The sequence below is a fragment of the Boleophthalmus pectinirostris genome, unplaced genomic scaffold (assembly GCF_026225935.1).
Source record: "Boleophthalmus pectinirostris isolate CB_2022bp ecotype Guang Dong unplaced genomic scaffold, ASM2622593v1 HiC_scaffold_20, whole genome shotgun sequence".
Classification (NCBI taxonomy): domain Eukaryota; kingdom Metazoa; phylum Chordata; class Actinopteri; order Gobiiformes; family Gobiidae; genus Boleophthalmus; species Boleophthalmus pectinirostris.
In genome coordinates, this window is record NW_026571153.1 from 3,693,006 (window position 1) to 3,765,094 (window position 72,089).

Below are 72,089 nucleotides of genomic sequence, written 5' to 3' on the forward strand. Positions count from 1 at the left end.
CAACAATAACATGACTTTTTTACGTTTCTCTGTTCAGCAAGTTTAAATCTTACAAAGGTCGCTTGATTGTGGCCCAAGTGAGACCTGCATGTTTTAATCAGGTTGAGGAAATATGAGTTTATTATAATTTCTGGTGAAGCTCTTTCCTCTGGAATTCTCCTCCTCAAAATTTTGGAGGGAAAATTCAAATGCAGCAGGACACAGGACAGATCCAGGAGCAGAGACACACAGTGTGGAGCAGGAGGATTATCAGAGCTGATCTGGAGGTGAGACTTTTCAAAGATTTTATATGCTTCTCTGGCCTAGAATGTTTTCATTGTTAAAACATGTTTGTGGTGTTTTATTTGAATCCATGAAACAAAATGTATTTGACTGTCCATCTACAGGAGTGTGACAGTTGTACTACTGCTTCCAGAGTCGCCTACAAACACAGAGTGACGTCCAGAGCTCTGCTGGAGCTGAGGGGAAGTTCATGAATGTTATAGTTGATGTTTCAGAAAAAAGGAAGATGTTTGAGAACCAACAAAACACAGAGCACAGATGAACAAAGTAAGTAACTCAACTAAAATGATTTCAAACGAATTGTTCAAAATGTACTTCCTATTGAAACAGTTTTCATGTTTCTACAGGGTGATGTGGCACTAGGAGGACTTTATACCAGATGCCCTCCCTGTTACTGTGTTTAGAAGAAGAAAAGCAGCACACGGTGAGTTTTGTTTCTGCAGATACAGTTCTAATGTTCTTGTGATTCTGTTCTGGTCCATTATAGGTACTTTGAATGTATTTAAACATGTACAACAGAGTAGATCATCAGAATGTAGTCATGTGTTAGCCAAGTGGTTTAAAACTGTTTTTACTATTTACAGAAAGCAAAAACTGATCTTGAGATGATTTTTCCCTCTGTTATTTCATCCAGTTTAGGTTTTGTAATTCTCTCTTTATACTTGTTTTAACACATCCACGTTTAAGCGGCCGCAACTTGTGCAAAGCGCTGCGAGGTTTTTAACAGGAGCGAACAGGCGAACACATAAAGTATCACACCAGTTATAAAATATAAAATACAGTTTAACGTCGTTGACTTTGAGGTAATGACGTGGCTCAAATGTGGAAGCGGCATTGATAATTTATTGAAATACTAAGAAATAAACAAGGGATCTTACATTTGTCATTTTGTTTTTCATGTCATTGCGTAGAAAAGCTTGATTTTTGAACTGCATGTTTTTGCCGATTCTCTTACTTTATCCAAAATTGTCACTGGATTGGTGAGTATGACTTTTGATTTTGATGATTCTCTCATTTATACTTAATTTGTTGAGATAATACCTATAAATGTTACTTATAGTTTTACACCAATCAAGAAGGTTTGTGAAATAAAAGTTTAAAAATACATTGAAGTAGAGAGTCTTATTTTAGAGTTTTCCATATTGCTGACATCACGCTGGGAAGAATTCTGTCCAATTTCTATTTATAAAACACATTTTTCTGACACTTTCAACACGATTTCAACAAAATAAATGTGTTTTCGTATCGTTTTGTAGGTCAAACAATAATCTTTGTGCACATTAGAGGAGTTTTGGCCTACTAAATAACGGCCAGATCGGGAAAGAAAGTGTCAAATGTTTTGCAAAATCGTAAATATAAAGATCTTAAAGGTTGTATAGAGGATTTTCCAAGGAACGAGAAATCCAGCGACTGTTTGTCCTTTTTCAAATGTTGCGCATGCGTGAAACCACCCCCCCCTCCCCTACAGCTCCTACGTAGAAACACCTCCTCCCTCCTCCTCCTTTACGCCAGAAACAGGTTTGTTTACAGCCGCTGCACATGACTTGTAAACAACTAACTACAGTGTTGGTTAGGCAAGACGGAGAAGTGAGGAGCGGGGGGAGGGGGGGCGCGGACATTTCATTCGCGGACGAGAAGTGAGGAGCAGGGAGAAGAGCGGAGCAGGGAGAGAGAGAGAGAGAGGAGAGGGAGCAGTGCGCGGAGATTCCGTGCCCGGAGAAGTGAGGAGCAGGAGGAAGAGTGGATCGGGCAGCGGGGAGAGGAGCAGGAAAGGGGTGCAGAGAAGAGTGCGCGGAGATTCAGTGCGAATGAACTAACTACAACACGCAGCAGCAAGCGGACTCTTTCTTTGCCTTGAAAATTACGTTTTCAGACATAGGATATCACATTCGTGTCCTGAAAAACGTTTGTCTAGCTCTTGGAAATAAAGTACGTTTTCATAATAAGCAGAAGTTTCCTGTCCAGGAGTAATTTGTGGACCAGTGCGTCAGTCTTTAGACCCTGCGTCTGCTTCAGTCGCGCCATCGCTGGAATGAATCTTCAAGAATCACCTTAGTTTGGCTTCGCTGCTTTTCCCCTTGTCTTCTTCTTTTCAGCGACCTCAAAAACGGACTTTCTTTTGCGGCGAACTGCTCCTGGATTCTTGTCGCCATTGCAACAAACTTTGTGCGAACTGCGAGGAAGATATAGGTAAAAAAAAAGCCGCTAAGAACTGTTGCGTTGGTGGAGTAAACAGCGTCTGTGCGTCTTGCGTCTGTGGACTGCGTGACAGTCGTACGTAAACCACGTAACGGCGGCGCAGGCAAGTCAGTTACACTAGAAACGTAGGGAGTTTGATTGACAGCCTGTCAGCTCACAGATAACGAGGCAGTGTCGTTATCTATTGGCAAATGTTTAGCCCCACCACGTCCAGAGTTGATGAATTTTTATTCTCTTTTTTTTTTTTCATCATAATTACAAGGCTACTGCATCTATAATCTATCACTGACAACTTGAAACAAAAAAAAATCCTCCATACAACCTTTAATTGTGTTTTAGTCAGATGTGTAGTCCAATTTGTCATAGGCACTTGATCTGTAGCAGAGTGAGTTTGCTTCAGGAGATCCTGGGAGAAAATTTAGGAAATTAATTTAGTGAGAAATGTAAGGGTTAATTGATAAAGATTAGTTTTGTTTTTTTTACAGAATCTGAAAACAGTCTAGTTTTTATTTTATTTTAGATACTGTATTTTTCGTATTTAGTTTTTTTTTTAACAAAGCAAGTGACAAATCCTACATCTGATAAGTTACATAATTCTCCTTTCTTTCTTTCTTTCTTTCTCAAAAGTTGCAAAGCGTTTGATTGTCGAATACTCGGGCGTGTGTGGTTAATCATTGTTTGTAGCGTTTCTGCGATGACGAAACTCTGCTCTGGCCTTTGAAAACCGTGAAAAGCTTTTACAAACCCACCGCCGTGAAGAATGAGGACGCTCTGAATGCTCGAGTGAAACCAACTACTTTTGTTTTTCATGGTTTTTTGTCTGCGCCTTTAATTTATCCGGCCAAGAAACACAATCGTGATCTTATATTGCAGTTTGTCCACATTCCAATCTCGACTCCACCGTGAGCGTGTGACCTGCTTTTACCTGCTGTTGTCTCGTTCAGCAAAGGCAGGTTTGATTTATTTATTGCCTTTTGATGGGCTTTATTTTTTAATCCTGAGCTTTGTTGCCAAGTCTGCGTCTTTACAACTTGGACTTCCTTTTTTTGAGGTAATACAAGCTGAAGGTTTTAAAGTTATTATTGAGTTAAAATATCCTAAACAGAGGTGGGACCGAGTCATTGTTTTGTAAGTCTCTGATCTCAAGTCCCAAGTCAAAGACAGGAAAGTCCACGTCGAGTCTCGAGTCACTGGCCCAGAAGTCCAAGTCGTCTGCGTTGAGCTTCAAGTCATTTCAAGTCTTTAAACCAAAAACAGAGGTTAGATTTTTGCAATTTATATGACTTTTAAACAAAATTATACTTAAAAAGTCATGGAATATTTATATATGAGTATTTATAGTTGTAGAAATGCTACTTTTTTCCTTTTCCTTTCGACAAGATCTGAGTGTGAATCGTTACGGTCAGAATAGAAAGAATACAGATTTAAAAGTGCTAAATTACAGTTATTTTGTCATGAAAGATCATGTTCTATGTAGTTCCCTCTGTTCTCCTGTGGTGCAGTTTAGTGTTTCAACTAGGGATGGGCATGATTAATCGATTAATCGATAATTGATCATTAAGAATTTCATCGATTACGTTAATTTTAATCGACAAACCGAATGTAGGTGTGTGTGTGTCGTGACCAAACAGGTGTGTACATGTGTCTCTGCATCAGAAGGAGCGAGACACAAACAGTGGGTCAGTCTGTAACGAACCGAAGCACAAATGTGGATTTAACGATGATTTGTACAAGAAATTCCACACTTTCCGTTGCGTTGGGACAAGTGTGAGTCCATGTGCACAGTGTATAAAGCAGCACATATGTTTCTGTGTCCAGTGGGAAAAAGTTTTTCCAGGTGAGAGTCGCTCAATGTGGATGACGAGGCCCCGCCCCCCTCCCCCCGTACGCTGTCCTGGTTTTGACAAACCAAATCTGGTCACACTAACCTGTATTCACCTGAGTCATGTCTTTTAATCCAACACAAGTTGAACCACATCAGCGACACAAGAGCTGGAGTTTTATCTTCGCTTAGTTTATGCAAATTAGTGATGCGGTTTTAAGTTTTGTTTCTGTGAGATTTGAACAAAACTGAATTAAACACATTATAATGTCAAACGGGCTGATGTGGCTCTAGAGTCGTTACGGTTTATATGTCGTAAAGTTTAATTTATTTATGCAGATTAGTAGTGCAGATAGTAATAATAATGATGATCATTTTAATATAAAAACGTTAATGATTAATCGATAATCGATCGTTAATTCTCCCGAAAAAGAGCGGGAACCCTGAACAGACGATACAAAATGCAAGAATAGATCCAATAAAGTCTAGGGCTGGGTATCATCATCACATTCTTCAATACACAGGTCACGATACGATACATGTCTCGATACAGCGAGCTTTCGATTCAATACAATATATTTCAAATCAATTCGATATGGTTCAATTAAAAAATATTTCTAAATCATGGCTGTGATACTAAAAGTCTTCGTGTTTCATCTTAACTTTGTACAAGAAATGGTTTAACAAATATTTTAATCATCAAAACTGTGAAAATATCAAATGTGTAGTACTCTAACGAAGTAATTTAGTAAAATATACAAAAAAAAAAAATACTCTTGGTGATATATTGATACAGCAGCTCACAATATCGATACTGTATCATCACATTAAACGATACGATATGTTGATGATGGTTTAGATCTGGTTTATACTCAGAAAGCCAAATCTTTTTTCTGGTGGTTCTTAGTTTAAGAGTCAGAATGAGGTCTAGAATATTCCACAGTGAAGAACCATCTCATTGTGAACCTTTAAGAGTTACGAATCAATCAATCATTTAGTTTAAAAAAAAACCAAACACACAAGTTCACGTTTTATTCTTTTTATTTGAAACACCGCAGAAAAGCTGACCCCAAACGACGCGTGGTCCCTTGGTTCACTTCCTCCTTCCTTTCATCTCGCAGACTTTCCCGTAGCAGGCGCAGGCGTAACACGTCAGGAACGTCATGAACTCCATGATGTCCATCTCGCCGTCGCCGTCGAAGTCCATGCTCTGCAGAATCTGGGTCACGTCCGGCTGGTTTTTTGCCTCCTGCACGTTGAACCCAAATGTTAGTAATATTTCTAGATACATTTTTGGGGTTTTTTTTGCCATTTTTCTAAACACAATATATCGAAAAAGTATTGACATCGCAGATTTTTCAGCCTGAAATCGAAAAATGCACTGTTTAAAAAGAAATAAAGTTTAATAAAGCGCAGTGTGTAACTTTTTTTTGGAGGGAGACGTTGTTGCTTTGCCTGAAATGTCCCACAGTACTGCATTAAACACGTGTAACTTGCATTTATTTAATGACTCGGGGTTTTATTGTCTTGAAAAACTCGCATTTTTACTGAGAGCGGGGTCGCTTATCCGCAGATCTGACCTGTAAACTGGCCCAGGAGTGTCACCTCCATGGAGACAAATGTTTAAAGTCATTCTATGGGACATTTCAGCAGAGAGGAGCCGCCGACTTTCCATCAGAAAAGTTCAATTTGGTCCAAAATTAGCCCTTAATTTGTGCAGGTTTTGAGATTATTCTTACAAATATGTAATTTTTTTTTAAATTCGGGTGCCAAAAAGTGCATTAAATTATATTATATTGCAGTTAAATGCTTTTTTTCTAATCCATCTTGTGTTTTGGATTGCTCAGTTGTGAAAAAATGCATGTAGAGTAAAAAATCTGTGATCTTTAAAAAAATATAATAATAAAAATGTCACAGTACCTCACACATGGGGCCCATCTGTTCCCGGATCAGCTCCTTCGCCTCCGCGACGGACAGTTTGGTCGGGTCGCCTCCTTTACTCGCATGTTTGTCAAAAACGCCCAGAATCGCAGCAACGGCCAGAGGCAGAGCGGGAGGGTTGGACTTGTCCATGGTGAAGAAGAGGATGGTGTGTGTGTGGACGACTTGCTTGGACTTATATATCTTCCAGAGGCGTGTCAGTGTTATGTATTTTTCCGTCTACGCCCTGTGCGCCAAACTGGTCTGAGCACATGGATGTGAACGGGTTTGGCCGCCGCAAACGCCTCCGCCCCACCCACTTCGAAACGGTTATTGTTGCGTGTTCTCCCTGCGTCTTCTACATCAGTGTTTCATATTTTAAAAGTTAAACCTTCGCGATTATCAATAGACATTATTCATAAATCAAAAAATAAAGGTGGATTTGAGCATTATTGAACATTCAGGAGGATATTTTATTGTTGACTGAGTGATCGTGTTGCTCTGAACAATTAGTATTACTCAAGTTTTAAACAATGAAAAACAGTCACTGAAGCAGAAACAAAAGGATCAACAAGAAATACTGGAACAAAACAGTCAATAAAATAATTACAAAAAGATTTGAAATGATACAAAACATTTCAACATTTCTAATGACATAGATGATTCCAGTGCAGGTGCAGGAGGAGGCGCAGCAGCAGATCAGGCGCAGCAGTGTTCAGTCTGTTTCTGGGCTTTGGCTTGATTTTTGTGAGCACAGAAAATCTCATGTGTCAGAAGTGAATGTAGCTGCAGAGGATTTCAACAGGTGAGGGAGGCACCAGAGAGAAACTGAGGAGGCGTGACACACACTGACCAAACCAGGACTAAGCCAGAACTGAACCAGGACTGAACCAGGACTAAGCCAGAACTGAACAAGGACTGAACCAGGACTAAGCCAGAACTGAACCAGGACTGAACCAGGACTTAAGGAACTGAACAGGACTGAACCAGAACTGAAACCAGGACTGAACAGACTGAACCAGGACTGAACCAGGACTAAGCCAGAACTGAACCAGGACTGAACCAGGAGTGAACCAGGACTGAACAAGGACTGAACAGGACTGAACCAGGACTAAACCAGACTAAGCCAGAACTGAACCAGGACTGACCACTGAACAGGACTGAACCAGGACTGTACCAGGACTGAACCAGGACTAAGCAGGACACCAGGACTGAACAGGACAGGAACTGAACCAGGACTGAACAGGACAGGACTGAACCAGGACTGAACCAGGACTAAGCCAGAACTGAACCAGGACTGAACCAGGACTGAACCAGGACTGAACCAGGACTGAACCAGGACTGAACCAGGACTGTACCAGGAGTGAACCAGGACTGAACCAGGACTGAACCAACAGGACTGAACCAGAAGCCAGACTGACTGAACCAGGACTAAGCCAGAACTGAACCAGGACTAACCAGGACTGAACCAGGACTGAACTGAACCAGGACTGAACCAGGACTAAGCCAGACTGAACCAGGACTGAACCAGGAGGAACCAGGACTGAACCAGGACTGTACCAGGACTAAACCAGGACTAAGCCAGAACTGAACCAGGACTGAACCAGAACTGAACCGGGACTGACTGTCGGGACGGGCCCGGAGGTGCGCCCGTGTAGACTGTCGGGCAAAAGGACCGGCACAGAGCTTCGCGCCCCACAGAGCTCAGCTCAGCCGTCACCCGATCACACTTTGCAGACACTCTGCTCCACGGCCTCGGGTTCTCTCTCTCAAGTCCAAGATTAGTCCTGGTTTAGTCCTGGTTTAGACCTGGTCTAGATCTACTGACCTTCTGATGTTCAGTGATGTTAAAAGTCGCCTCAGTTAGGCTCATATGAAGTTGGAAATGATTTGCTGTTGCCAAAATTTTTTATGAATGAACTTTTAAAAAAATATGAAAATACAATATTAAAAAAAAAATATGATCAGTTGTTAATGAAAGTCATCACTGCAGGAACACAAAAGATGCATTTACTTCAGAGGCCTGTGTGTGTGTGTGTGTGTGTGTGTCATCGTGACAAGACAACCCAAAAAAATCATGACCCAGTCTTTAGGAAACACTGCCCTAGAGCACTCATACCTGTTTGTCTCGCTCTGTGTTCAGCAGATGCAGAAACATCATCTTTAGTGGTGCCATGCGGTGTTTGCACGTTCTCCCTGTGTCTGAATAAGTCTTCTTTTATTAAATGTTTTCCAGTTACACCATCAACCAGTCCAAGGCTACGTTCAGACTGCAGGGCTTAACGCTCAATTCCGATTTTTTTGTGAAATCCGATGTTTTTTCGAGGTCGTTCACATTTCCAATTAAATGCGACTTGTCTGTGACTCCAGTGTGAACGGTAAACGGCCCGAAAGTGTCCCACATGTGACTGGAGACACGACGACGTCAACCCCATGCGTCAACCGCAGCGAGCGTCTCTGTGTTTACGGAAGTTGTCCAAACATGGACGCGAGCATTGAGCACCTGGAGATTTTACAGTTCCGGTTTCCGCCTGCTTCAGCGCAGAATAGTGACGTTTGTCGCTTGTTGATAACGTGTAGGTGGATGAATGCGCTTTGGTCGTTCAGACTGAAGTCACATGTCAAAAGATCAGATATGTATCAGTTTCAGGAGCAAATGTCCAAGTGTCCTGGGTCGCATTTGAAAAAATCGGATCTGTGCCATTCAGACTGTCATTAAAAGATCAGATACAGGAACATAGGGGCCAAAAAATCGGATTTGGGTCACTTCATAGTCCAATGAGATTCATTTGGTCTTCCAATATTCTATGTTATTAGGTTCTTTTTTTCAGCCCTAGAGTGTTATTTCATACCTGACAGTTTCGACTGCTCACTAGCGTCTTCCTCAGAGTCACGTGATGTTGGGTCACTTCAGGCTGCAGTCTGAACGCAGCCCAAGAGTACCTCAGGACGTGGAGCTGGGTCCTCGGGCGCTGTGCTGTGGTCACATGGTTCCTGCCATGTTCCCCAGCTGCACTGCCAGATAACAGAGAGCAAATTTCATCACAGGGAGAATAATAATAATCCTGGTAACTTCATCTGTGACACTCCCCAAACATTTTAGAGCAAAACTACTATAGAATTTACTTATGTTGTGAATTAATAAACTCCTGAGAATTGCCTCGTACAGTCAAATCCACTTGCCTGGGATCCAGAATTCATCTTCATAAAGTCCTGAAGAAGCCTGAGAGTCTGGTCACTGGTGAATCTCCTGGTTTGATTGACAAAATTTTAAAAAATCACATGAGGCTGAAAATCACTGTGGACTTGTGCAGAATCAGTGAGTCAAGCACAAAACTCTGTTCATCTAAAGTGAGAGAAATGTCATTTGTAAACGACAGGTGGCAATCATTTCATGGGGATTTACTGTTCTGCTTTAAAAATACAAAGAGATCATCTGGATTTGCACAAATCTGTAGGTGGAGCAGAACAACTGAACCAATCATAGGACAGAAGCTAAAGGTGAACCACCCAGAAGAACCAAAACAAACAAAGCAACACCCAAGGACACACACAGGCCTAATAGTCTGTAATGTTTACTGAGCATCAAAAAGAGTGTGGAGGTGGAGGTGGTGTTGGGTCCAGCGCGGTGCCCATGTGAGGCCCATGTGAGGCCCATGTGGAGGCACTGGGGCTGAGACAGACTGAGGTTCACTGCAGCCTGGAGAAACTCTGTTAGACCCAACAGACACAGGCTCTATAACAGTGTTTCCCAAACTTTTGTCTGGGGACCATATATTAAAAGTCACAAACCTTCGCGACCCAAGTCAACAGACATTATTCATAAATCACAAAATAAAGGTGGATTTGACCATTACTGAACATTAATGAGGAGATTTTATTGTTGACTGAATGATTGTGTTTCTCTGAAAAATTAGTTTTACTCAAGTTTGAAACAATGAAAAACAGTGATTGAAGCAGCAATAAAAGGATCTATAAGTCGCCTATTTGGACATTAAATGTAGAACATTTCTTTTTTCTTTTCAACATTCAGCAATATTGGAACAAAATGGTCAATAAAATAATTACAAAAAGATTAGACATGTCATACATTTCAACATGTGACGCAAATCTATTACTGAAATCTTTTGTAAGTTGATGAACTCTTTCTTTTACAAAATATTATAATATTATGAACAACCTGAAACTTTAAGAAAAATGCAATTTCAACACAAGGTTTTAACATGAACTTGTATGTAAATAGGAATAAGTAAATTTTTACTTGTAAAATCCTGCACTCGGCTCCACTTTTCTCATGTTGGACATTTTTCTGATGAGGGTGTCACGGTCAACAGTCAAAACGATCGTCCTTTAAGAGCGTTTGGAAAGAGACAAGTCTTCATTTGTGCTGCTCTGGTGGGAGGGGCCACGTACAGAGACGCTGGAGAGACTGATATGCTCAGCACCGCAGAAAATTAACAAGATTTTAATAGAAAATTTGATTTAAATATTTTAGTAGAAAATCAAGGTCTTGGAGGTCCTGGGCCTTATGTTTCACACCCCTGGTTTAGACGGTGACGGTGTTTCTGGGGCTTAAAAACGCAAAAATCTGAAACTACCCTCCAGAGTGGAAAAGTTGAATTTGCTCCGCTGTAGTGTTTCCATTTACGCTGCCCAAGACGCAAAACTCTGTTCAGATCTGTTCAGGTCGCGTACACGTTTACATCACATACATACAGTACACAGAACCCTGGCATGCACACACAATCGAATTCCACACACCGTATGCACGCAGATTTCCTCCCGAAAACACTTGTCTAAACGCAAAATAAAAAGTGAAGACATGACGCCACTTTTGCGTCTTCTGTTCAGACCGTCGTCATATAAACGTGTCCTGAGGCCCAGTGTCATCGCAGCGTCGTACCAGAATCAACAAGCTCAATCAGACACATCAACCTGGTCCCATGAGGCGTCGGTGGGTCGGTTCATCAGCACAGAAACAGTTTATGAGGAGTCCAGCCCATATCACATGATCATTATATCCACAATGTAAAGTGTGTATGTGTACAGGCCCGTGAACATTTGTGTGATGTTGGTCACACATGAGAATATCTGTGTTTACTAGTGTGGAACCAAAATGTCATTTTTCATGAGTTTTGTGTCTGTTAGTTGTGTGACTGTAGATTATTATCGTTCCAATTAGAATTTTAGGAGCTGTTATATGAATATTTGACTATACAAATACATAGAATTCTAAATAGATAATAATTTTTCTGAGATTTTGAGACACTCCTGTTGCTCGAGCTCGATTCTTCACGGAGTTATGACTAAAAAAAAAACACATATTTGACCTTGGTTACCTTGATCTTCAAGTGACCTTGACCGTTTTTTTTGGGAAGTTTTTTTGGGGTTTTTTGGCAATTTATTTAGTTTTTTTTTTTTGTCCACATAAGTCACAGTATATATGCCCTTTTTCTTTTTTCCCCCACTCATGAAATTTATATAAATGTAGAAAGTAGTTAAAAAAAAAATGGAAATAAAAAAAATGAAAAAAGAAAATTACCTAAATTACTATATAATAATACAATAAATAAAATAATAGCCATGATGATGATGATATTTAATAATGAAAACCTTGAGACCTTGTTGGGTTTCGACCTGTAACATCCAGTGTGCCCCGGTTATGTGTGTGCCAACTTGTGTGACGTTTGGGTGAATATTTTAGGCCGCAGATGGTTCAGAAATTGGTGAAACTGACGATCATTTATAACGGCATGACCTTTTAATTGAACCTCAAATAACCTTGGATCGTCACCAAACTTTTTCGCGGCATCGGGCACGGGGGCTTGACCCACGTACCAAATTTGGTGAGGATCGGTTCATAAATGGCGGAATTATCGCGGGTGGACAGACACACACACACACACACTGGTCAAACCTTCAAGGACCAGGTAATAAATAAACAGCTCGTGCAGTGGACAGCGAGTTACGAGTGACGACTGACGATATATTTAACTTTTCAGATGAGATTCTGCAAAGTCTATTCCAGTTTGATAATGTGTCAAACTTGCTACACGTGCAGTGTTGGGAAGGTGACTTTTAAAATGTAATCCCCTACAGATTACAGATTACACACACCAAAATGTAGTTTGTAACATAATCCATTAAATTACTTAAAGTGAGTAATGTAATCTGAATACTTTGGATTACTTGATTTGCTGTAGAGAAGCAAAGACTAGGATGGTTTTAGACTTGGTTTAGACCTGGTTTAGTCCTGGTTTAGACCTTTTTTAGACCTGGTTTAGACCTGGTTTTAGTTCTGGTTTAGTCCTGGTTTAGACTTAGTTTAGACCTGATTTTAGTCCTGGTTTAGTTCTGGTTTAGACCTGGTTTTAGACCTGGTTTAGACCTAGTTTAGACCTGGTTTTAATCCTGGTTTAGACCTAGTTTAGACCTGGTTTTAATCCTGGTTTAGACCTAGTTTAGACCTGGTTTTAGACCTAGTTTAGAACTGGTTTTAGTCCTGGTTTAGTTCTGGTTTAGACCTGGTTTTAGACCTGGTTTAGACCTGGTTTAGACCTGGTTTACACCTTTTTAGACCTGGTTTAGTTTTAGTCCTAGATTAGACTTGGTTTTAGACCTGGTTTAGACCTAGTTTAGACCTAGTTTTAACCTGGTTTAGACCTAGTTTAGACCTGGTTTTAATCCTGGTTTAGACTTAGTTTAGACTGGTTTTAATCTGGTTTAGAACTGGTTTTAGTCCTGGTTTAGTTCTGGTTTAGACCTGGTTTAGTCCTGGTTTAGTCCTGGTTTAGACCTCGTTTAGACCTGGTTTAGTCCTGGTTTAGACCTGGTTTAGACCTGGTTTAGTGTCCGGCAATGAGTGGAATTATGGGGGAAAAAAAAAAGAAAGAAAAGGGGGATTTAGCCCAAAATGTAAAAACAGGAAAATAGCGCCGTGTAATCCATTTATTTCAACAAAGTAACTGTAATCCAATTACCACTCACTGAAACAGTAACTGTAACTGAATACAGTTACTCATCATTTGTACTCTGATTATGTAACTCCGGTACATGTAATCTGTTACTTCCCAACACTGTACATGTGTCTGTCTGGCCAATTTTTCCAGGTAAGATTTTTAACTCTTACTCTAAGTTGCGCTAAATTAAGACACGCAGCGCAACGCCCGAATGTCGAAGCTGAATATTTCGACATGAACGCGGACGCACTTCCCTCCTTTGACCTTCGAGCAATTAACTCTGTTGTTCTCTGTTACTATTACGTTGTCTCGAAACCAGAAATAGCTCATCTCTGTTGCCTCGATCAGACCATGAACCTGCTCTACTGGATCTGGGTGTGTTTATTACATTTACCCACTGACACTATTATGACTACTGGAACGGGAAAGTTCAGGGTTAAGTTTGTGCCTAGTTTACATTAGCAACAAAAAAAAAAGAGTGTCATGCAAATTAAAACCTTATCTACATTGCATTTTAATTTTTGTCTGTCTGTATTTTGAAGCTGACTTGATTGAATTTTGAACAAGAATTTGCGGATGGCTCAGTTAAAAGTCCCAGTCGTTGCAAATTTGACTTTTTTTTTAAGCTTTCAGACCATGTAATGATGCTTCCAGATCACTATATCATTATTTAAATGTTTAACTAATCTTGCGTCTTCGGTCCGTGTTCTTCTCTCGATCTCCAGTTGCTCTGTTCCGTCTGCTGATGTCATGAAGTGGTAAAAATTGATTGGCTAGTTGGTTAAAATTACTATCTTGAGAGGTTATTGGCAATCAAAATGTGGGAAAACATGCCTGCAAATGTAGAACGCTTTATTTCTACTTATATCGGTCTTTAAATATGGTTGTATAGAGGATTTTTTTAAGGGAAGAGAAATACAGCGACAGTCCTTGTGCGCATTCAGAATTACTGTTGAAGTTTCCTGTCTAGAAGTAATTCAGCGACCGACGCGTCAGTTTTTAGACCCTTCGTCTGCTTCGGTCGCGCCATCGCTGGACGAGATCTCCAAGAATCACCTCAGTTTGGCTTTGCTCCTTTTCCTCTTCTCTTCTTCTTTCAGCGACCTCAAAAACGGACTTTCTTTCGCGGCGAACCGGTCGTGGATTCTCGTCCGCCGTCGCGACAAACTTTGTGCGAAATGCGAGGAAGCGACAGTTCGAAAATGCCTCTAAGAACCGCTGCGTAAACCACGTAATCCCCGCGCTCCGACGAGTCAGTTACACTAGGGAGTTTGATTGACAACCTAACAGCCAATAGAAAATGAGGGAGCCTCGTTTTCTATTGGCTGATGTTTATCTGGCCTCAACACGTCCACAGTTGATAGATTTTCGTTGTTTTTTTTTTGGTCATCATAATTACAAAGCTGCTGCGTCTCTGTAATGGTATTTTAATCTTTCACTGACCGTTTGAAACTAAAAAAATCCTCCATACAACCTTTGAGTACCTTGGCTTTGGGATTTAATGTCTTAGAACTTGAAATAATTCCAAATGAACTAAAAATACAGACATAATTTCACAGCCACAGTGCTCCATATACTAGTTTGCTATCGACAGCAAAAACAATAAAACTGCGTAAATAAAAAAAAATGAAAATGTCTGGACATGTTAGACTTCACAGAGGACTCAAATTCACAGAGGCTAAAATTAAAAACTGGCACTAACTGCATGTTTTCTGTTCTTTCGAGTTATGTAATGTTACAAGTTTTCTTATTAAAATAAAAGTTTAATAATAGTTTTGCTTAAACACTGAATCCAGAACAAGCAAAATATAAAATAATAACAACATTTTAAATAAATAGTGTCTCGAGCAGCTCTAATACAGACATGATCTGATCTGGCGGGCCAAATATAATTATATCGCGGGCCAAATTTGGCCCCCGGGCCTGAGTTTGACATGTCTGTATTGGTGTAAGCATGCAGCAGGAATTAACATGGTTTGATGACAGAAATGCTTAAGACAAGTCTGGAGATGATTTTATGGATTTAAAAACTGCACCGGGCTTCTGTCTATGACTTCACAATCCCGGAAAATTTCACAGTGGAAGTTTCTACAGAGAATGGATGACGTCTGAAATACAACTCCAGGTATGTTCAGGGTTCCCACGGTCATGGAAAAGTCATAGAATTTTAGTATCTCTTTCACATAACTCCAACTTCTGCGCCTTTTGTTTAAAAAAGACGACAATAAATGCACTGACAGGATTTTGAATGTTAAAAACTTAAAAACTATGGGAGCGTGCCTATGTTCCCTCATTTCTAAGTGTTTTTTTTTTTTTTTTTTCCCAAAAATTAGGCCCCATGTTCCCACATTTTCTTTATCATCAACTTGCATCGATTTTATTCCAATTTCTCCCAATTCAGTTCGTCAGTTATAAGCAACCTGTTCTCCAGCAGCAGTTGATACAGATGTAATGTAAAGGTCACGGAGCAAAAGATCCGAGGTTGAAATGACTCTGAATCATCCCTTTAACGGTGGTATAAAAATAAAAATCACTTGACTTAAGAGTTTCATTTTGAGAAAAATCGTAAAAATAAGAAAAATCTTAGAAATAACGGAACACAGGACTGACCCCAAAACTATAATCCCAAACCATAAAGTGAGTGGAAAGTGTAACCAGGGTAAAATTCAATCCCCTTATCCAGATCCAACCCAGGTTTTCCCCTCTCCACATGATTTGTCACCACCCATCACACTGCCCATTTCACCAATTATCCAATCACACATCCCCAGTCAGAGTAAATAAGGTCCCCTGACGTCTCTCTCCTCAGTTGTGTGGGAGAGGAGCCAGGGGACAGAGCTTCAGGGTCAGTACATCTACACTTTTTTTCATTTCAAATTCTCATGTTTCCCATTTTTTAACTTCACCATTCACACCTTTTAGAACCAGACCTTCCAATGCAAATCATGCAATAAATCATACATAGGGGAAACAGGCCGGGCATTTCACATCCGAAAAAAGGAACACCAAAAGGAATGCGAAAAGGAAACGTCAGGGAGACTCACCAGAACACAAAAAGACAAAGCAGAACAGGAAAACCTAAAATCCGCCATATCAGACACTGTAAAAGGAACAACCACATTATGGATCAGGACGGGGCTCGGATCATTGGATCGGAAAACAACAAGTTCAAACGCTGGATCAAGGAGGACGGTGAAATCAGGAAACGAGGCACGGACAGCGTTAACCGTGATGACGGAGCGTTCCTCCTTTCACACACCTGGGACACCCTCCTCCAGAGACACCGGGCGACGGGAGGCGTGGTCAGTCTGAGCGACCTGCAGGTCCATCAGGTCTGACCACGCCCACAGGAAGTAACAACAGCTGATATACGACACGTCACCACCAACACCGGGGACAGTTCTGAAGATGGCTTGCAGCAGCAGCCGAAACATGTCAACAAGGTAAACACACTTTACTGCATTGTCTTTAAAAAGAACCTAAGAAGTTATAGAACCAGACCTGTTGTGCGACATTGTCACGTGTGCGTTCAATGCACTGAAACAATACTGAACCCCATTTATTGATTTATTTAATGACTTTTGTTCTTGTGGCTTTGTATGCTAGTGCTAATGCTAATGCTAATGCTAACGCTAACTGTAAACATGTTCTAAGAGGCCTTTCTTAATGTGCACACAGGCCAGGTGCCCAGACTTGGGTTCAATTAGATGGCGGAGCGAGGAACTGTCCTTTTGAGAGCTTCGGTCTGGTAGGAGGCCAACCGCCTGTCCTCTGTCTCCCACCTCCTCCAGCTACCTCCACTATGTAACTATTCAATCAACTGCGCTTTATGGACGTCATACCCCCACAAAATAATTCATATTGGACTTTAAAGTAGCTTGGACTCTGTTTTACACCCTGGGCAAACAGACCCGGTTCGCAAGGACGTTTAATTGAGTTGTTTGATTTTTGTTGCTGCAGCTGTTGTATATTTTGTTCTCACTTTCTCCCTGTATAATACACTTTATTCATTTTTTCAACTAATCCCATGTCTCAGTTTACTGCCCCTGCCCTCCAGTAGCCTTACTTCGAATCTTCTGATCATTCCACCTTGTTAATTACAAATAGTAGTCATAACACAATTATAACACAGTCACTACACGGTTATTACAATAACATCTAGTACACATTTATTACACTTTTATTATGTAGTAATAGGCAAACACTTGTTACAAAGAGTTTACATTTCATATTTCAAACTATGATCAATTCTACACATGTAGGTGCAGTAATGTCATGGAAAATTCACTTTAGGTCATGGAAAAGTCATGGCAGAGTTTTGAAATGTCACTGAAAAAGAGTGGGAACCCTGTATGTTTTCAGTGAGCTTCTTGATGAAGACTCCTGAAATGGTTTTCTCTCACAGCTAAACCCCACGCCTTTTTTTTTATGTGGAGTATAAACATTCTCCGCCGTGGATTTTCTCACGGTTTCTTCCATCAACCCAAAAAACACGCACCGTGGGTCAAGGATTCCAAGAAAAACAGCTAATTGAGGTCAAAATAAATACTAAAAATACTGTGACAGGGTTAAGAAATGCCCAAAGTGATCAAAGCAAAGCGACGATCTTGAGCTTATTTATTTACGAGTTGTTTTTGTTTGCGTAGTTTTGATTCTTTCAGTGAGAATCTACAAGTAGAAAGTGAAAAAAACACGTCCAAAGGTTCGACTTTTGACGTATTTCTAAAACCGTAACCGTACCTTCAAAGCTGGTCCCATCTTGTCCTGAATCATCGCCTTCAACTCCCTCTTGGTCAGAGTGTTGGGGTCGCCCTCCCGCCCGGCGTACTCATCGAAAGCCTTCTTCAGGTCACCGACTTTACCTCCGAGATCGCACATGATGACGAGGAGACAGGAGAGGCAGCGACGAAGATCAGGGTGGAAGCCTCAGACGTTTTTATAGAACGTATCAATAGTCAATAAAAATGGTGAGGCTAAAATTTCACAGTGTATTAATGAATTATTAAGTCAAAATCTCGTTCTGTCTCGTTCTCGTTGATCCAAACTCGTGTCTTTTCTCGTCTCGTGTAAATTATCATAATCTCGTCCCACCCCTAATTACTGAATTAATTAACAAAAGACAGAACACGACATACATACATTGTAAGAATTCCTTTATTTAGCAAAACCAGGTAACGCTTAAGACTTGGGGCCCTTGGCATGCCAGCCGTGGACCGCGCTCATCAACATCCCTATCGCCTGCATGAACTCTGCGAAGTCCACTTCTCCGTCTCCGTTTTTGTCCATGCACTCGAAGATCTTATCCAGCTTGTCTGGGCACTTGGCATCCTGCAAACGCAAGAATGGAGAAGGTCAAATATGTAAATAATTTCGCCTCGGAAGAAGACAAAATGTAAATACACAACCCGGTTAAAGAGTCAAAGGTTTGGACACGTTTTGTTTGCTTTGTACGTTTTACACTTTGTACGTTTTATCAAATATATGACGCAAAAAACTCAACTTTTTACATTTTAGATTAAATGAGTGAACCTCAAAATTTGTTGACAGTTCTCTAAACTCTTGGTCTTCTCTCAATGAGCTTCGCACAGCTATTTTTCACCCACGGCTCTTCCAAACACCTTTTTTGTGGAGTTTGAACGTTCTCCACTGTGGATTTTCTCACAGTTTTCTCCATTAACCCAAAAAACACGCACCGTAGTTCAATGATTCCAAGAAAAACAGCTAATGGAGGTCAAAATAAATTCAAAACTGTGTCACAAAGAAGAAGAAAAGCCAAAAAGTGCAACGCAATGATCGAAAATCTTGAATTTATTTATTTACTAGTTATTTTTGTTCGCGTAGTTTTGATCTGAAAGCGAAAAAAAACACGTCCAAAGGTTCGACTTTTGACGTATTCCTAAAACCGTAACCGTACCTTCAAAGCTGGTCCCATCTTGTCCTGAATCATCGCCTTCAACTCCCTCTTGGTCAGAGTGTTGGGGTCGCCCTCCCGCCCGGCGTACTCATCGAAAGCCTTCTTCAGGTCACCGACTTTACCTCCGAGATCGCACATGATGACGAGGAGACAGGAGAGGCAGCGACGAAGATCAGGGTGGAAGCGAGTGGGTGCCGACGGTGCGCGCCTCAGACGTTTTTATAGAGCGTAGGAGAGGCGTGTCTGCGGGTTAATGTGGTCCCTGGCCTTAAGCTCGCCTCTGTTGACATCACGTAAACCTGCTGCGACGCCCAACATGCAAAACAAGTCGGACTGATTTATGACAATGCTCTGGCTGGGTTTGGTCTGAAGCGAGGACAAACAAACACGAGCTCAATCTGATCTTTGTGCAAATGTTGTATCAGGCTAATAACGTGAATGAAAAGACGGATCCAGGAATGACAGGTTTGAAATGTCTGCGCACAAAGGCCGGCCGTGATTTCATTCTCTCCCGTCCGTTTTAATGGGGTGTTATGTAACTTTACTGTTGCCTGCGCGTCTCCATGGTGATGTTATTGCTTTGTCTGGAATGCCTCGCAGTGTGGCATGAAATTATTGTTAGAAGAAACGTCCATTCTGGCTTTGAGGTGGGTCTCCGCTCCACAGATCTGATTTTTAAAGCGCTACAGTGAGTTATAATGCAGTTTCTTCCACACAAACGGAGCTGGAGAATACATATATCATGCGTTTATTCGTTTTTCAAAATAAAACCAAAAATAAGAAGATGGAAAAACAACAATTTTCTTCATTATTTGTGTCCAAAACCAAAAAAAAAAAAAAAACGATAACGATTTTTTTTTTTTTCAGTTTCTGATTTTGTGTTTAAATGATTAGTCCTGGTTTTGTCTTGTTTTAGTCCTGGTTTAGACCTGTTTTCCCAGACCAGGACTGAGACCAGGACTGAGACCAGGACTGAGACGGTTTAGACCTATTTTAGTCCTGGTTTAGTCCGTATGCAGCGCAAAAGTCCGGTGTCACAGTTTAAGCCACGAATAATGGAAAACACAAAATTTAAAACTGAAAAAACGAATCGTTATTTTGTTTTTTCATTTTGGATTTTGAGATAAATAATGAAGAAAATAGTTGTTTTTTTGTTTTCTTATTTTTGGTTTTATTTTGAAAAACGAATGAACGAATGACACAGATTATGGAGTTGTGTTTTGTTTCATTCACACATGTTTAACGCGCAAATCCTCTACATTTTTAAATTTTTATGTATGGATTTGTACAAGTCATTCCATTGGGAGCACAGTTTGTCAAGAAAAATAAAACATTTGGATATAAACACATTAATTCATTCATTCTACACGCTCATCATCCACACAAGTCGTGTAATTCCAAGTAGAACAATATTCACATGCTCCAAATCACCCTCCCTCTAAACATGAGGAGTAAGTCATATGCAATCTGTGCTTTTGTTACCAACCCTGCAAGTGCATGAAAATAATGTTATGTTTAGGACAGGACCTCGCCAGACCGGTTTTGTTTGTTCTAGTTCGTGTGTTTCATACGTGGCATCATGACCGCAAACATATTTCCTGTGATTGGGCGTGTGCTTAACGAGCCAGAGATGAAACTCCCGAGGCGAACTTCTTCTCTTTTGTCTTTTTCAAATAATAAATTCCAAAATTGTCTCAAAATGTCTGTTAATAAAAATGCAAAAATGTAATTAATGTGTATTTGTTGAGTTAAAATAGCACTATGAACCTTTTTTGGTGGATAGTTTGCGACCTTTTATTGCAATAATCTGATCTATTTTTTGCATTTATGACTAGTTTGGGGTGACCAGACCAGTGATGGGAATTTCGGCTCTTTTTGGCTCTGCTTACTTATAAAGAGCCGGTTCTTTCGGCTCCCAAATGGATCCTCAGATTTTCTGCTTCTTAAAATAATTGATCACCAAAAATAATGCAAAACTGTGAGTAAAATGATGATTACTAATGCAGAGGTTGGGACTTGAGTCAGATTTGAGTCACTATTTTTAGAACTTGGGACTTGATAAAATGGACTAAGACTTGGGACTCGACTTGGACTTGAAGGTCAGTGACTTGGGACTTGACTCGGACTTGAGCCCTGTGACTTGAGAAGACTTGATGCTTAGACTTGTTGCCAAAAAACTGTTATTAAACACCTTTTAATCTTAATTATTTCCGTTTTGATCGTAATAATTCGCACTCTTGTCAAATCATTTAAAAAGAATAAAGTAACATTTCTACAGCTGTACATATATATCAAGACTTTTTAAGTACAATTTAGTTTAAAAATTATATTATCTGCAAAAATCTATGATATGTTTGGTATTTTGGTTTAAAGACTTGAAATGATTTGAAGCTCAACGCAGACGACTTGGACTTGACTTGGACTCGTGGGCCAGTGACTCGAGACTCGACTTGCCTGTCTTTGACTTGGGATTTGACTCGGACTTGAGGTCAAAGACTTGAAGACTTACTTGTGACTTGCAAAACAACAGCGGAAAACGGCTCGAGAAACGGGCTTCGGAAGTTTTTCGAACTTCATAAATGCAAAAGTGAATCAGATGTGTGTGACTCAAACCTCCGTTCAAACTGTTTCTCTTCCCAACGGAATTGAAAAACAGTGAAAGGCGAACTTCCGGAAGCCCGTTTTCCACTGTTCAAACATCCAACAACCACACAATTACGATGTCCGAATCCAATAACTAAAATATGACAATATCAGAACCAGAAACAAAAGTGATATGGTTCAAAAGACTTGAAACGATCGACTTTAACAATAGACGCATCCCACTGGGAAAACAAACATGGAGGTTTGATGCTCACTTTTTCAGAGGATCCTTCCCAAAATTCGTGAGGCATGTATTTGATCCCTGCCAACAGTAAAGAGAGGCATAAATTGTCATTTGTTGCTGCTTAAAAATGACCAAAACACAAAGAAAATGTGACTTTACTGACTCATGGATGGTCTCTGCAGAAGAATTTTCCTTAATTGCGCATTCGTTTCACAATTTTATTATCATCAACCACCAAAAAAACGGGGATGTCCCAGTTTTTTATTTTGAAATTCTGGTCACCCTGTCGTTGTGGTGAATAATTACGGTTGTTCAGAATGTTACTGTAAGACCGTAAAAATCAAGTACAACGCTTATATTTGGATCATTGTTTACTGTACGCTGTTTGTGTTTAAAGGAAATAAATCATATTTTCTGTCCTGGGATTAGCTGATATTGTGTATCTGCAGTAATCCCCCCTCCCCTCTCCTTAGTCCTGGTTAAATCCTGATTTTAGGCCTGGTTTTGTCCTCATTTAATCCTGGTTTAGTTCTCGATTTTAGTCCTGGTTTTAATTCTGGTTTAGTTGTGGTTTAGTGTTGGTTTAGACCTGGCTTAGTCTTGGTTTTAGTCTTGGTTTTAGTTCTGGTTTTGTGCTGGTTTAGACCTGGATTAGTCCTGGTTTAGTCCTGGATTTAGTTCTGGTTTAATCCTGGTTTAGTTCTGGTTTAATCCTGGTTTAGTACTGGTTTTAGTCCTGGTTTAGTCCTGGTTTGGTCCTGGTTTTTGGTCCTGGTTTAGTCCTGGTTTGGTCCTGGTTTAGGTCCTGGTTTAGTCCTAGTTTAGTCCCAATTTTAATCCTAGTTTAGACCTGGTTTTGTGCTGGTTTTAGTCCTGGATTTAGTTCTGCTTTAATGCTGGTTTAGTGCTGGTTTAGTGCTGGTTTAGTCCTGGTTTAGTCCTGGTTTAGTCATGATTTTAGTCCTGGTTTAGACCTGGTTTAGTCCTAGTTTAGTCCCAATTTTAATCCTGGTTTAGACCTGGTTTAGACCTGGTTTAGTCCTGGTTTAGACCTGGTTTAGTCCTAGTTTAGTCCCAATTTTAGTCCTGGTTTAGTGCTGGTTTAAGAAAGTAACTCATATTAAAGAGTAATTGCGACGGTATACAGTGTTGGAAAGTAACTGAATACATGTTTAAATATTTAAAAAACGACCAAAACACAAATAAAATGTGACTATAGTTACTCATTTTCATTATTTACGCACTCGTTTCACAATTTTATTATTACCAGCCACCAAAATAAATAAATAAACTAGAAAACGGTGACGTCCCATTTTTTTATTTTGAAATTCTCTTCACCCTTAACTTCGCCGGTTGGTGTCTCCTGGTAAATGAAAAATGTCTTGGTGATTAAAGTCTTACTGTGGAGCATTCAGTGTTGGATTTAATTAAAAGTGCAGATACCAAGGCACTTAAATAAATAAATAAATAAATACACACTCGAGCCACTGGGTTAGATTTAATCCGAGTATAATCCATGACCTGGAGCCTGTAAATTGTGAAATGAGTGGTTTTGTTTTTAGAGTCCTGCAAACATAATGAGAGGCCGGTGTGTCTCGCTGCTGCCGCCTTTGTTTGGGGATCGTCTGGTGTTCTGAACTGTGCCCACGCCCAGACTATTAACTGTCAGGAGGAGCGCACGCCCTGCGAATCTACTGCACCACAGGATTTACTTTAATGTGTGTCAACATATGTACAGGCATTAAGTATTAAGTTACCAGGCAATAATTTTGATAGATAACGACGTCTGTCAAGTACGATGCAATGTTTGGCGATATGTTTTTTTTAAATCGAGTTAAAAGAGCCGTTAAACATCGTCATGAAGATTTACTCCGGCCTTAAGCAAAATCTGAAAAATCCTCCAGCGTTGTGGGCGGGGTCTAGAGCGATGATTGATTGACAGCTGACCGACTTCCGACAGCGTGCTTTGGACATTACATGGTCAGGCCGATTTTCCAGACTATTAACTGTCAGGAGGAGCGCACGCCCTGCGAATCTACTGCACCACAGGATTTACTTTAATGTGTGTCAACATATGTACAGGCATTAAGTATTAAGTTACCAGGCAATAATTTTGATAGATAACGACGTCTGTCAAGTACGATGCAATGTTTGGCGATATGTTTTTTTTAAATCGAGTTAAAAGAGCCGTTAAACATCGTCATGAAGATTTACTCCGGCCTTAAGCAAAATCTGAAAAATCCTCCAGCGTGGGCGGGTGTGGGGCGGGGTCTAGAGCGATGATTGATTGACAGCTGACCGACTGCCAAAACAATCCGACACGGTGGTGCGGTCCGGTGCGCTCCGGACTTTGACACCGAGCGGACATTAGGCATTTTCCATGGATCTATAAATGAGTGCGTATACATGCACATCAATAACCCGGTTATGATCGGGTTTTTTGAGTATCCCGGTTTCTTGATGGTGCATGTAAACGCAGTAACCCGGTTATTACAAACTAAATATGAGTATAAAGTAAAATATACAAAAGATGAATGTAAGCATATCATACATAATTTGTGCTGGAGATTTTATTTGGCATTAATAAAAACATTTTAAGCAGCAGACATCCCCCTTCCCGTACGCCGCGCAGACTGACCCACCCGTCCAATACGCCGTGCGGACAGTCCTTCCTTCCGTACAGCGCGCGAACAGTCCCCCCGCGTCCCGTACCCCGCGCGGACAGTCCCCCCGCGTCCCGTACCCCGCGCGGACAGTCCCCCCACGTCCCGTACCCCGCGCGGACAGTCCCCCCCACGTCCCGTACCCCGCGCGGACAGTCCCTCCTTCCATACATTGTGCGGCCTTATCAACAAAACTAGATCTAAACCAGGTCTAAAAACAGGACTAAAACAGGATTTAGTCAGGACTTAACCATGCCGCCGGATCGCCCACCGCGCCTCCTCTCATGCCACAGCCCAATTCCTTTCGCTTCTCCGTGTTTGATAGAGTTTAAGAAAGCAAAGGTTCCCATCCTGCGGGACTTGCGGGCGGGACAAAATATCGCAGATGCGGGCGGGAGCCGGACTGAAAATTACAATTCTTTGCGGGAGCGGGACTCTACAGGACGGGAGCAGACGTCTAATATCAACCTGGTCCCCCCCGGTCACCACAGAAGCAGTTTATGAGGAGTCCAGCCCGTGATCTTTATATCCACAATGTAATGTGTGTATCTGTACAGGCCCATGAACATTGGTGTGATGTTGGTCACACATGAGAATGTCTGTATTTACTATTTTTCATGAGTTTTGTGTGTACGCGAATTTTTTTCAACCCGCAAAGAAAAAAAAATCCTGGAGAGTTGTCGTGCGGACGTAGATTTAAGCAGCACCATCTCTTCTCTAGTGGAGTAGATCTTGAGTTTCACAGTCGTGTCAGAGAAACAGATAACGTCTACGAAACAGCGTGAAGACTTGAGGGGGTGTTTTTCTTCTCCTCCGCTCGCTGCTTGCTTCTTCTGTATCTGTATGAAACATCTTGGGGCTTTGTGGTGAGCATTGTCTGAGCTGCACAAACGTTGCAACCACCTGACCTGCTTCGGACAATTTCCAGAGTTTTTTTTTAACTAAATATCGTTATGCTGTAGTATTTTACATCCAAAACAGTTAGAATTTGATGTAGAGTGCATATATGATCCACAAATGTTGAACCTTCTTATTATTTGGACAAAACTGACTTCACCTTTCTTTATTTTAAGCTTCAGTAAACCGGTCTTTGCTAGTTTTGGTTTTATATGGATGAGGCCAGGACAAATATTATCCATTAACCAGGACAAACCCTCTGAGATTCGCCTGTAAAAATGAACTGAACTCAACCTTTTGTATGATTAAAGTTCTTACATAACTCAAAATTGACTCTTGTGAGCTTTAAGTCACGTCAGAATGTTGTTACCTCATCGTAAACGTGCCTGGAGTTGTGTTTTGTTTCCTTCACATTTAGTTTTAGTAACCTTTTATTGTCGAGCTGTCTACATCTCCAAAGCTCAAAATCTCACCTGAACCACACACGCAGGCCGCTGTTGTTGCTGTGTACTTTGGCAAGACACATCACCAACCACAGCCACGGAGTAGAGCAGGAACTGGTTTTGCCACGACATAAAAAAATGTAATGGAACATAAATGGACGTAAATGGCATGTAACGGAAATAAGAACATGCAAACAGTTCTACCTTCTCCATTTTGTTTTTAAAGTCCATTCAGCTTCACTAGAATCATTTGTAAGTAAGGTTTTATTTATATAGCACTTTTCACACACACACACATCACCTTCATACCAGGAAATGTGATCAAACCTGCATGTTTGTTTTCCCAGTGGGATGCGTCTATTGTCAAAGTCGATCTTTTCAAGTCTTTTGAACCATATCACTTTTGTTTCTGACTTTCAGTGTCGGGGAGTAACAGATTACATGTACTGGAGTTATGTAATCAGAGTGCAAATGATGAGTAACTGTATTCAGTTACAGTTACTGTTTCAGTGAGTGGTAATTGGATTACAGTTACTTTGTTGAAATAAATGGATTACATGGGGGTATTTTCCTGTTTTCACATTTTGTGCTAAACCAGGACTAAAACCAGGTCTAAACCAAGTTTAAACTAGGACTAAACCAGGTCTAAAACCAGGACTAAACCAGGACTAAACCAGGACTAATCACGCAGGTAAATTGGACTCAAATGCAACACAAGTATACAGGCAACAAACTCTTACTTAATAACGGAACGTGTCCTCTAACAGGTAATGTATAATGCTAACTCAGACTGAAAATATAACAGAGGAATGTATGATATAAAATGTGAACAGAAATATCCTCCAAGACTGGGAAATACACTAGTAAGAAATGAACTGGGAGTAAACTCAGGAACAGGAAACAAACAGGGAAAAACACAGAATTGCAGAAGCTGCAAACAGATCAGATTCAGGGGTAATACAGGGGTTTCAGAAATTGGGGTTCAGGTTTTCAGGAGCTTGAGAGTACGTCTTTACAGGTCTACAATCTGGCAAGGACTGAGCGAGAAGAGGGAGTATATATAGACTGGCCTGGGCTGATTACAGAATGAAGGCAGCTGTAGGGAAAGGAGGGAGGTGACAAAAGGAGGACCGGAATGGACTGACAAACGGAGCTGGACTGGGGAAAACAAACTAAAACCAGGACTAAACCAGACTAAACCAGGACTAAACCAGGACTAAACCAGGACTAGGACTAAACCAGGACTAAACCAGGACTAAACCAGGACTAAACCAGGACTAAACCAGGACTAAACCAGGACTAAACCAGGACTAAACCAGGTCTAAACTAGGACTAAAACCAGGAGGCTTTCTGAGGCCTTCACAATCTGTTCTGCAGGAACTCGAACACAAAATACATGTACATGAAACTGTTGCTTCAACCAATCAGATTTTGAGTTGGTGTCGTCAGGACCTTTAACAGCGAACGACAACGACACCAGATTCAGACCCGTGATTCACACCGTTGGGCCCGTCCCGACAAACAGTCCAGGTTTAGTTCTAGTTTAGTTCTGGTTTAGTCCTTGTTTAGCACCCCCTTCTTCTCCGTACACCGTACAACCCCCTCTCCTCACTTCTCCACGTCTCTTTATACTGTGTTTCTGTAAAATACGATGCTTTTTTAACTAGGGGTGTGCAAAAATATTGAAATATCGACATATCATATCGTTTAATGTGATTATATATTATCAATATCACAAGCTGCTGTATGGATATATCGCCAAGAGTATTTTTTGGTATATTTTACTAAATTATTTTGTTACCGCACTACAGTTTTGTTGTTTGTTTAGTGGAAGGAGACTCGTTTACGCGACACACTTGACATTTTCACAGTTCTGATGATTAAAATTGGCGTCTTTCATATGAACTTTGCGCAAGAATTGGTTTAACAAAGACTTTTAGCATCACAGCCACAATTTAGCCATTATTTGTTACTGAACCGTATCGAATCGAACTGAAATATATCATATTGAATCGTATCGTATCGTTGCCTATATATTGGGACATGTATGGTATCGGCAACTTCTGAATGATACCCAGCCCTATTTTTAACCATAAAATAGTTCTTGAGGAGTGGATTGTTCCAGACGGAGCACGACTGAAGGCCCAGGTGTGAAGTGCACGCTCCGCCACTGAAATATACCATGATTTTTTAAATTAAAATTTAGTTTAAAATTCATATAAATTGCAAAAATCTGGTACTTTGGTTTAAAGACTTGAAATGACTTGAAGCTCAAAGCAGACGACTTGGACTTGACTTGGATTTGACTTGGATTTATGGGCCAGTGACTCAAGACTCGACTTGGACTTGCCTGTATTTGACTTGGGACTTGACTCGGACTTGAAGTGAAAGGCTTGAGACTTACTGGAGACTCGCAAAACAACGACTTGGTCCCACCTCTGCCATGTGACATCACAAGGTGGGACAGAGCATTTTGAGATTTGGAGAAGCAGAGAATAATGAAGCGTTACTCAAATATGAATGAACTTAAAGCTAAAGAGTCAATAATACAAAACTTTAAAGATGCACTTCACAACTTTAGAGGAGAAAATAATAATTCACAGAGAGAATTATTGTATTTTTGATCAACAGAAACACCTGTAATGAATAAATGATGGGTTTAAAATCTGGAAAATTCTAGGCAAAGCAGGTGAAAAGTTGTGCAAATAAGTCCAGTTGTTTTGATTAACTAACTGAAACTAAATTAGAACGTGGCTTATACAACGTACAGACTGATCTTTCCACTTCCTGCCGTCGCTGTTTAGTGTGACCCTCAAGCACCACAGTTTCCACTTGGTCTCCAAACTGAAACCTGCACTACATTCAAATCAATACCGCTCACTAAGATAGATTTATACTCTTTCCACTCAATATAAACCTACTTTTGTTTTATCTTTAAAGGTCCAATATTACAACAGATTGACTCTTGAGAACTTTAAGAATGTCGTTTCCTCGTCACAAACAGACCTTGAGTTGTTTTTTTTTGTTTCACTCGCACATGTTTGAGTAACTCTTTATTATTTATTCTGCCTACGCTTCCAAAGGTCAAAACGCTCTGTTCCACATTGTGATGTCATTTAGTAGTAGTTTTAAGGTTAACAGAGCTGCTTTGACCTTTCATTCGGTAGAGATTGGCTATTTCAGGGCTGAAATCATTCTCGTGAAGGTGTATGGAGTCAAGAAAAAAAAAAAAATAGATGGGTTTCCTGTTTACAAACATTCACGCAACCGCAGAGCAAGAGATGCTAAGCGGCAGAGTGGTTAACATTACAGGTCCTATTGTAGCTCTGTAAAGTGTGCGATTAAAGATGTTTTTTTAATTGACTGACTAATGAGCTGACGCAGACATGTCAAACGGGTCAAAATTTGGCCCGTGAAATCATATAAAATCTGTATTAGAGACATTATTTATTTAAAATTTTGTTATTATTTTTTTATATTTTGCTTGTTCTGGATTCAGTGTTTAAGCAAAACTATTATTAAACATTTATTTTAATCAGAAAAGGTTTAACATTACATATCTCGAAAGAAGAGAAAACATGCAGATGTGGTTGACATTTTTCTATAAATATTTAGTTTGACCCACGACTTCCTGTGTTAACTGAGAGGTTAACACTTTAGAGGACACTGACGTCATGTCCAACAAATTCGTAAAAATTGCATTGTACGCTGTACACCCAAATAAGTTACCAGAACTCAAAATAATTGAGGCAATTTATTACCTCAATTATTTTAAGTCTATGAACTTAAAAGATTGGATGGTTTGCTTGTAGTTTTGATAACAGCTGAATTAAAAATGCTCAAATATTTGCAGTTAAAATGACTCATGGTTTTCTGTTAAAGCATCTTAATTATTTTCATTTACTATGACGTAAAATTGGGAGTTTTCAAAAGACTGGAAAAAGTTCACAAACAGTTGAAGCCTTTCACTTTGGCATTGACTTTTTAAATTCGTAACCAAGGTTGAGGAGGTTGAGCTGAGGGATCGGATTTTACTTTGATTTTTTTGTCGTCGCTCCACATACAAAATGTTCTCTGTAAACTCGGGATGATTTCTTAGGCAATCACAGGTTTCGTTTTTGGTTCTTCCTGTGGATCAATCCTGCCCATCGCCTTCACCTTTCACTATTTTTCAATTCCGTTGGGAAGAGAAACAGTTTGAACAGAGGTTTGCATCACACACATCTGATTCCCTTTTGCGTTTATGGAGTTCACAAACAAATTTCTCGAGCCGTTTTCCGCTGTTTGGATCCAACAACCACACAATTACGATGTCCGAATCCCAAAACTAAAATATGACAATATCAGAACCAGAAACAAAAGTGATATGGTTCAAAAGACTTGAAAAGATCGACTTTGACAATAGACACGTCCCACTGGGAAAACAAACATGGCGGTTTGATGCTCACTTTTTCAGACGATCCTTCTCAGTCTGGATTGTGCGATGACCGGAAGTCCGAAATTCGGGATGCGTGTGTTGATCAAACTTTTAGGACTAAATCTGAAATGTTAATCTTTCCACTCACCTTATGGTTTAGGATAATAACTTTTTAACATTTATTTGTATCAGGAATAGGCAGTGTTGGGAAGGTGACTTTTAAAATGTAATCCCCTACAGATTACAGATCCCAAAATGTAGTTTGTAACGTAATCCATTACATTACTTAAAGTGAGTAATGTAATCTGAATACTTTGGATTACTTGATTTGCTGTAGAGAAGCAAAGACGAGGAAATCTTCACATAAAATGTTTTGTCTGATAAAAGAAAATAAAAAGCCCAGACTTTACTGAACCAAATTTAAAATATTATTGATAGAAGAGGATGAGACACGTCCACACAGCAGGATTTAGTCCTGTTAAATCCTGTTTTAGTCCTGGTTTAGACCTGGTATAGTCCTGGTTTTAGACCTGGTTTTAGTCCTGGTTTTAGACCTGATTTTAGTCCTGGTTTTAGACCTGGTTTAGTCCTGGTTTAGATCTAGTTTAGACCTGGTTTTAGTCCTGGTTTAGTCCTGATTTAGACCTGGTTTAGATCTAGTTTAGACCTGGTTTAGATCTAGTTCAGGCCTAGTTTTAGTCCTGGTTTAGTCCTGGTTTTAGACCTGATTTTAGTCCTGGTTTAGTCCTGGTTTTAGACCTGATTTTAGTCCTGGTTTTAGACCTGGTTTAGTCCTGGTTTAGATCTAGTTTAGACCTGGTTTTAGTCCTGGTTTAGTCCTGGTTTAGACCTGGTTTAGACCTGGTTTAGTTAGTTTCCGGCAACGAGTGGAATTACCAGAAAAAAAAAAAAGGGGGAAATATTGCCCAAAATGTGAAAACAGGAAAACTGGAAAATACTGCTGTGTAATCCATTTATTTCAGTAAAGTAACTGTAATCCAATTACCACTCACTGAAACAGTAACTGTAACTGAATACAGTTACTCATAATTTGTACTCTGATTACGTAACTCCGGTACATGTAATGCTTACATGTGTACTCTTTTTTTTTTGGCACATGAAAAGTTTCCACATAAACCGTTTTTGTCATGAGCACGTCTGTCAAAAACTCACACATAAGCTATTTTTATTTCGCACATACACCACTTGTCTCGCACATCCAGTTAAAAAGGTCACACACGTACAATTTTAACTTCGCACATGAATCACTTTTGTTTCGCACATTCAAACAACACATTCAAACACCACACACGTATATAGCACTTTTCTCTTACACACAACCATTCAAAACTGTGATGTGATATGTGTTCCAATGTGGTACATGCAAGGGAACGTGGTGTGTGTGTGTGTGAGCAAAAATTTAACTGAGTGTTTCATTCGTTCATTTGTTTTTCAATATAAAACCAAAAATAAGAAAAGAAAAAAACCTGCTGTTTTCTTCATTATTTGCCTCTAAAATCAAAATGAAAAAACAGATAATGATTTGTTTTTTCAGTTTTTGATTTTGTGTTTAAATGAAAAATGGAAAAAAACAGGACAACGGCCGTTTCCCGTTTACGTGACTTAAACTACGATGCCGGGCTGAACCAGGACTGAACCAGGACTGAACCAAGACTGAACCAGACTGAACCAGACTGAACCAAGAGTGTCGGGACGGGCCCGGAGGTGCACCCGCGTAGACTGTCGGGTGATCAGGACTGAGACCAGGACCAGACTGGGACTTGACCGAGACTGAGATCAGCATTGAGACCGGGATTGAGACAAGGACCAGACCAGAACTGAGACAGGACTAAGACCAGAACCAGACCAGGACTGAGACGAGACCAGACTGGGACAAACCAGGCCCGAACCAGGACTGATCCCAGGACTAAAACAGGACTGAACCAGGACCTAACCAGAACTGAATCAGGACTAAACCAGTCCTGGCTGGTCTTGGTCTGGTCCTGGTCTCAGTCCTGGTTCAGTCCTGCATCACAGTTTAAGTCTCGGAAATGGGAAACAGCCGTTATTCATTTAACCACAAAATCAAAAACTGAAAAAAACAAATCGTTATCTGTTTTTTCATTTTGGTTTTGGAGACAAATAATGAAGAAAATTGCTGTTTTTTTTTTTTTCTTATTTTTTTTTTACATTGAAAAACAAATGAACAAATGATACACCTATTTTCTTCATGTGTAGACAGAAACACTACGGTGGTTCAACTTTTCCGCTCTGGAGGGTAGTTTCACATTTTTGCGTTTTTAAGCCCCAAAAACGCCGTCACCGTCTAAACAAAAGGCACTTCCGATAAAATATTTAGTGTTTTTTATCCGCAAGCGTTCTCGTCTAAACAGACCCTTAATTTACAAAATTTCATGACCTTTCGCGACCTGAAAAATGACATTATCAATTTCTATCATCACTTTTCCAGGATTTCCAAGACCGTGGGAACAAGGGGAAACGGTACAAGAGGCTAAGTTCGCGAGTTTAAGATGGCTAACAAACAAAACAACAAATTAAACAGAAACCCTGAAGAGTTCCAATTGAAGTAATAAGTTGGTCCTCAGTGATGGGCACCAGTGTCCTGATCCATAAAAACCGTTCTCACTTCTGTTTGTGCAAATAACACCACCACAACTTCTCTTTGTAACGTGGGAAATGCTGCTGAAAATCCATCTATACATTCACTTTTTTCACGTTTTTGACAGAAATCTCCAAACCCATCATTCACAAATGTTGAACCTTCTCATTATTTGTACGGAAATGACTTCACCTTCCTTTATTTTATGCTTCATTAAACTGGTCTGCGCTAGTTTTGGTTTTATATGGATGAGGCCGGACCAAATATTATCCATTAACCAGGACAAACCCTCTGAGATACGCTTGTTAAAATGGAAAATATAAAGCACGAAATGAAACTGAACCCAAATTTTTGCATTCGAATCAGTACCGTTCACTAAAACAATTCTTAAAATAATTCTGTCAATGTTGGGGAACAAAAAAAATGACAAACGTTTATTGAGAAATATTTACAGGCATGGAAAATTCATACAACAATAAACACACATTTACATACACATTAAAAGTACAGGGTAAAGTAACGGAAAATAATTTGTTCCATTAGATTTTTTTTATTTTAAATGCCGCTTTGAATTTTTTAACTCTGAAAAAATATTTATTTAAGAGTTATTTTAGTTAGTTACTGAAATTTTAAGTATACTTTTCAATAGGTTTCAAATTCAGAATAAAAATTTCAGCTTTTAAATATTCAGCACGGATATTTTCAAGCCCTCAAAATTCAGATTCAGATTTTCACAGCAAATTTTAAACTTTGAATTTTGACTGAATTTGAGTGTTTGAAAATATTTGTGCTGAATATCAACTCAAATTCAGAATAAAAATTTTTTTTTCAGAGTTGAGTGAGAAATTTGCACTTTATGTATGAAAAGCGCTCTATAAATAAAGTTCGATTTGATCTGATTTGAAATTCAGTGACGTTTAAAATTCAAAATCTGTCGAAACTAAATAATCTTGCACAGTAGGGAGAGGAGTATCCGATTCTTATCCACTTTTCTTGGCCTCCGTGTGTTCGAAGTAGTCAAAGGACTCGTACACTGGGACTTGGCACTGAAATGAAACACATAAAAGTAGGTTAGGGTTTGGGTTATGTCAGATTAGAGCTTCTGGAGTAGCAGGTTTTGGCCTATTCATATGTGACAAAAACACATGAATGCGTGGGCGTTTGTAAAAGGTTAGTCACTACTAAACAAACACGCCGGTACGTGCACAAAGGTGCCTGAGTGAAAGGTGTCTGAGTCTCGTTTTGTTATCTGCGTTTTTGATTGGGGCTGTCCGTTTGTAATGAATAGGCCGTGTTTATTCAGACATCTTTGACTTTATCGGTAAAATTTCCCTAAAATGTTGATGTCATGTGTGTATCAAAGCATGTTGTAGGTTATAATACAGGGTGACCTAAAACATTTGACATAAATTATTGTTGAAATAATCTCATCTAGAAACCAGTGTTGGGGAGTAACAGATTACATGTACCAGAGTTACGTAATCAGACTACAGTTATTTTGATGAAATAAATGGATTACACAGCGGGATTTTCCTGTTTTCACATTTCGGGCTATATCCCTTTTTTTTTTCTTTTTTTTTCGGTAATTCCACTCATTGCCGGACACTAAACCAGGTCCTAACCAGGTCTAAACCAGGACTAGACCAGAACTAAAACCAGGTCTAAACTAAGACTAAACCAGGAGTAAAACCAGGTCTAAACTAGGTCTAAGCCAAGACAAATCCAGGTCTGAACCAGGTACAAACCAGGTCTAAACTGGGACTAAATCAGGACTGAAACCAGGTTAAACTAGGTCTACAGGAAAACCAGGTCTAAATCAGGACTAAACCAGGTCTAAAACTAGCTCTAAACCAAGACTAAACCAGACTAACCAGGTCTAACCAGGACTAAACAGGTCTAAAAGGTCTAACCAAGATTAAACCAGGTCCTGACCAGGTATAAACCAGGTCCAAACCAGGTCTAAACCAGGTAAACCAGGTCTAAACCAGGTCTAAACTAGGTCTAAACCAGGACTAAACCAGGTCTAAACTAGGTCTAAGTCAGGACTAAACCAGGTCTAAATCAGGACTAAACCAGGTCTAAACTAGCTCTAAACCAAGACTAAACCAGTACTAAACCAGGTCTAAGCCAGGACTAAACCAGGACTAAAACCAGGTCTAAACCAAGATTAAACCAGGTCCTGACCAGGTATAAACCAGGTCCAAACCAGGTCTAAACCAGGTCTAAACTAGGTCTAAACCAGGACTAAACCAGGTCTAAATCAGGACTAAACCAGGTCTAAACTAGCTCTAAACCAGGACTAAACCAGGTCTAAACCAGGTCTAAACCAAGACTAAACCAGTACTAAACCAGGTCTAAGCCAGGACTAAACCAGGACTAAAACCAGGTCTAAACCAGGTCTAAAACAGGATTTAACAGGACAAACTGGCACATATCGGCCCCAAAATATCAGAGTTTTTCTGGATTCTAAACAACCGGGCGTGAAAAAACCCATATCCATCAATCTCTAATTAGGACATAGCCAAACATGTTTTTTCCTAAACTTCCAAAAATCATACGAGTTAAAAATAAATCTGTATTTTTTTGTGTACGTGTGTGAATGTCCCGAAAAACCCGACAAGGACAGGAGTTGAGAATTAGCACTACACACTCTGTATGGGTTGTTTGTACGGGGACCAGACGTTTCTATTTACCCGGGACAGTCCCAGTTTTGAGCTTGTGTGTCCCTTGTCCCAGCAGATTTATACAAAAACATTGATTTGTCCCAGTTTTATATAAAAAAAATGTCCCCGATGTCCCTATTTTTGACCAATTTGATCTCTGTTAACAGTAAAAAGAGCCATAAATTATCATTTGTTTAGGTAAAATACAAAAAAAATCTGCTCACAAACAACCAAAACACAAAGAAAACGTGACTATACTGACTCACATGTTTGTCACGAATGCATAACTTTTTTTTTTTTTTTTTTTTTACACGCTCATTTCACAATTTTCTTATTACCAACCACAACAAACCGGGGATGTCTCAGTTTTATATTGTGAAAATCAGGTCACCTTAAGTTGCTTGACTGTGTGTGACTGCATTATCCGTGTCAATAAATATATAAACAAATAAATAAATAAAAAAGACCTGGTGTAGCTGTAAAAAAGAATTAACTAAGAGAAAATTGTCCAAAGTGTTTTAAAGTGAGACAAAAAGCTAAGCGTAAACAACGTTAGCTCCCCAACGTTAGCGACAACTGTCCGTGGGAAAATTAGCAGCACGTTAGGTTTCTTTCTCATCAGCACATTAGGTTTTGTAGAATTTTTTTAATATCATTGCCATTCTCAGTAATTCCTAAATATTTTAAAATTTCTCAATCTTCCCACAAAAGGGAAGTTGCATCCTCCAGAGAACTTAAATGAGGAACATGCTAACACCATGTCTAGAAGTATGTGGCTGTTTACGATGCCAAACAAACTCCGAGTTCCTTTTATATGTGGTTTTTGTAAAAAAAAAACTAAAAGTCAAACCAGGCAATAACTGAGAAGACGTTGCTAAATTCCCCATGTACAGCAGTGTAGTGATTTTTTTATTTTTTAAGTGGGGGTATGCGATTTGTGAGGTGATCGATGTGATGAATCCCCCAAAACAAACCAGGACTAAATCAGAAGGACTAAACCAGGACTAAACCAGGTCTAAACCAAGTCTAAAACAAGACTAAACCAGAAGTGAACCAGGACTAAACCAGAGGTAAACCAGGAAAAAAACAGGACTGCACCAAGTCTAAACTAGGACTAAAACAAGACTAAACCAGAAGGACTAAACCAGGACTGCACCAGGTCTAAACCAGGACTAAAACAAGACTAAACCAGGTCTAAACCAGGACAAAAACAGGACTAAACCAGAGCTGAACCAGGACTAAACCGGGACTGAACCCGGTCTAAACCAGGACTAAACCAGAACTGAACCATGACTAAACCAGAGGTAAACCAGGACTAAAACAGGACTAAACCAGGACTAAACCAGGATGAAACCAGGTCTAAACCAGGACTAAAACAAGACTAAATCAGGTCTAAACCAGGTGTACACCAGGTCTAAAACAAGACTAAACGAGGACTAAACCAGGACTGAACCATGACTAAACCAGAGGTAAACCAGGACTAAAACAGGACTAAACCAGAGCTGAACCAGGATGAAACCAGGTCTAAACCAGGACTAAAACAAGACTAAATCAGGTCTAAACCAGGTGTACACCAGGTCTAAAACAAGACTAAACGAGGACTAAACCAGGACTGAACCATGACTAAACCAGAGGTAAACCAGGACTAAACCAGAGCTGAACCAGGACGAAACCAGGTCTAAACCAGGTCTAAACCAGGTCTAAACCAGAGGTAAACCAGGACAAAAACAGGACTGAACCAACACTAAAACAGGACTAAACCAGACTAAATCAGGTCTAAACCAGGTCTACACCAGGTCTAAAAGAAGACTAAACCAGGTCTAAACCAGGACTGAACCAGGACAAAAACAGGACTAAACCAGAGCTGAACCAGGACTAAACCGGGACTGAACCAGGTCAAAACTAGGTCTAAACCAGGACTCAACCATGCTGCGCTTCTATACACCCCACCTCCCCCCAGTCCGCAAAATATTATCAGACATAAAACCGGTCCGTAGCTCAAAAAAGTTTGGGGACCACAGATTTATGCGACACATTTGACATTTTCACAGTTTTTAGGATTAAAATGTTAGTGTTTCATATGAACTTTGCACAAGACTTTTAGTATCACAGCCACGATTTAGCCTTTATTTTTCATTGAAGCATATCGATTTGAAATATATCGTATCGAATCGAAAGCGCACTGTATCGAGGTATGTATCGTATAGCCAACTTCTTCATGATACGTAGCCTTATCGGTACTTACCCACTGAGAGGAGCCTCTAGATCCCGTGCTGCCTTTGTCCGGGTCTGGTGTCTCGGAGTCAAAATGCGGGACCTCGTAGATCACTCTGGCGGCTTGGACTGGAAGACAAAATGGTCTCGTGAGAACAGAAACTCAAAAATTCATAATACAAAGCAAAATTATTACAGCGCAATGGTCAATTTTTTCCCGTGGACCACATTGTTCTTTGCCATAACATTTCCAAAATGTGAACTCACAAATGTTGATCCTGGTGTTTTCAATTTGTGATTAAACTAGGGCGAGCAGACGTTCCCGTGGACCCGGGACAGTTCCGGTTTTGAGCCCAGTGTCCCCTGTCCCAGCAGATTTATCCAAAACCACTGATTTGTCCAAGTTTTATACAAGAAATGTCCCAGGTGTCGCTATTTTTGAACAATTTGATCCCTGCAAACCGTAAAGAGAGACATAAACTGACATTTGTTTAGGTAAAATACAGAAAGCTGCTTAAAACCAGGTCTAAACCAGGTCTAAAACCAGGACTAAACCAGAGCTGAACCAGGAATAAACCAGGACTAAACCAGGAGTAAACCAGGTCTAAGCCAGGTTTAAATCAGGACTTTAGAAGTTTAGAAACTAAACTTATCTGTTTTGTTCCACTTAATGCGCCTTATAATCCGAAAAATACGGTACTGTGTCCAAACCAAAAAAAAAAAAAAAAAAAAGTATAATATATATATCAGTGTGTGTTTATGTATGGGTGTATGTATATGGGTAAGTATATGTATATGTGTATGTGTATATATATATGTGTACAGTGCACAATGAAAAAAAAGGTTTTTGGGGTTAAAATTATATTTTGTATGCATAATATGTCATTTATTTTGCTATAAGTAAATATTTGTTAAGTTCCGTGATCAATGTACAGAAGCAACCACATACATTTTGAAACTTTCATGAACAGGGTTGGGTTAATAAGTTTTTCTTCTTCCAACTCCTTTTCGAGAAATGTGCTTTTCTGTTGTTTACAATGTGTATGTAGTAAACATGATTATTGTTTCTCTCTTGGCACAAAAATAAAAACGAATCAAACAATCAAACCTTTCTGCTGATTCTTATAATACAAAATCATAAAATTACAACGCATTTTGACTTTGTTTCAGTTTTTTTCACTGATTTACATATGTTTTACTTTCTTTCTGCATCTAATGTTTTGTTTTTTTTTCATGTTTGCCTCATTGCAGATAGACCGTAAAAGCAGCTCTCCGGTGTCAAAATGAGACCGCCGTGGACCGTCATACACGTTCTCGTCTGGCACAAACCAGGAACTAAAGCTGGTGCGCTGTTAGCATCCTAGTTGTTGTTATTTGCTGTCCGCTCTGGCCTCTGAAATTAAACGTTTTTAAACTAATCGTGGACGGTAAGTGAGAGATACGTCTGGACCATCAGCAAAGTAGGACAGGTTCAACAGCATTTTTACTACTTGAATATACAAGTGTAAAACGTAAATAATGTCACGTACCTCGTTTTCTTCGCTGACAGATTACACAGATGAGAGCGATGAGGAGTATCGGTGCCACGGCAATCACAGCGAATAATGGAACGTTATTTAAAGCATCGCCAGATCCAATCTCTGTTGGCAAAACAAAACATTCTGAGATGCATCATGATTTTCTGCAGATACACGTAGTGCTTTTTATAGATTTCTTTTTTGTTTGTTTGTTTTTACTATTTTAACTTGCTCTTACCTTGTTTCTGTGATGTCTCGTTTTTAAATTTCACTGTGAGGACGGTTCCATTTCCATACAGTGTTTCTAAAATTGGTATGTCCTTTGTTACTTTGCAGAAATAAGTGCCTTCGTGATCTTTTGTGATGTTCTCTAATGTTAAGAATGAACATTTAGCCTCGTTTAACCTCTGCGTATCAATAACACTTTGATTTTTCAGCCAGGTAACTATTTTCCATCCAATCCCCTCAATGCAGCAGGAGATTTTAGCTGCAGCTCCTTCCTCAACTGTGACGTCTTTACTTTGGCGAACGACGACCTCTGAAGAAACACCTGTAGAGAGAAATACAACAAAAGAAAACAACATTACAAACATGCCTTTTCACGTTCATTTATTCTCATTCATTCGTAGCTTTAAATCAGTGTTTCCCAAACTTTTTTTCTGGGGACCCATATTTTAAAAGTCACAAACCAATATCCAGTGTTGGGGAGTAACAGATTACATGTACCAGAATTAAGTAATCAGAGTACAAATTATGAGTAACTGTATTCAGTTACAGTTACTGTTTCAGTGAGTGGTAATTGGATTACAGTTACTTTGTTGAAATAAATGGATTACACAGCGGGATTTTCCTGTTTTCAACCCCCCACATCACCTTTTTTTTTTTCGGTAATTCCACTCATTGCTGGAAACTAAACCGGCTCTAAACTAGATCTAAAATAGGTCTAAAACAGGACTAAACCAGGACTAAAACCAGGTCTAAATCAGATCTAATCTAGATCTAAACCAGGACTAAACTAGATCTAAACCAGGACTAAAATAGATCTAAACCTGGTCTAAAACCAGGACTAAAATAGATCTAAACCAGGTCTAAACCAGGTCTAAACCAGGACTAAACCAGGACTAAACCAGGAATAAAACCAGGAATAAAACCAGGTCTAAACTAGATCTAAACCAGGACTAAACTAGATCTAAACCAGGTCTAAAACAGGATGTAACAGGTCTAAATCATGCTGCGTGGACGTGTCTCCTCGTCTTCTATCAATAATATTTTTTAATTTGGTTCAGTAAAGTCTGGGCTTTTTATTTTCTTTCTTTATTAATTTTCAGACAAAACATTTTATGTTGAAGATTCCTTAGTCTTTGCTTTCTCTACAGCAAATCAAGTAATCCAAAGTATTCAGATTACATTACTCACTTTAAGTAATTTAATGGATTCTGTTACAAACTACATTTTGGTGTGTGTAATCTGTAATCTGTAGGGGAAAACATTTTAAAAATCACCTTCCCAACACTGCCTAATAAACATTATTCGTAAATCACAAAATAAATGTGGATTTGATCATTATTATCGTCATTATCATTAACATTAATGAGGATATTTTATTGTTGACTGAGCGATCGTGTCTCTGCACAATTAGTATTACCGTATTTTTCGGACTATAAATCGCACTTTTTTTCATGGTTTGGGTGGTCCTGCGACTAAAGTCCAAAAAATATGGTACTCAAGTTTTTAAAAAATAAAAACAGAAATTGAACCAGCAATATTGGAACAAAATAGTCAATAAAATAATTACAAAAAGATTAGAAATTATATAAAACACATGTTGCGGACCTACGTGCAGTATACACCTCTGATGGTCCAAGTAAACCATTGTGTTAATGCAAGAATGAAAATTTGTATTTGTTTTTGTTTTTTTACCAACTGTTTAAAATGATCACATTGTGTTTTTCATGTTTTTAAGATCGTAAAACTCAAGTACAACACTTTTTTAAGAATATTAAACACTAATAAGATAAGTGAGGAATAACTTTGAACCACTACAAACTATTTATAAAGAATTTGTTGTGTTTTTCACATTTTTAAGAGTGTAAAAATCAAGTACAACGCTTTTTTGAGAATATTGAAGACTAATAAAATAAGTGAGGAATAACTTTGGACCACTACAAACTATTTATCAAGAATTTGTTGTCGTTTTTCACGTGTTTAAGACCATAAAAATCAAGTACAACACTTTTTTTAAGAATATTGAAGACTAATATGGTAAGTGAGGAATAGTGTTTAACCTCTACAAACTATTTATAAAGAATTAGTTGTGTTTTTCACGTTTTTAAGACCGTAAAAATCTAGTACAAAGCTTTTAAGAAAGTAAAAATACTGTATACAGTGTTGGGAAGTAAGTGAACACATGTCCCGAGAAAACGTATTCTGAATGTTAGTTTAGAGTAACTGATCAGTGATAAATAAAAGTGTAACAAATCTATTTTCATTTAAATGCATCGTCAGAATACAGGACTCTGATCCGACCGTTTACCATCACTAATGTCACACACGAATGGCTTTGTACAGACTTTTCACGGACAACGTTAGAAGTTTTTACGCTCGTCACAAATGCTGAGTCTGATTTCTGAAAGTGGGCAGATTTGGGACTTTCTGGAGTCAACATTTGATCGGCGGCAGGTGGCAGAATTGTCATTTAACCGACAAAATCTAGCTAAAAATATACTGTCAGATCACAAAGCCAAATGCAGCGTTTTTTGTTGTTTTTTTTTAAAGTGGTGTATACAAATTTATTATTCATCCGTGTGTTATTCATTCATTTATTTTTCAAAATAAAACAACTAATTTCTTCATTATTTGTCTCCAAAACCAAAATGAAAAAACAGATAACGATTCGTTTTTTCAGTTTTCGATTTTGTGTTTAAATAAGAAATGGAAAAAACAGATAACGGACTGAACCAGGACTAAACCGTTTTAAGTTCTTGGTCCAAGTCTCACTCCTGGTCTCAGTCCTCTTCTGGTCCCGGTCTGGTCCCAGTCTCAGTCCCAGTCTAAATCGTGCTCTAGTCCTGATCTGGTCCTGGTCTCAGTCCCGGTCTGGTCCTGGTCTCAGTCTCGGTCTGATCCTGGTCTCAGTCCTGGTCTCTGTCCCGATCTAAATCATGGTCTGGTCCTGGTCTGATTCTGGTCTCCGTCCTGTTTTAATCCTGTTTTAGTCCTGGTTCAGTCCATTATCCGTTTTTTCCATTTTTCATTTAAACACAAAATCAAAAACTGAAAAAAACGAATCATTATCCATTTTTTCATTTGGTTTTGGAGACAAATAATAAAGAAAATAGTTTTGTTTTTTTTGTGTTTGTTTTCTTATTTTCACAATTTCTATCTCCATGGGGCGCACCGACACATTAAATTAAAATAAAACCAAGGAATTTTGGGTAACATTTTATAATAACTACACATTATTTAGCCTTAATAAAGCATGAACAAAGACTTAGTTAATAATGAACAAAGACTTAATTAATAATGATTCACGCTTAGTAAATGTTTAATAAAGGATAATTCGTCTTCACTTTAGAAAAGCTCTCAAAAAGACTTAACAGATAACAGCTGCCTGAATGATCATTGCATTGCATTATTAGTAAATCATTCTCTCATACCTTATTAATGATTAATAAATGCTCAAATGGTTAGTTCATGAGTAATTAAGTATGAAATAATTATGAGTAACTAATTACAGCACAGGCAAATTAAGTGCAAGTGCTAATTAAGGTAGTAATTAAGTAGTTACTAAGCGTGAATCGTTATTAATTAAGTCTTTGTTCATTATTAATTAAGTCTTTGTTCATGCTTAGTTAAGGCTAAATAAGGTGTAGTTGAATTGTACTAAGCATTAAGTGACACGCACGGATAAACACCACAACAACAACACAATATACACAATATACTGCACTTTGCCCGACAAAACATTTCCTCTGCAAAGAAAAAATACCCTGCAAAAAACAAAAAAACAAAACTTGGCCTCTACAAACTCTGAAGAAAACTCTATTCTACTAATAAAAATGTAAAATGCCTCGCAAAAATCGCAACTTGATTTTTAGTTTTCGGTGTTTTGTGGAGTCAAACCACACAGCCCAGTTCTGAAATTAAAACGTGTAATATATATTTTGGTTGCAAGTAGGAAATGGAAACTTTGTTAGAAAAAAAGAAACCTTTCCCTTTTATTTTCTCAGATTCTGTTGTGTAGGCTGTTAAAGTAAAAGTGATGTTCTGTACTCTTCTCCAATGTCCTATACTGTTCATCTGATTTATTTTTCACCTTGATTTTATAAATTCATACAACAAAAAGTATTCCACCGTGGTTTAAAGCTGCACTGAGCAACTTTTCTACTGAAGAGTCTGCTTTGTATTCATGTTATTGCGTAGTTATTGCGCATGACATTAAACATAACGATCTAGAATTTATTCATTACAGCACATTAACAGTTTCTATTGCTCAAAAATACAACAATTCCTTCTGTAAATATGCGCGACTCTCCACAGATCTGACCTGTAATGTAAAGTTTAGGCATTTATAAGCGATTTCACCTCAGCTTAAACCCTTTCGGTCAAAGTTTTACGCAAACTTGGGCATTCTACAATCACGTACGGCGCTTTATTTGACTCATTTGGAATCACAAAATAAACGTATTTTATCATTTTACCTCATGTGTGACCTAAAGCTGCACTGTTTTTATTAGAGGTGTTTTTTTTTTTTTGTAAGGCTGTCTTACTTTTTCATTGCTTAGTCATAACGTAAACTCTTAGCGGTCTGAGCGGCGCGTCAAAACAATTATATTTACGACTTTTTATAAAGAAATACATTTAATATTAGAAATGAGTTAAGCGTTTTGGCCCCGACTTTGACAATATTTTCTGTTTCTGTGGAAAAAAATAATTGAATACCCCCTGGTTTTATGTGAAAAGTTTGTAAAAGTCTATTAAAAACATGATTAAGTACATGATTGAAGAAAATAAACTACTACTACTACTACCACTATTACTACTACTACTACAACTACTACTACAGGACCCGGTCAAGCAGAAGTAAACAACAAGGCCAAAAATTCAAGTTAATTCATCTGATATAAAAATGTATTGAACAGATACATATGTACTCTAGTTTATGAAACTGTTCACCTTTTTTCTGTACCATTTTTGGTTCTAAAGTTACATGTTTTAAACAGACCATGTATGAAACATGGAACAAAAATTATTTCCCAAATTTCAAAGACCTGAAAATCATGTAAATAAATGGATGTATTTCATCATATCTTGTGTTATTCCATCTTTGAACTGTTGATGAAGGTACATGATTTTTCAAAAAAAATGTATTTAAAATGATAAAAATTTGCTTGGAAGGACTGACATATTTTATAGAAATAGTTTCCTTTCATTTTGAAGTAATATTAAAGTATTCGGAAGAAAAAAGCAACAAATTATGTAAAATCCTGCAATTTTCCCTCTGTTACTTTTCCCTCCGTTACCATGACCTTTATTAATAAAAAATCTCAGTCAAAAAGTAAGAGGTTTTTCAACCTAATCTTGTACCATATGGTAGAAAACTATAAGAAGCAAATATTCAAACCAGTTTGTTAAGGATATGTAAGTGAGAACCAAGAGTTATCACTGTTTGGATTTATTGCCCAAAAAGTGCTGCATATTTCATTCCCTCCGTTACCGACATGAGTTTTTAAAAATTTTTGTCAACAACTTGAAAGAATATCACAGGTTTAACTTGACCCTGTTGGAGTGTAACTCTTTCCTACATTCTGATACTTTACTTATTTCAATAGTTCCTCTAGTTTCTGAATAAGAGACATTTGAATGTCAAAAATCTGCCTGTTTCCCTCCGTTACCATTTGACCGGACCCCACTACCACTTTAAAGGTGCATTGTGTAACTTTCCTGTTGGAGGGTCCATCATGCTTTTCTCAACAAACATGTTATTGCTTCGTCTGGAATGTTTCACAGTGTGGCAATAAACCTTTGTGTCTTCACGGAGACCAAGCCAGACCAAATCACAGGTCAGATTTTTTTTTTTTTTTTTTTGTGTGCAATAAAACCACCTGTGACTGAATACGTGTAAGGTGAAGCTGTTAAATGTCATACTGTTGTTGTTACTCTAAACAGAGCAATGGTATTTCCATAGAAACGAGGAGGTGAGAAGAACACCCAACCGACTTTACATAGTGCACTTTTAAGTATGGATTATTTCAGCTTTACTCTTTTTTTTCACACAAGCTTCCTACAATGTTAACTCCATATGCATAAAAGTGAAAAAATGTCTAAATGTCACCAATGTCTAAAAGCTTTTTTAAAATTTTTAAATGTTTCGTCAAAAAAGCCTTTGTCAGATCATTTTTCCTGCTTTGGACCATAAGTATACTAACATACGCACTAACTTCCAACTTATTCAACATCAGCGTTACTAGTATTCAATATTTTTCACGCGATATAAAGTCATTCCCATCGCAAAGTTCCACAATTCAATGTCAGAATATATTTTATTGACTTACTCCAAGACGAGAGCGCGCACAGAGAGGCCAACTGCAGGCTGCTGAGTAGAAGCTTCATCTTTCAGCTCTGGTCTGGTTCCTGTGCTGCACGGCGCTTCAGCTGTGGTCTCCAGCCCTCCACGCCGCGCCCCTTGCACACAGCCGAGACGGAGTGGCCACTGACGTTGAACCGTCTTGTACTTTTCTGAGCAGAAGCAAACCGCAGTCTTTTCCTTCCTGTGAGCTGCTCTGAAGGGCTGAAACGCGCTGGAAGTCTAGTACAGACTCCGTGCCATCTGGGCTGCGTTCTCACGGCGATGGTGTTGCGAAAGTAAATGATGGTGACTCTTCTTGAATACACGGTGCGGAAGTTGAGTTTACGTGAATGCATTTAGCTGTGGCCATAAACACTAAAACGAAAAGGTTGCTACTCCTTCTACTGTTGGTCTGTCTGTTCAGTTCTACAGTTAGATAAAATAAAACAGGCTTTGTTAAGGTTTTATACTAAAATTTTGTGAGGATTTAACAAAAAAAAACACAAACAAAACAACACTGTGCACAGTTAGAGAACACCCAGTCCCAAGTGATGACATGTGGTTACACAGGAAGTCCCCTTCAGTGTTTCACAAGCTTCATGTGAGTCCATTTGAAGTGTGAATTTTCCTTCAAAAGTGTCAACTCTGAACTTTCAAGTTAGCAATGTGTGACCAGACGTGCCTATTGACCCGGGACAGTCCCAGTCTGGAGCCCAGTGTCCCCTGTCCCAGCAGATTTATACAAAACCACAGACTTGTCACATTTTTTTTTTTACAAGAAATTACCCAAGTGTCACTATTTTTGACTAATCTGATCCCTGCCAACAGTAAAGAGGAGCATAAATTGTCATTTGTTTTGCCAAAATACAGAAATCGGTGAACATCATGAGTGACACGAGAATCCACAACGTTACACGCTCTTTTCACAATATTATTTATACCAGTCAGCCTAAACCGGGTGTAAATTGTGAATCAAAAATTATGAACCGAATGGTGTATCAAAATCTCGTCTTGTTTCGATCTCGTGGACTGAATCTCAACACTAGTGTGACCAGACGTCCCTATTTACCCGGGACAGTCCCAGGTTTGAGTCTGTGTCCCCTGTCCCAGCAGATTTATACAAAACAAGTGATTTGTCCCAGTTTTTTTTTACAAGAAATATCCCAGTTGTCACTATTTTTGACCAATTTGATCTAAACCAGGACTCGAACAGTATTATCACAATTTCTGACTAATCTGATCCCTGCCAGCTGTAAAGAGGAGCATAAATTTTCATTTATTTTGCCAAAAATCAGAAATCCGTGTTTGCAAATGAACATAAAACTAAACCAGGTCCAGGACCAGACCTGCACTTACGCACTCCCAGTTTTTTATTGTCCCCAGAGCCAGTCTCCATGTCCGGAGATCCGGTCACTGAGGCCCCCGTCTTACGACTGCGCCCAGATCTCTCAGCACCGGCCCACTCGCCGTCGAGCTCCCACCCCAGGCCTGGTTCCAGGGTGGGGCCTCGGTGATGCCAATCTGGGCGACATAACTGGCCTCATTGATGTACTCATCATGGGGCTTCTGAACTGTTCTTAGGCTACGTTCAGACTGCAGGGCTTTTTGTGAAATCCGATGCTTTTGCGAGGTCGTTCACATTTCCAATTAAATGCGACTTGTATGTGACTCCAGTGTGAACATTAAACCGTCCAAAAGTGTCCCACATGTGACACTGGAGACATGACGACGTCAACCGCAGCGAGCGTCTCTGTGTTTACAGAAGTTGTCCAAACATGGACGCAGCATCGAGCACCTGGAGATTTTAAAGTTCCTCTCGTACCGGAGCCAGAACATGAACAACTTACTTGTTTTAAGGAGGAGATTGAGAAGGAGAAGGACGAGGTTTTTGGTCGTGGTGTTTTGTGGGACAGCGGCAGCGACGTCCGTTGAAAGGAACGTGTGGATGTGGAGACGTAGACGTGAGTGGTGAGTGGTGATGTGCTTCGCTTCAGTGACACAGAGTTCATTAACTATTTTCACCTACTTCAGCGCAGAATAGTGACGTTTGTGTCTTGTTGATAACGTGTAGGTGGATGAATGCACTTTGGCCGTTCAGACTGAAGTCACATGTCAAAAGATCAGATATGTATCAGTTTCAGGAGCACATATCCAAGTGTCCTGGGTCACATTTGAAAAAATCGGATCTGTGTGGTTCAGACTGTCATTAAAAGATCAGATACAGGAACATAGGGGCCAAAAAATCAGATTTGGGTCACTTCAGGCTGCAGTCTGAACGCAGCCTTAGTCTGACCCGTCCCCCCAGACCTGTTCGCCTTGGGTGACTCTACCAGGAGTACGAAGCCCCCGACAACACAGCTCCTGGGATCATTCGTGCACTCAAACCCCTCCACCACGTTAAGGTGATGGTTCAGGAGGGGACAGCCCGGGCGTCTCCCTCGGGAGGTGTTCTGGACATGTCCCACCAAGAGGAGGCCCCGATTTAGGCCCAGGACACGTTGGAGGGACTATGTCTCTGGGCTGGCCTGGGAATCCTCGGTGTCCCCCCCAGAGGAGCTGAAGGACGTGTCTGGGGTGAAGGAAGTCCTCGAGTCCCTGCTTAGACTGATGCCCTGCGACCTGCCCCCGGATAAGCAGAAGAAAATGGATGGATGGCAGTTTTTTCAAGTCACCCTCACTTTAATTACTGTCTTAATTGGCATGTTTATTTTCTGATGTTCATTACGTGTCACAGTAAACTGGTTACACAACCGATAACCTGATTTTTTTTAATGTCGTGGCACAACCAGTTCCTGCTCTACTTTATGTGGTTGTGGTTGGTGATGTGTCTTGCCAAAGTACACAGCAGCAACAGCGGCCTGCGTGTGTGGTTCAGGTGAGATTTTGAGCTTTGGAGATGTAGACAGCTCGACAATAAAAGGTTACTAAAACTAAATGTGAAGGAAACAAAACACAACTCCAGGCATGTTTACGATGAGGTAACAACATTCTGACGTGACTTAAAGCTCACAAGAGTCAATTTTGAGTTATGTAAGAACTTTAATCATACAAAAGGTTGAGTTCAGGTCAGAATTCTAGGTACATTTTGCATTTTACAGGCGTATCTCAAAGGGTTTGTCCTGGTTAATGGGTAATATTTGTTCTGGCTTCATCCATATAAAACCAAAACTATAGCAACAGTTTAATGAAGCATAAAATAAAGTAAAAAGAAAATGTGTTGTTTACATTTATTTTGTGTTTTTTCTTGGGGTTTCAGACAATCTTTCAAACTAAATTTAAACGTTTTGTGTTTGCGCCTGTGTTCGTTGTGTCTCCATGGCGACTGTGGAAAATTCCACCTTAGAGATACGTGTGGGACACTCCCAGAGCGATGTCACTGCAAAGTATCAGTGTCACACAGGCTTAAAAACATGAGAAACGTGAATCCCTGGTTTGTGAAACAAGCGCATAATTAAAGAAAATGTTTATGCATTCGGCACTAATGTGAGTCAGTATAATCAGTATTTTCTTTGTGTATTGGTCATTTTCGAGCAGCTTTTCTGTATTTTACCTAAACAAATGACGATTTATGTCGCTCTTTACTGTTGGCAGGGATCAGCTCCACCGTAGTGTTTCCGTCTACACTGCCCAAGACGCAAAACTCTGGTCCAGTGTTGGGGAGTAACAGATTACATGTACCGGAGTTATGTAATCAGAGTACAAATTATGAGTAACTGTATTCAGTTACAGTTACTGTTTCAATGAGTGGTAATTGGATTACAGTTACTTTGTTGAAATAAATAGATTACATAGAGGTATTTTCCTGTTTTCACATTTTGGGCTATATCCCCCCCCCATCACCTTTTTTTTGTGCACAAAGGTGCCTGAGTGAAAGGTGTCTGAGTCTCGTTTTGTTATCTGCGTTTTTGATTGGGGCTGTCCGTTTGTAATGAATAGGCCGTGTTTATTCAGACATCTTTGACTTTATCGGTAAAATTTCCCTAAAATGTTGATGTCATGTGTGTATCAAAGCATGTTGTAGGTTATAATACAGGGTGACCTAAACATTTGACATAAATTATTGTTGAAATAATCTAACATTTTTACAGAATATCTAGAAACCAGTGTTGGCGAGTAACAGATTACAGTTACTTTGTTGAAATAAATGGATTACGCGGTGGTATTTTCCTGTTTTCACATTATAATTATTATTATTAGTAGTATTTTTTTTTTTTTCTGTAATTCCACTCATTGCTGGAAACTAAACCAGGTCTAAACCAGGACAAAATCAGGACAAAATCAGGACTAAAACCAGGTCTAAACTAGATCTAAACCAGGACTAAAACCAGGTCTAAACTAGATCTAAACCAGGACTAAAACCAGGTCTAAGCTAGATCTAAACCAGGACTAAAACCAGGTCTAAGCTAGATCTAAACCAGGTCTAAACCAGGACTAAACCAGGACTAAATCAGGTCTAAACTAGATCTAATCCAGGTCTAAACCAGGACTAAACCAGGACTAAAACCAGGTCTAAACTAGATTTAAACTAGGACTAAAACCAGGTCTAAACTAGATCTAAACCAGGACTAAAATCAGGTCTAAACTAGATATAAACCAGTACTAAAACTAGGTCTAAGATAGATCTAAACCAGGACTAAAACAGGATTTAACAGGACTAAACCATGCTGCGCGGACGTGTCTCCTCTTCTATCAATAATATTTTTAATACGGTTAAGTTTCCTCGTCTTTGCTTCTCTACAGCAAATCAAGTAATCCAAAGTATTCAGATTACGTTACTCACTTTAAGTAATTTAATGGATTCTGTTACAAACTACATTTTGGGGTATGTAATCTGTAATCTGTAGGGGATTACATTTTAAAAGTCACCTTCCCAACACTGCTCTGGTCACATCTGCTCAGGTCGTGCACGCGTTTACGTCACATACATCACCTCGCCGCCTGCATAATCCCTGTATCTTTCGTTTATGCCTTTGTTCAAAGCCAAACTTAAAACCTATTTATTTAGAACGGCTTTTAACACTTAGTGGCCCTGTGACACTTTCTTTATTTTAATGGTGTAATGTGCTTTATTGACCTATTTGTATGATGTTTATTGTTTTTTATCCTGTTTTAATGTTGTACAGCAGTTTGGTCGGCCTTGGTTGTTGGAAGGTGCTATAGAAATAAACACTGTGTGTGATTAATTCAGTTTTACTCATGAGGAGAACGGGCAGAGAGTGGGCATCAGACCAACAGTCTCCACACGTTCTGATGACTCAAGGCCGTTCTCCTCTTTTTATTTCATTAGGAGGCCCTAGTTACAGAATGATAATTCTCAAGGGGAAGGGGAAACAGCCAAGACATAATAAGAAACTGACGCAGCTATGCATAGTATAAACACATAAAACATGATTAACAATCAGGAGGTGCCTTAGGTCAGACACCATCATAACTCTTGCATGTGTGACAGTGGGAGTTGGCTTCATGTGAGGAATCATCTCGAGGTTCACTAGAGCGATAGGACACTGCACACAGTTGTCAAACACACAGAGGTTATTCATTTTCATACAAGTGATTGGTACATTATAAATCAAAGAATTGTAGTACATAAATGGTTAACTCATAGGCCTAGACCAGGGGTGTCAAACTCATTTTGGTCCGGGGGCCGTATCCAAACTACTTTGATCCCAAAGGGGCCGGATCAGAAAACTCATGTCATATAAACCCCAAAAATAACAATAAGTTCAAATATTTGTGCAGAGAAACACAAATCTATTACAGAGATCTTTTTTAATTGATGAACTCTTTCTTTACAATAATTTTATAATATTATGAACAACCTGAAACTTTAAGAAAAAATCAATTTCAACACAATGTTTTAACATGAACTTGTCTGCAAACAGGAATAACTCAATTTTTGTTGTAAAATCCTGCACTCGGCTCCACTTTTCTCATGTTGGACATTTTTCTGATGAGGGTGTCACGGTCAACAGTCAAAACGATCGTCCTTTAAGAGCGTTTGGAAAGAGACAAGTCTTCATTTGTGCTGCTCTGGTGGAGGGGCCACGTACAGAGACGCTGGAGACGCTGCTGTGATAAACACCACAGAAAATTAACAAGATTTTAATAAAAAATATAATTAAAATATTTTAGTAGAAAATCACCCAAGGGCCACATTAAAGGTCTTGGAGGGCCGGATCTGGCCCCGGGCCGTATGTTTGACACCTGTGGCCTAGAATATCACACAAGTATTTAGCAACACACTGATTTGTCTATGAAAAAACGGATAATGATTTGTTTTTTCAGTTTTTCGATTTTGTGTTTAAATGAAAAATGGAAAAAACGGATAATGATCGTTTCCCGTTTCCGTGACTTAAACTGTGATGCAGAACTGAACCAGGATTAAAACAGGACCAAACCAGGAGTAAAACAGGACCAAACCAGGACTAAAACAGGGTTACACCAGGACTAATCATTTTCAGTCCGGTTAGTTGGTCCCGGTCTGTCCCCAGTCTCAGTCCCGGTCTGGTCTTAGCCTCAGTCCTGGTCTCAGTCCCGGTCTCAGTCCAGGTCTGGTTCCAGTCTGGTCCCGGCCTCAGTCCCGGTCTCAATCATGGTCTGGTCCTGGTCTGGTCCTGGTCACAGTCCCGGTCTGGTCTCAGTCTGATCCTGATCATAGTCCTGGTCTTGTCCCGGTCTGGTCCCAGCCTCAGTCCCGGTCTCAGTCCCGGTCTCAATCATGGTCTGGTCCTGGCCACAGTCCCGGTCTGGTCTCGGTCTGGTCCTGGTCTCAGTCCCGGTCTTGCCCCGGTCTGGTCTCAGCCTCAGTCCTGGCCTCAGTCCCAGTCTCAGTCATGGTCTGGTCCTGGTGTGGTCCCGATCTCAGACCCCGCCTTGTCCTGTTCCCGGTCTCAGTCCTGCTCTCAGTCCCGGTCTGGTCCCGGACCTGGTTCAGTCCTGGTTCAGTCCTGGTTCAGTCCTGGTTCAGTCCAGCATCACAGTTTAAATCACGGAAACTGGATTCGGTCGTTATCCATTTTTTCCATTTTTCATTTAAACACAAAATCGAAAACTGAAAAAACAAATTGTTATCTGTTTTTTTCATTTTGGTTTTGGAGACAAATAATGAAGAAAAAGTTGTTTTTTCGTTTTCTTAATTTTGGTTTTATTTTGAAAAACAAACGAACGACTGACACACGGATTCTGTATACCCGATCGATTTCCACACACTTTTGCGTCACCTTACGCACGCAGATTTCCTCTCGAAAACGCTCGTCTAAACGCGGAATAAAAAGAGAAGACGCGACGCCACTTTTGCGTCTTCTGTTCATATAAACGTAGCCTAAAGACTGACGCATTGGTCGATAAATTACTTCAGGACAGGAAAGTCAGAGTAAGGAGGTGCAACATTTGAAAAAGGACAAACAGTCTCTGGATTTCTCTTTCTTTGGAAAATCCTCTATACAACCTTTATTTTTCTACATTCTGAAGTTCAATCTCATCTTGTCTTGTTTGGGGTGACGGTCTCTTCTGTCAAACATAAAAAAAAACACAAATTGAACTTTAAATATTGTTCTAAAAATATAATGATCTGAATATAGTTCTAACCTTCATCACCAGAATCTTGTAGAGACAAAGAGACGTAATCAGTAAAATCACAATGGGCAGGCACCTCAGCGCTTGAATGAGTGAGCCTGAAAGACAAATACCAGGGCAGTAAAATCTGTCTTTACTATTACTCTCAGCACACAAACAAAACACCAGTTATATAATACGATGAGTCACATGAATTTCCTAATGCTTGAACTAATTTATGCTTATGATAATTTAAAGTGCGTCAGACAGGTTAGACAGGGTTCATTTTAAGGCGCATTGTGTAACTTTTTTTGGAGACTTGCCTGTCGCCATGGGGATGTGATTGTTGGGGGGGCCGAGCCTTTGCCGTGGCTGACCCCGCCCTCTGGAAATCTAAAACTTAAACACTAAACGCCTTAAAAAAACTGCTCCAAACACAGCTTTTCCTCAGGCCTGCTCCTCGTTACTGTTTTGTCTGTTCTGTTTTTGTTTTAGCGTTACTTTAGTGTGAACAGCCGGGCGTACACTGTGCGATTTTTGACTCTTTTTGAGCCGATTTTTCACTCGTGCGACTGTTTTGGGGATCGGGCTGAGTTTTGGCTTCATCGTGTGTCGTGCTTCGTGTAGTAAACATGGGTAAAGAGAACCGATTGATACCTCACGACCAGCTCCCGATCGGCAGTCGTAGGTCGCAAGAAAATCAAACCTGTTTGAAATCCAGTTGCCTCTCGTGAAGGTTTCGCTCTGTTGAAGCTTGCGATGCTACAGGAGTGAATTTGGAGCCAGGTTCTGTATCAAACCTGGGCATTGTGCAGCTCCCAGGCCACATACGGCCCTTTGTTTGACTCTGACTGGCCCGTTTAAGCTCATTTAGAATGACAAAATAAACATATTTTATCATTTTACCTCATACATGGACTAAAGCTGCATTGCTTCTCACTTTTTCATTGCTTAGTCATAACATAAACTTAGTGGAGACCGTCTGTCCGAAAGCCTTTGTGTCAAACAGTGACTTTTGCAGAGCCCCCCGCGAGGGCCCCTTCATGCGCGCAGGGAGTGCACAGTCAGTCAGCTCTGTGCAGACGTGGGAGAGATTGGACGTTTGTATTTGTTCCGTGTCTGTTATTTGATGTTCAGGTGGGTTTGTGATTATGTTTAAAGGTTGTATAGAGGATTTTCCAAGGAACGAGAAATCCAGCGACTGTTTGTCCTTTTTCAAATGCGTGAAACCACCCCCCCTCCCCTACAGCTCCTACGTAGAAACGCCTTCTCCCTCCTCCTCCTTACGCCAGAAACAGGTTTGTTTACAGCCGGTGCTGCACATGACTTGTAAACAACTAACTACAGTGTTGGTTAGGCAAGACGGAGAAGTGAGGAGCGGGGGGAGGGGGTGCGCGGACATTTCGTGCGCGGACGAGAAGTGAGGAGCAGGGAGAAGAGAGAGGAGAGAGGAGCGGTGCGCGGAGATTCCGTGCCCGGAGAAGTGAGGAGCAGGGGGAAGAGCGGATCGGGCAGCGGGGAGAGGAGCAGGAAAGGGGAGCAGAGAAGAGTGCGCGGAGATTCAGTGCGAATGAACTAACTACAACACGCAGCAGCAAGTGGACTCTTTCTTTGCCTTGAAAATTACGTTTTCAGACATAGGATATCGCTTTCGTGTCCTGAAAAACGTTTGTCCAGCTCTTGGAAATAAAGTACGTTTTCATAATAAGCAGAAGTTTCCTGTCCAGGAGTAATTTGTGGACCAGTGCGTTCAGTCTTTAGACCCTGCGTCTGCTTCAGTCGCGCCATCGCTGGAATGAATCTCCAAGAATCACCTTAGTTTGGCTTCGCTGCTTTTCCCCTTGTCTTCTTCTTTCAGCGACCTCAAAAACAGACTTTCTTTTGCGGCGAACTGCTCCTGGATTCTTGTCGCCATTGCAACAAACTTTGTGCGAACTGCGAGGAAGATATAGGTCAAAAAAAGCCGCTAAGAACTGTTGCGTTGGTGGAGTAAACAGCGTCTGTGCGTCTTGCGTCTGTGGACTGCGTGACAGACGTACGTAAACCACGTAACGGCAGCGCGCAGGCAAGTCAGTTACAATAGAAACGTAGGGAGTTTGATTGACAGCCTGTCAGCTCACAGATAACGAGGCAGTGTCGTTATCTATTGGCAAATGTTTAGCCCCACCACGTCCAGAGTTGATGAATTTTTATTCTCCTTTTTTTTGGTCATCATAATTACAAGGCTACTGCATCTCTATAATCTATCGTTGACAACTTGAAACAAAAAAAATCCTCCATACAACCTTTAACTTATAGTGTTGATGTTTGGGTGTGCCTTTGAGATACACTATGTACAGCTAAAATGTTTGGTGTTTGGTGTTTCTGTTCCGTGTGGACTTTCGCGTGATTGCTGCCTCACCTACGTTCACTATGTATAGTAATTATTTTCCCGTCATTGTATTTTTTCTAGTTTAATATTATTAATCTGGTACTTATGTTAGAATAATCACTCATTACATGTTTCTTGTTTTTTCTGTTTGTTTCAGACTTATATGAATTTACATAGAATAAAGCTGATGAAGATTCTCTAACCGGAGTCTGTCCATAGTGTTCCCACCCAGCAAAGCTCCGCCCCCCATACTTTACACCGTCTGACCTCGCTTTTTTAAATTTAACCAATCACTGCTATTTGGTCGTGACGTATGTAATGCGTAGGAAGAAGGACAATAACGACTTTTCCCTTGATAAAATTCAAACATCCTCTTAGTTCCAGCTTTAAATCCTCGATCTCAAGAATCGTTGCCAACACAGAATGTCTGTTTTCGTCTACATCCATCTCGACGCTTTGTTTACTGTTGAGCTGTTCCACAAAAGGGACACAGACAAGACGCCACAAGTTTGACGTCATGACTTCACAGCTCACAGCTGATTGGTCGGTGCGCCGTCTACAACTTCCGGGGCTCTTACAAACCGTCTAGTGGAGGAGTGGGCAAAGTTTTTGACTCGTGGGCCACAAAGGGTTCTAAAATTTGATGGAAGGGCCAGACCAGGAGCAGATGGATGGAGTTTTTTGATAATCCATGGGATATGCAGAAAACAAATCTCATGTTATTGAAATATTACATAATTGAAAATCATTACAAAATATTACAACTAAATATCTGTCTTTCAAGTCCCACAGTATTCGCTATTTATTGAAATAACTTTTAAAACACTGAAAATTATTATTATTATTATTATTCAAGTTTGGTGGGACGGATTTAAAAGATTAAAGGGCCGCATATGGCCCCCAGGCCATAGTTTGCTGACCCCTGGTCTAGTGTTTTCTGATTCCTGATCTAGTCGCTGGAGAGAAATGAAATTGAGCAGAGGCACTAGGCGGCGCCAGCCTGGATATAAACTCTTACCAGCTCGTCAAAACAGTGAGTGCGTATACATGCACATCAATAACCCGGTTATTAGCCATACCCCGGTTATGTCAGTATTCGGTTACTGCGTTTAAATGCGCACTGAGAAACCGGGATACTCATATCCGCGTGTACATGATCAAATGGAGTATCCCGGTTTCTTGACATAATCTTACAAATGCGCAGGCGCAAAAATTTACTTAAATCAATTTAAGTTAATAAATCATAAATAAACTGAACTTTACAACATATAAACCATAAACATTATAGACACATCAGCCCGTTTGATCAGATAATTCAGCTGTGATCACATTTGTTTATGTTTTACAGAAACGAAACTTAAGACCGTAGGCTAATTAGCATAAACTGTTAGCGGCGATAAAAACAACTCGCTCCTTGCGCCGCTGATGCGATCAGCTTCTTTTGGACTAAATGACACGACTCTGTGGATTATGTGTGTTCTTTCTGTGACAGAAGAGGTGCTGATGATGGTAAGTGTGTTCCATGCATATAGTGTATAGGAGATAGTTCATGTTTTAGTTTTTTCAGCGTCACACGAGTGCAGGTCGTACATGTGCAGGTCGTACATGTGCAGTGTGCAGGTCGTACATGTGCAGGTCTACATGTGCAGGTCGTACGAGTGCAGATTGTACGTGTGCAGGTTTAGCGCAGCTCTTTATTTTACAGTCATTTCACTCGTTTGGTCACTTTATTTATGTTGGTCAATTTATTTATGTCACTACTGTTGTGGTGAAAGGCTGGAAAGTGTCTTTTGGACGCATGCGCACTCAACTTTATGTTGCAGTAACCGGGGTACTGCGTTTACATGCCACAGTATCCCGGTTACTATCGGAATAAACCAGCTACAGTAACCCGGTTTCTAATAACTGGGATACTGAAACCGGGTTACTGCGTTTACATGCACCATCAAGAAACCGGGATACTCAAAAAACCCGATCATAACCGGGTTATTGATGTGCATGTATACGCACTCAATTATATTTACTACTTTTTATAAAGAAATACAAATAATATTATGCAGAATTGAGTTAAACATTTTGGCCTCCACAATATTTTCTGTTTCTCATGTGGCCCCATGGAAAAAATAACTGGCTCGCCCCTGCTCTATTGTTTTTATGGACAAAAGTGTGAAAAAAACAACAACACCACAATCACGTAAAGTGGGTTAATATGAACATAAAACTGCCATGTAATTAAATAAATGTAAAGTAGATATGTTTAATGTCATACTGTGAAACATTCCAGGCAAATCCACAACAGCACCATGGAGACAAGCAGTTTCGGACCCTCCACGAGAAAAGTTACACAATTTTTAAAACGCTCTAGTCTCAAAATATCATTACTTGAGTATGATTAAAATAAAAAATCACTCACCAGCTCCTGCATCTTTAAGCCCATCTGGAACATCAAATACACATTGTGATAATCATCCAATAAAATCTTTATGGGCAAACTGCTTTTAATGCCGTTTTGAAGATGGAAAAATTTGAATGTTTAAAGTTGAATTAAAGCCCCATAAATTTGATATTTTATAGTTTTGTTACCTACCGTTGTCTGTCTTTAGGTTAGATTATCACTTTGAGGACGGCTTCCGTTTTTCCATACAGTGTTTCTAAAATTGGCATGTCCCTTGTTACTTTGCAGACATAAGTGCCTTCGTGATCTTTTGTGATGTTCTCTAATGTTAAGAATGAACATTTAGCCTCGTTTAACCTCTGCGTATCAATAACACTTTGATTTTTCAGCCAGGTAACTGTTTTCCTTTCCAATCCCCTCAACACAGCAGGAGATTTTAGCTGCAGCTCCTTCCACAACTGTGACGTCTTCACTTTGGCGAATGACGACCTCTGAAGAAACACCTGTGAACACATGTGTTACAATAAGTTAAAGGTGCATTGCGTAACTTCTCTGTTGGAGGGTCCGTCAAATGTTTTTCTCCATGGAGATGTTATTGCTTTGTCTGGAATGTTTCACAGTGTGGCATTAAACCTTTATATCTTCATCGCCCACAGTCAGAACGCCTGTTTTTCTAGGGTTTTTATTTTTTGAGCTATAAAACCATCTGTGATTGAATAAATGTAAGGTGTTTAATGTCATACTGTGGAACATTCCAGGAAAAGCCACAACAACTACATGGAAAGGCAGTTGGCGAACCCTCCACAAGAAAAGTTACACACTTTTTACAAAACTTTCTAGTCTGAAAATATCATTACTTAAGGAAGCCCATTTCCACCAGTAAATCAAAAAATAAGTCTCACAGAAACTCATAATGAGTTTAAAGGTCATAATTACACATTTAAAAGTTATATTTATGAGTTTTAAAGACATAATTATGAGTTTTAAAGTTATAAAACTTGCAATTATGAGTTTAAAATGATAGTTTTAAAGGTGCACTATGATAAGTTACAGGTTTGTTTTGTAACGTTTGAAATCAGTAAGATTGTGTAATGGATGTTCCAAAACCCAAACTGTGTTTGTTTATGTGCAGAAGATACAATGTGAAAAGAGTTATTTTGCATGAGATGGGCCCTTTAATTAAAGAGAGATATTTTATTGATTATGATGGAAATTCAGATTTTTCTGCAGATCTCAGGTCAGTTTGACAGAAGCACTGGTCAGGGAGGGTCAGCAGATCTGTGTCAGAGCAGTTTGAGGAGAGGAAGAGACAAAAGTGTAAACCAAAAGTCTTACTCAGCGCTCGTGTTTGGACCAGTGATGAAACGCTTCATTCCCTCAAAAGTGTAAAATTCAGATTTCAGTAAATAAAAAATAAGTCATGAGTTTAAAAGTCATAATTACACATTTAAAAGTCATTTATGAGTTTAAAAGTCATAATTATGAAACTTTTAAGAGTTTAAAATCATTGTTTTAAAGGCGATGATAAGTCTAACGATGATAAGTTAAAGGTTGGTTGTGTAACTTTTGTGGTGGAGGATCCGTCAAACACTTTTCTCCATAGAGACGTTCTTGCTTTGTCTGGAATGTTTCGCAGTATGACATGCTTAAAGCTTAAAGCTTTCTATCTTCATGGAGACCAAACCAGACCAAGTTACAGGTCAGATCTGTGGAGAGGCGACTCCGCTCACAGTCAAAATGCCTGTTTTACATAGTGCATAGCTAACAGAGTGCACCTTTGAAACAGACGTGAAGCCACAGTCACTATGGAGCTTTTATCATAAACTCAGTAACTATGTACAATAAACATTTTACTCAGATGTGTGTGTTATCTCAAACATAGGATGCAAAAACTATAGAGTCACCATAAAAAGTCAAGTAAATGAAATATCACTACAGCTCCAGCATCCTCAGTGACGCACATCGATAGAAAAGAGACCTTTCTTTGCACTTGACACATTTACAGGAAACAGCTACAGCAGCAGAGTTTACATTATTCTGTTATTTGACAGTTCTAGCTCAGGCATTTCTTAAAGGTGTGAAAGTGAAAGCTAAAGATAAAAATCTCACCTGTCACTGTCGCATAAAGAACCAACAGATGCAAGAGGATGTTTATCGGCTGCATTTTCAACTGACTATTGACACTTTCAGACTGTCGTCATGAACGGGTGGTGGACACTGCACTGTCTTCCGTCTTCCGTCTTCCGTCTTTGTTTCCCCTCCTCATTTGCACTGTCAAAGTTGTATTGAGCTTTTATCTTTATTCTTCTGTAGGACTGGACAATTGATCCAATAAATTTGTGTTTCGAGATTTAGAAAAATTGCAAAATCGTGGCGCCCGGGAACCTTAATGTCTACTACTACAACTACTTTCTGTCCAGTTCTATTCTTATTAGAGTGACCAAACATCTGTTTTTCCCCGGACATGTCGTTTTTTGCCTATTGTCCTTTTTTTTTTAAGTGATGAAATGTCCGGGTTTTCATTACTGTTCATTAGGGGCATTAAACTGAGCAGCTCTCGTAGCGTCTGTGCACTCAGCAGGAGCGAGCAGACACAAACAGTCGGTCAGTCTGCAACATGCCGAAGCACAAATGCACATTTAACAATGACTTGGACAAGAAATTCTCCGTTTTCCGTCCCGGTCTGTAATGGAGCCTTACAGCGTCCTGCACGGGTCCATTTTTTGGAGACCCACAGTACAGGACCGCACCCACCGTTAACCCAAGATTATATCAAACTTTTGCGGTGCCTATGCCACGGACTGAACCAAGACTAAACCAGGACTAACCCAGGACTAACCTAGGACTGATTCAAGAGTGAAGAGGAGGACTAATCCAGGACTGAACCGCAGGAGAAAGGACCGGCTCAGCTCCACACCTCACAAAGGTAAGCGCGGCAATTGCCCGATTGCAGTTTGCGGACAAACTGCTTCAGCCGTTCTCTCACTTAAATCCAAGATTAGTCCTGGTTTAGTCCTGACCCACCTGTGTGTAATTACTACCCGCCTGTAATACGCGTTTATAAAAAAAAAGCATGCAGAATTGCACAAAAAAAATGCACGAAACGGCGAGACCGCGATATACTGAGAGACGACTGTAGCTCAATGTCGAGGCCCCACCTCCCACACCCAGTAAGATGCCTGAGTTTTCACAAAAGGAAATACGGTCACCCTAATTCTTATGAAGTTTTGGCTGAGTCCTGCTAAAATGGATAAATATTTGTGCTATTTGTGCGTGGATGTCACTGACAACATGTTAAAAAGTGCGCAAATAATAATTTAGAGGCATAATAAATATTATCAGATTAACCAATTTCCTTCAGGACAATAAACTTTTCTATCTATTTTAAAACAACACCACAAACTGAAGCTCTGTACACAGAAACATCACTGGGTAGTCTTCATTTGAATTTTAATAGGTTGTTTATTTTACATTTTTATTTTTTATAACATTTATTTATTTTATTTTTAGTGCCTGTTCGCTTTGAGACACAGTGAGGCAGCAGTGCACAGAGATTGACTTTCTTACTCACAAAGCAGAGAACTTAATTAAAGAGAGAGATGTTTTATTGATTACGATGGAAATTCAGATTTTTATGCAGAAAAACTACTACAAAATTTACTTTCCATTTAAAAGCTTTACGGCAGAAGGAATAAAAGATTTAGATTCTTCTGTTTTGTTGACTTGGAATCGCCCGTCTCTCCTCTTAACTTGATAATAAGTCATAATAAATAATAAAGTCTTAGTCAAATGTGTATGAGCTCAACCAAAACACAACCCCGAGCACATTTTTGATGAGGTAAAAACATTCTAACACGGCTTAAAGCTCAAAAGAGTCTATTTTGCGGAATATAAAACCTTAAAGGGATAGTTCAGGTTTTTTGACATGAATCTGTGTGTCGTCCCCGTCAGCAGTGTGGTGCATCAACACTGACTTTACCTCCGAAAGCGTCCGGTGAGTCGAGATCCTGACCGGTTTTGGTGCTGAGGAAAGTAGTTCGGCAACTTGGCTGGGGACAGAATAATAAAGCGTTTTTCTTCTCAAAACAATCTGTGTTCAAAAGAGTGATACATTTGCACCACAAAACCTCCGTCCTCTAAAAAGTCAGACCTCATAATCACTTGGCGCTATTTTCTCTCCGTACGTATCACTGCGCGCTGCCGCCAGGTGACAGCCGCACCTGTTTCACTTTGTTAACAGCTCGGAATCTCAGCAACAACATGTCTGATTACGACACCGATGATGAAGAAACTGACTTTAGCACAGAACCAATGGGAGATCTTTTTGAACCCGAATATACGTCCGTTACAGGAAAACGGTGAAATTTGTGCGGAGATTCAGATCGATTTTTGTTGTTACAGCCCGGAAAATCGCAAGTTCACACCATTTTTTAGATATATAGTTATGTATCTTATACAAGCTTATATACCTATCACACTAGCTCTGACATTAGGTCTCTCGCGTCGCGGCGGCCACCGGTCTGAACAAGTAAACACTGCCGAACAACTGAAGAAAATGATTGATCCGCGCGCGGCTGTCACCTGGCGGCAGCGCGCAGTGATATGAACGGAGAGAAAATAGCGCCAAGTGATTATGAGGTCTGACTTTTTAGAGGACGGAGGTTTTGTGGTGCAAATGTATCACTCTTTTGAACACATATTGTTTTGAGAAGAAAAACGCTTTATTAGACTGTCCCCAGCCAACTTGCCGAACTACTTTCCTCAGCACTAAAACTGACCAGGATCTCGACTCACCGGACGCTTTCGGAGGTAAAGTCAGTGTGGATTCAACACACTGCTGAGGGGGATGACACACAGATTCATGTCAAAAAACCTGAACTATCCCTTTAATGGTTTATTCAAGCATCAAATTTCCTCTTCACTTTCTACATTTTGAAGTTCAATGTCGTCTTGTTGTCTTGTTTCGGGTGATGGTTTCTCCTCCTGTCAAATATATATATTAAAAAAAAACATAAATTGAGCTGTAAATATCGTTCGAACATTATAGAGGTCTGAGTATGGGTCTCTTCTCACCGGTTTTGCGTCCTTCACTAGAATTTTGTAGAGATAAAGAGATGTAACCAGTAAAGTCACAATGGGCAGGCACCTCAGCGCTTGAGCGAGTGTGAAATTTGAGTCAGAGCCTGTAAGACAAATACCAGGGCAGTAAAATCTGTCTTCACTCTTACTCTCAGCAGACAAACAAAACACAAGTTATAGGCGAGTTTCATTGTTGACAAAAGCGCGCGTTGCATGCTGGGAATTATTTTGGTCGGCAGCAAGAAACACAAATTCAACATGACGGACGGAGCGAGAAAGCACGTAAAGGGTATTGATCCCGGTTATTTATCCACTCTAACGGCAGAGGACCCAAGACCATTTGACCAGAAATTGGTCATAAGCATCGACGGAGCCAAATCACCCTTTTCAACCCCGACAAAAGGTGAACCAAACCAAATTTCTGGTCAGAATCACCAACTACCTGGACAAATATTCACTTCGGCGATATCCACAATGACTTGGTGGAAACTCCTGGGCCGTTCACAGCAGAAAAGATGAAAACCTCCAAGAGTCTCGATGTGTTGTTGAACTTGTTGGAGTCCACGGTTTGTTAGGATCTTCTACGTTTGCTCTGCGGATGTTTGAAAGCCGTTTAATTCACCGTTAGCGGTTCTTTTCACTCTGAATACGAAAAAGACATTTTCCTTCTTCCGTGCTTCTATTTGTGCATCCAATAATGCAGCAGGAATTTACCATTATCAGGGATAAATACATGAGGTTATGCACTGTGTTTGACGCTACCGTGTTTCTTACCTCCGACCAAAATATTTCCCAGCAGCAACGCGAGCTTTTAATAACAATGACGTCAGCTGAAACTCGCCTGTATAATATGATCAGTCACAGAAATTTTGCAATACTTGAACTAAATTATGCTTATGTTATGATAATTTAAAGTGCACGGGACAGGTTAGATCAGGGGTTGTTACCTTTTTCTTCTGGTGATTTACCTTTCCAAAAAGAAAATGTCAAAAGCTACTTATTTTAGCGGGCTAAAGACTCAAACAAATGAAGCGGCTGTGGACGTGTAACCCGATTAAATGCGACTTGTATGTGATCTCCAACACCCCAAAATTGTCCCACATGTGCTTACGGAAGGCGCCTGAACTCTGGACTTGTCTCCGAAAATCTGGTCCAGTTCTTGTTAAAATGGACGGGTTACACGTCCACGACCGCTTCGTTTGTTTGAGTCCATTTTACCAAGAACTGGACTGTATTTTGGGAGCTAAGCCCAGCGTTTAGGCGACTTCCGTATGCACATGTGGGACACTTTTAGGGCGTTTAAAGTTCACCCTGGAGATCGCATTTAATCAGAAACCTGAACGACCTCGCAAAAAAAAACAAAAACATATAAAATCAAACATATTTCACAAAAATATCCAAATTGAGCATTAAGCCCTGCAGTCCATCTCATCATGTCGTTACTTTGGTACAAAAATGGATTGAATTGGATGACTGCATCTTCAAGCTCACGTGGAACACCTGAAAATATTCAAATACACATAGTGAGAATCATCCAACAAGACCGTTATGGGCCAACTCCTTTTAATGTTCTTTTTATTCAAATGGAAAAAAGAAAGTTTAATTAAGTCACAGTTAGGACTCAAACATTTAGGGGAAATATCTGATTGTGCGATTGCGAAAGATTGGGGATTTACGTTTGAATAACAGGATTCTGTTACAGAGAGACAAACATACAAATATCACATTTCAGAATATGTTTGCACAAATTAGAAGGTCAGCCGTTTTAATGCAGCGTTAAGGAGCTCCTAACTGCGTCCACTGATATTGTGATTTCGATTAGACTGTGATCAATCTTGCAGCCGTCAAAATTCCACTATCTGACAACATTTTAACTCAACAGAATCTTAGGAGAGAACTCAGTGGAATATTAGTGTTTTTTTGTGTTTTTCTGGTTTGTTTACACTGTTTATACCGTCACATGACCTATGTCACAAACCCAGGGAATCAGGAAGGAGCAAGTCACAGTGACGTGGTCCAATAAGGACGCTAGAGAATAGAGTAGAAGCAATTAGAGCTCCTACGTCAGAGTATCAACATCTCCAGGCATCCACACAGTGCCGGATCACTACGTGGGAGCTGGAGGCACCAGATCGTTCCGTCTCTGGAGCTGTTTTCCATCGGGTTAGTGTGAACGAACACTGCATCCACGACGAAAATGACTCGAATACGAACTAGTGTGGACGTGGAGATACTTCAGCGAAAAAAAATCCCTCTGGCCGAGAAAGGATTCTTCTCATAGAACGCAATGTACCATATATTAGGCGCTCTGGATTATAAGGCGCAATGTCATTAAATGGTCTATTTTTGAACTTTTTTCACAAATAAACCGCGTTGGACTTTAAATGAAACCCAACAGTGTGATGGGTGAGTGGTTTTGTTTGTTTGTTCGTTCACGGTGACTCTGGGCTTTGTTCAGTTGTGGCGTGTAGGGAGGGTGTGTCTGGGACCAACGGATTGTCGGCGTGTTCGCAGTGACTCAGTTGTTCAGTCGTGTCTAGAAGCGGCACGTTGCACTCGCTTTTTCGGTTCGTTCCTCTGTTCCGTTCCTCGTCGGCGTGGAGTGATGAGTGTGTCTGTGGGTGTGTTTCTCTGTGCGGTCGCTGTCTGCTCCGTGTGTGTTTGTGTGTTCTGCGGCTTTGTAGTTTACTGAAGTCTTACTGGGACACCTGAGTGGATTCGTGTATGGGGCGCTCTGGATTGTGGCGCGCGGTCGTTTTTTGATGGGGTTAGAGTCTAATAGCCCGGAAAATACTGCTGCTCGTATTCGGCTGACAGGGACTGACAGGGCACCTACAACTTTCAAAAATGTCAGATTTTGTGGTGATTTTTACCTGTTTTTAGATCATAAACTTTTTCCCAGCTCAAAATCCTTCAGTTGTCTTAAAAAAAAACACAAAATTGTTCGCTCCGGCTCCGCTCTAACTCCTGATTGGTCAAACTGATCATGCGATACACCAGTCTGCGCTTGCGTGCATTGGCGTGCGCCCACGGAAGAAAAAAGCTCTACTGCACATGCTCAATCGGCCCAGAGCCACCGGAAGAACCTCGCCGGGCTAAAGGTGAATCTGGAGTCAGGCGCGATTGAGTTCGGCCCGTTGACTTGAATGGGCGACCATTTTGAGACCCCGGGGCTGGACTGAGTGCACTACTTTTTCACCAAATGGACATTCGGGCATCCCTGAAAGTTGCGGAACCCCTAAATAGTGTGTTTAAACTTGACACAGTTTTCAGAAGGTTATAGAACGTTTAAATTTTATATCATTTCTGGTGTTTTATAGTTTTGTTACTTACTGTTCTCTGTCTTCTTTTCTGGCGTCTGTTTAGATTTCACCGTGAGGACTGTTCCATTTCCCGATCCTTTTATTAAAACTGGTATCTCCACTTTCACGTCGCAGAAGTACGTCCCTTTGTGTTCCGCTGTGATGCTTGTAATTTTTAGAAATGAACACGGTGTATAGTTCAGTTTCTCAGTTTTAACTGTTTTCGTATTTAACGTCCAGGTCACTCTTGTGCTTTGATGTTCCATCTCGATTTTCCAGCAGCAGGACATTTGGACTGTAGCTCCGTCTTCAACTGTGACGTCTCCGCTTTGGGTCACGACCAACTGTGAACAAACACCTACGGACACATGGATTTGTTTTTGCATGAAAGTACCAGTCTGTATAACAACACACCGCAAATTTTTCCAAGATTTTAAAACTTTTATCAGGTTATTCATCTGGTTTTCAGATTTATTATCAACTTACTACTTCTGAGATGCTTAATTCTTGTCTAGAGGTCATTTTTTTAAGATAACTTGTCCAGTAAAATGATCTAATTTCACTACTTTTATGTCATTTTCTGATAGATTTAAGTGTTTATATCTTAAATTTTGGCCAAACTTTTTTTCCAGTGCACTCAGAATGTAATGTAAAATACACATTTATAAAGAAAAAAAAACATGATTTTATTTTAGACTGTTTTGTCCAAAAGTTACATATTATGGCATTAATGAAATATTGCAAGAGTTCTTTAAATAGATACTCGGCAGCACAGTTTAACTTTGATTTAAACTGTGTAATCTGACAGCTGTAGCCTAGAGAGTTCTAAAAACGGCGTGAAAGTGAAAGCTAGATAGATAAAGAAAATAATCTTCTTACCTGTCACTGTCGCGTAAAGACTCAAAAGAAGCGAGAGGTTGTTTAAAGATTGCATTTTCAACTTCAAACTGTCTCCAGGAACCGTTCTGTAGACCCTGCAGCTTCCGTCTTCCGTCTTTAAACCAGACCAACGCAAGAGAACCATGTTGAAGTTCAAGGGTGGGGTGTTTTTTTTTCATGTGACCACAAGAAAGAATTTGAAAATATTGTGGAGGGCCAAGATTTTTAACTCAATTCTACACAACATTAATTGCATTTCTTTATAAAAAAGAAGTAAATATCATTGTTTTGTCGAGCTGCTCAGACTGGAAAGAGTTTATGTTCTGACTAAGCAATGAAAAAATGAGGTGGTCTTCCAGAAAAAAAGTCATACAAAAATAAAAGCAATGCAATTTAAGTCCATGCATGAGGTAAAATTATAAAATCAGTTTATTTTGAAATTCCAAATTACCTTAAACGGGCCGGCCAGAGTCAAACCAAAGGGCCGTAGCTCTGTTATAGTTGTTTCTCTTCTCTTTTGCTGTTTCAAAGTTATACTATTTAAGGTGATTCGTGCATGTGTCAGTGGTTTTTAATTTCCTGTATTCGAGATCTCATTGCTCTGATCAGCCAGCGGACGCACGCCCACTGGTCTCTACGCACTTTGCTCTCCACTTTGACTTTCTTATTCGGTGACATACTTAGGATTTGGACGTGTCCTGTGTCCATTTTGGCAAATTATTTTCAAATCGACTCACTGTGATCTGCTGTTATCCATAGAGGGACGACTACATGCAGTGTTTTGTTGTCGTGATGTTTTCGAGAATCAGCTCCCGTTAGGCTCCCATGATTGTCCAACCTGAAAGTCAGAGGACATGTTTTTTTTATTAAGTCGTTTTAGATCAATATTGCGAATTAAAATGTACAGATTATAACAAAATGATCCACAGGTGTCATAGATTATAACTATATCGCAGACTCGAACACAATATGTCAAGATCTGTTCGTTTTCAGTGAAAGTTGCAGATTCCTTATTGCATTCATTCGTTGTATTTCGTTTTATCCAGAGGGCAACAGTCTGAGCAGTGAGGCCCAGACTTCCCTCTGCACACACACGTCCTCCAGCTCTTCCAAGGGGATCCTGAGGTGTTCCCAGGCCAGCCCAGAGACATAGTCCCTCCAACGTGTCCTGGGTCTTCCCCGGGGCCTCCTTCCGGCGGGACATGCCCAGAACACCTCCTGAGGAAGTCGTCCAGGAGGCGTCCGGAACAGATACCCGAGCCACTTCAGCTGTGCCTCCCGACATGGAGGAGCAGCGGCTCTACTCTGAGCTCCTCACCCTATCTCTAAGGGAGCGCCCAGACACCCTGCAGAGGAAACTCATTTGCGCCGCTTATATCGTTGATCTCGTCCTTTCAGTCATTACCCAGAGCTCATGACTATAGGCGAGTTTCAGCTGACGTCATTGTTATTAAAAGCCCGCGTTGCTGCTGGGAAATAGTTTGGTCAGAGGCAAGAAACACGGTAGCGTCAAACACAGTGCGTAACCTTGCGTATTTATCCCCGATAATGGTAAATTCCTGCTGCATTATCAGATGCACAAATAGAAGCACGGAAGAAGGAAAATGTCTTTTTCGTATTCTGAGTGAAAAGAACCGTTAACGGTGAATTAAACGGCTTTCAAACATCCGCAGAGCAAACGTAGAAGATCCTAACAAACCGTGGACTCCAACAAGTTCAACAACACATCGAGACTCTTGGAGGTTTTCATCTTTTCTGCTGTGAATGGCCCAGGAGTTTCCACCAAGTCATTGTGGATATCACCGAAGTGAATATTTGTCCAGGTAGTTGGCGATTCTGACCAGAAATTTGGTTTGGTTTCACCTTTTGTCGGGGTTGAAAAGGGTGATTTGTCGTCCGTCGATGTTTATGACCAATTTCTGGTCAAAGGGTCTTGGGTCCTCTGCCGTTAGAGTGGATAAATAACCAGGATCAATACCCTTTACGTGCTTTCTCGCTCCGTCTGTCGTGTTGAATTAGTGTTTCTTGCCGCCGACCAAAATAATTCCCAGCATGCAACGCGCGCTTTTGTCAACAATGAAACTCGCCTATAGGTGAGGGGAGGAACGTAGATTGACGGTAAATCGAGAGCTTTGGCTTTCGGCTCAGCTCCTTCTTCACCACAACAGTCCGATACAGCGACCGCATCACTGCCGACGTTGCACAGATCCACCTGTCAATCTCACGCTCCATCCTCCCCTCACTCGTGAACAAGACCCCGAGATACTTGAACTCCACCACTTCACACTCGGCTGCAAAAATTCTGTCCATAAATACAATGAACAGAACTGGTGACAAATTGCACTCGTGTAGTTTTACGTGGTTTTTTGATAATAAAAGTAAGTGGTGCTTAGATTATCCGGCCTGGTTTGCATGCTCTGCCCGTGTCTGGCTGGTGTCACGTTCCTTCTTAAAACATGCACAGTAGGCAAATGTTTCTGCTACGATAGTCCAGACCAAACCCTTAAAGCGTGGGTCAAATGCTGAGAGCAAATTCAAAGGACAAAAGAGTTTAGAACGTCAAAGGGACAATTTTATGCTATTTTCTGATCTTTGTTGTAATGTTTCCCCATCACAAACAGAGCTGGAGTTGTGTTTTGTTTCATTCACACGTTTAACACACAAACCCTGTAGATGTAAGCAGAGTTTAGATATGAAATACTCTGCTCCACCTTGTGATGTCATACAGGAAGACATACACCTTCACTAGAATCATTAAGATTATTTCAGACCTTGACATTACAAAGGAGAACAGAGGTTTTTTTTAGCTTCGAAGATGTAGACAGAAAAATAAAGGAAACGTGTGAATGAAACAAAACACAACTCCAGGTCTGTTTTTGAGGAGGTAACAACAATATAACATGGTTAGTGAAAGGAGATCACAAGATTCTCCGATATTCTGTCCCTGATATTTGAGCAAAATTTGTCATTTGCCCCAATACATACAGTTTATATTGATTAAGCAACTGTCTGCTGTCTCTGCCTAATTATAAAATGTTTTATTATCCTGTAAACAGAAGGTTTATAGAGAGCTGTAGCTTTACCCGTGGATCTATAATAAAAACTGGATAAGACACTCCTCTCTCTCTGTTCACGAGTGAGATCGACTTGTGGTCCAGGTACTGCAGCTTCTGGGAGCCCTGGAGCACAATGGATTTTTAGAGAAATCAATCTGCCCTCGTTCGACTTTTTGTAGGGATTCTTCTGTATTTTTACAATATGAACTTTATAAAAGAATGAGAACATCAATTACTTGAGTTGGAGACGAGAGAGCAGCCCAATAACCAGTGTTGGGAGTAAGTAAAGTAATGAATTCCTGTAATGCGTTGCTTTTTGTTGTAACGCAGTAATGTGGCATTACAGGGAAAAAACTGTAATATTTGACTGTGTACAAATGTGAGTAACGCACATCACAATGCACTTTTAACCTGGACTGAAGTGGTGGGTTTTTTTGTTTTTCTTCATACAAATTTGTTAAAGTCACGGCGATATCAGCAGCGGTGAAACGCCATCGTTACAGTCCCAAGTGTCGGGACGAGACAGCGGTGCGCCCACGTAGACCGTCGGGTGACCAATGCAGAACTCCACGCTCCACAGGGCGAAGAACAGCCGACGCTCCACGAGCTCAGGGTTCACTCAGGGGAGGAACTAGAGTTTAGACTTGGTTTAGACCTGGTTCAGCTTTGATTTAGACCTGGTTCACTCCTGGTTCAGCTCTGGTTCAGTCCTGGTTCAGTCCTCGGTTCAGTCCTGGTTCAGTCCTGGTTCAGTCCTGGTTCAGTCCTGGTTCAGTCGTGGTTTAGACCTGGTTCAGCTTTGATTTAGACCTGGTTCACTCCTGGTTCAGCTCTGGTTCAGTCCATGGTTCAGTCCTTGGTTTAGTCCTGGTTCAGTCCTTGATTCAGGCCTCGGTTCAGTCCTCGGTTCAGTCCTTGGTTCGGTCCTTCTGGTTGGTTCAGTTCTGGTTCAGTCCTGGTTCGGTTCTGGTTCAGTCCTTCTGGTTTAGTCCTTGGTTCAGTCCTGGTTTAGACCTGTTTTAGACCTGGTTTAGACCTGGTTCAGTCCTTGGTTCAGTCCTTGGTTCAGTCCCTATTCAGTGCAAAAGTTCAGCATCTTCGCACAGTTATTTTGGTGAGAGAAACTTAAACTAATGCAGTAGTCGTTTAATGTCTTTTCTATGTCTTTTAATATTTTAAACACAGTAATATCGTAATGTAACAAATGACTTTGACATGACAGTACCAAGTCATAAATAACACATTACAGTTTTGAAGTTTCTTGCCCAACAGTGCACACACATACGCACATACACTCTGTTATTAGTTGCAGATTTTCAGACCACGCGATGTTCTTTGGCCTGAGATGACATTCGCTCAGCAGGAAGTCCACCACCACAGCCTGGAGCCCACACAAACAGGAAACCAGACACAACTGCAGCTCAACACACAACTTTAGCACCTTAAATTCACTGTACAACAGCCTGGGACCACACAAAACCATCGCATTATTTATAAAACGCTTTCAACTTTTGTCTTTTGATGTAAT

The 72,089-nt window shown here is 40.1% G+C and overlaps 3 protein-coding genes across 3 annotated transcripts; all 3 read right to left on the minus strand.

The window, feature by feature from the left end:
• Positions 1 to 5,332: 5,332 nt before the first annotated feature.
• On the minus strand, positions 5,333 to 6,421 carry LOC110173728 (protein S100-B-like). The gene is made up of 2 exons (XM_020939741.2): positions 6,224 to 6,421; positions 5,333 to 5,552 (listed from the first exon to the last, which is right to left on the minus strand). The coding sequence occupies exons 1-2, from the start codon at positions 6,374 to 6,376 to the stop codon at positions 5,397 to 5,399; spliced, it is 309 nt and encodes a 102-aa protein (XP_020795400.2). The 5' UTR covers positions 6,377 to 6,421; the 3' UTR covers positions 5,333 to 5,396.
• An 11,908-nt stretch (positions 6,422 to 18,329) lies between these two features.
• LOC110173730 (protein S100-G-like) lies at positions 18,330 to 19,405 on the minus strand. The gene is made up of 2 exons (XM_020939742.2): positions 19,097 to 19,405; positions 18,330 to 18,510 (listed from the first exon to the last, which is right to left on the minus strand). Exons 1-2 carry the CDS (start codon positions 19,232 to 19,234, stop codon positions 18,361 to 18,363), a joined length of 288 nt encoding a protein of 95 aa, XP_020795401.1. The 5' UTR covers positions 19,235 to 19,405; the 3' UTR covers positions 18,330 to 18,360.
• A 13,965-nt stretch (positions 19,406 to 33,370) lies between these two features.
• Positions 33,371 to 46,443, minus strand: LOC110173727 (uncharacterized). The gene is made up of 5 exons (XM_055156542.1): positions 45,912 to 46,443; positions 39,596 to 39,907; positions 39,370 to 39,480; positions 37,872 to 37,969; positions 33,371 to 34,009 (listed from the first exon to the last, which is right to left on the minus strand). The coding sequence occupies exons 1-5, from the start codon at positions 45,967 to 45,969 to the stop codon at positions 33,944 to 33,946; spliced, it is 645 nt and encodes a 214-aa protein (XP_055012517.1). The 5' UTR covers positions 45,970 to 46,443; the 3' UTR covers positions 33,371 to 33,943.
• Between the last annotated feature and the right edge of the window lie 25,646 nt (positions 46,444 to 72,089).

What these genes read in the sequence shown, in the direction of transcription:
- LOC110173728 (XM_020939741.2), bottom strand. Translation starts at nt 6,376, where the DNA reads ATGGACAAGTCCAACCCTCCCGCTCTGCCTCTGGCCGTTGCTGCGATT. An exon ending in AGATGGGCCCCATGTGTGAG is followed by an intron (nt 5,553 to 6,223) that starts GTACTGTGACAT and finishes TTCAACGTGCAG; the next exon opens with GAGGCAAAAAACCAGCCGGA.
- LOC110173730 (XM_020939742.2), bottom strand. Translation starts at nt 19,234, where the DNA reads ATGTGCGATCTCGGAGGTAAAGTCGGTGACCTGAAGAAGGCTTTCGAT. An exon ending in AGATGGGACCAGCTTTGAAG is followed by an intron (nt 18,511 to 19,096) that starts GTACGGTTACGG and finishes TTGCGTTTGCAG; the next exon opens with GATGCCAAGTGCCCAGACAA.
- LOC110173727 (XM_055156542.1), bottom strand. Translation starts at nt 45,969, where the DNA reads ATGAAGCTTCTACTCAGCAGCCTGCAGTTGGCCTCTCTGTGCGCGCTC. An exon ending in GTGCGCGCTCTCGTCTTGGA is followed by an intron (nt 39,908 to 45,911) that starts GTAAGTCAATAA and finishes TTCTCTCTACAG; the next exon opens with GTGTTTCTTCAGAGGTCGTC. An exon ending in CGAGACATCACAGAAACAAG is followed by an intron (nt 39,481 to 39,595) that starts GTAAGAGCAAGT and finishes TTTTGCCAACAG; the next exon opens with AGATTGGATCTGGCGATGCT.